This window comes from Macaca mulatta, chromosome X, assembly GCF_049350105.2.
Source record: "Macaca mulatta isolate MMU2019108-1 chromosome X, T2T-MMU8v2.0, whole genome shotgun sequence".
Classification (NCBI taxonomy): Eukaryota; Metazoa; Chordata; class Mammalia; order Primates; family Cercopithecidae; genus Macaca; species Macaca mulatta.
Window position 1 is genome coordinate 84,373,983 of NC_133426.1, and position 72,089 is coordinate 84,446,071.

Below are 72,089 nucleotides of genomic sequence, written 5' to 3' on the forward strand. Positions count from 1 at the left end.
GACTATTTTGTTTAACCCTAGATAGAATAGCAGAAGAAAATTTTGGTGGTTGCTCTGAACAAAACAAATTTGAAAGCTCAAGTTTTTTCTTCATTTGTATTTTAGTTAATACTGTACCCATATTTGTAGTTAATTTTAAATTGCACCATGTTTCTGCATACCTCTAAGGGTACTCAGGAATTCTAGTCCAATTTTTTTGACTTTTTTTCCTACCGATTACCTTTCCTCCAACATTTAAAAAATTATTTCAAATGGAACTGAAAGAAGCATAAACTCCCATAAACCCAGCAGCTAGACTCTACAGTTGCCAACATTATCTATCCAACAATCTCCGACTGTACCTTTTAAGTACTTTCTACTGGACTGTTTCCAGGATCACCCCCCATTTATTTGGGTTGTTAACCTAAAGAACGAATGGGGGAAACTCCAGTCGTAAACAACTTGTCAGGCAAATAAATTTGAGTTCCTGCTATGTGCTTAAAGACGTGATAGAGGGAATATAAGATAGCATTTATGTTCCGAAGGAATTTTTTTTTTTTTTTTTTTTGAGACGGAGTCTCGCTCTGTACCCCAGGCTGGAGTGCAGTGGCCGGATCTCAGCTCACTGCAAGCTCCGCCTCCCGGGTTCACGCCATTCTCCGGCCTCAGCCTCCCGAGTAGCTGGGACTACAGGCGCTGCCACCTCGCCCGGCTAGTTTTTGTATTTCTTAGTAGAGACGGGGTTTCACCGTGTTAGCCAGGATGGTCTCGATCTCCTGACCTCGTGATCCGCCCATCTCGGCCTCCTAAAGTGCTGGGATTACAGGCTTGAGCCACCGCGCCCGGCCTGGAATTTTTAACCTAGCCAAAGAAGATAGTAGATAACTTATGTGCATATAAGCTAGAACAGCATAAGGGGCGGGGCATGGTGGCTTATGCCTGTAATCCCAGGACTTTGGGAGGCCGAGACGGGCAGATCACCTGAGGTCAGGAGTTTGGGACCAGTCTGGCTAACATGGTGAAAACCCGTTTCTACCAAAAAGACAAAAATTAGCCGGGCGTGGTGGCGGGTGCCTGTAGTCCCAGCTATTGGGAAGGCTGAGGCAGGAGAATCACTTGAACCCGGGAGGTGGAGGTTGCAGTAAGCCGAGATCACACTACTGCACTCCTGCCTGGGTGACAGAGCGAGACTGCCTCATAACAAAAACCCCACAAAACAGTGTAAGGATGTGCTTTCTAATTTGGAATTATGAATTATTGGTAAAATATTGCAAAGGTATATGCTTTTAAGTTGTAAATTCACCTTTAACCCTAGACTATATATATGTATGTGTTTATATGCAGAAAAAAAAAAATAATCCCCATGTCGTAAGTGAACAAATTGGTTCTTTAGCTCAGCGTTTTCCTGTTTTCTTCTTCATTTCCAAAATTTCCCTCAAGCACAGGGGTTTACACATGATCAAAAAGGAGTATACAATGAAGACACCTTGCTCATTCCCCTACCTACCAGTTTCCCTCCCCAGAAGCAACCTCTGGAAGACCAGTTTCCTTTAATCTAAGGCTACTTAATATACATAAAGAGGCTGGGCGCGGTAGCTTACGCCTGTAATCCCAACACTTTGGGAGGCCGAGGTGGGTGGGTCACGAGGTCAGGAGATCGAGACCATCCTGGCTAACATGATGAAACCCCGTTTCTAAAAATACAAAAAATTAGCCGGGCGTGATGGTGGGCGCCTGTAGTGGCAGCTACTCGGGAGACTGAGGCAGGAGAATGATGTGAACCCGGGAGGCGGAGATTGCAGTGAGCCGAGATGGGCCACTGCACTCCAGCCTGGGCGACTGAGTGAGGCTGCATAAAGAGCATACCATGTGTGTATATCTGTATATAAATATATTAAAATGTAAATGGTGGCATACCTGCTCTTCTGTAGTTCTGATTAGTGTTTTCTTTCCTGCCTCTTGAGTATTCCCTGTCACCTTGGATCCCTTAGACCATAGTGTGCATCATATCTTTCATTCTCCCCCTGCCCCATGCTGGCTATATTCCTATATTCATACTTAGATTATAGACACTTGTTTGCTACCCATAAAAGGAAGAACTAGAGGTAACAGTGTCCTCACCCCATTTACCATCAGCACATATTTTTTAAAAATTCCACCTAGAAGCTGAAGGACAACTGATTTAAACGCATATTTTACTCATTTTCAATTTGCTTCACTATGATGTGTCACATGCTGATTCCAGATAAAAGCAAGTGATTTTCTGATATATAATTAACTGTTAAACAAGTCTTAATGGCTTTTGGCCATCAGAATTACTGGGCTTTGTTATCTCCCTTGAATCCTTTAAGTAAAAAATGAAAGAGCACTGATAAGCTCAAATTTTTATTAATAACCTTGGAACAAATACAATAATTCCTTATAATCATACAGTATTTTACAATTTTGAAAGAATTTTCACATATACCAATTGAACCCTCACAACAGCCCTGTGAGGTAGGCAGGGTAGGTGTTACTTTCCTACTACTAGTGAGGAGAACAAGGCTAAGAGGTGAAGTAAGGTCACACAGTTGGTAAATGATGGAACTAGGACTAGAACCTAGGCCTCCTGACTTGCTGCCTCCCTGAGAACATTCAAGTAATAATATCCTATGCTATATAATGAATATTTATCTCCTATGATGTTGATCAGGTCTGTTTTTATACATTTTACCTGTTTTTATATTACCTTTCCCTAATATCGAAAACACTAAAACTGATGAGACATTTCTTCTCTGTTATTGGACTTTTTCTTAGATATATCAAGCATTATCCTAAGATGAAATTCTGTTTTGAGGATCCTTGGCTATAAATTCTAAATTATGATACGAACACATTTATTTTACAAAATTCTACAAAAGTACATTGAACTTAAGAAAAACAAAACAGGTGTGTTTATATTTGCAAAAGCTTTGCCATCATTCTGTGTAAATGGAAAACAGGGTAAAGTGTTCAGCAACATTACAGTATTATTGGGAAACCTATGCAGAGTGCACATAAATCCAAGTCACATCACACTAATTTCTTTTCCTTGTGGGCCTTATAGAGGATGGAGAACCATCAGCGTCTTACTTTCAGGTTTGATCCCGTCTTATATGTGACATCCTCATGTCAACAAGCTAAAAAACCGATCTGAATTATACCAATGGGGGGCTCAAGCAGCAGTGATCAAAACATAATATGTATGTGGTAAAAAGGAACACTTGTTCTTCAGTGGTTTTGCCTAGGTCCAGTGTAATTACTTATCAAAACATGTTTTAAGCTACAGCATCTCTTGTTAAATTTAGAAATGTGAAACATGTAGTTATCAACTTGGAATACAAGACTAAAACTGAATGTAACCCAAAACTACCTGTCAAGCACAGTAAAGCTTAACAGGCATAAAAACTAAGGTGTAAAACCCAACTGCTCTGATAAGAAGAGTGAAAACCAGCAAATGCAAACCATCAGGTTAAAGTGAATCACAAAACATTAGGCATGTAGAGCATGTTTTAAAAATAGGAAAATGACACTGAGCTGTATTACCAGGAATTATATTTTTAAAATTCCAGGTATGGCCTTTTACATTTAACAGCAATGGAGAGAAACAAGCCTATGGGGGAAGTGCAGAAAATGAATGGGATCCAGAAAAGGAGTTGAGTTTGGGAGTTAAGGAAGGCAAAGAAACAGATACATTCAAAATGGATTTAGAATCTCTCCTCTAAATCCACCCTTTCCAAAAAATGTTTCCTAAATTGAGAGATTTGGTAAAAAAAAAAAAAAGCTAGTGACAGTAACTATATTACCTCATAAAATAAAGTAGTAGTTAAATGTAGATCAGAAATTATGCTGTTAAAGATAAATCTGCTGACCAGGCTGTAGAACCTGAAACTTAAGTGCTGCTATCAGTGATAGAAAGCAGCAAAGTGTCTCAAAAACAGAACTGCCATACTAGGACTCAACATTAATGAAACTATTAAGAAACAAGTACTTAACTGTTTGTAATTGAAGCCTAATGATAAACACATTTGTATGTTTACTAAAGAGATCTAAAAGTTTGATGAAAAATACTGCAGCTACGTTTCAGTCTTAAGATAAAACGAGAAGATCTAGAATATTCTAGTTCAGTACACTGAGTTCAAAACAAACTTTCCTTTTGAAATGCATCTAGACTAGACTATATTCCTTACATAATATCATTGTCATCATCCTCTTCATGCTTTCTCTTCAGCGGGTTTGCTTCATTGGCCGTGTTCTGTGACGAAACCATGTTGGTGGTAATAAGAATATTTTTGGGCCCAATCATTGAAGGATTAATCAGAACATTTTGAACTGCAGTTGCTGCAGGAACTGTAAACAGAGAAGAAAGCCCCCCCAAACCAAGCTATGAATTACCCAGAATCCAAAACATGGTAAAAAGTATACAACAAAGCTGAATGTAATTCTAATACCAATTTCAACAGCATGATGTACAACTATATCATAGAAGAAACACAGGTACCTATACTGCAATGAGTTGAATTTTAAAAAATCTTTATTTTTAATTGGCAAATAATAATTGTATATTTATTTATTGTTAAATTATTAATTTTTTTTTGAGACAGTATCTCGTTCTGTCGTCCAAGCTGGCGTGATCTTGGCTCACTGCAACCTCTGCCTTCTGAGTTCAAGTGATTCTCATGCCCCGGGTTCCCAAGTAGCTGGGATTTTAGGCATGTGCCATCATACCTGGCTAATTTTTGTATTTTCAGTAGAGACAGGGTTTCACCATGTTGGCCAGGCTGGTCTCAAACTCCTGGCCTGAAGTGATCCTCCTGCCTCAGTCTCCCAAAGTGCTGGGATTACAGGTGTGAGCCATCGCACCCTGCCAATAATTGTGTATATTTATGGCATATAATGTGATATTCTGATCTATGTATAGATAAAGATTAAATCAAACATACCTAGTACAAGGTTGAAGAAGTTCTGTTGTATTTTAACAACCTAGAATTTCAATTTAGTCATGGGAAACTGCACTGGACTCATCATGCAACATACTACATAAAGGCCTATGTTCAAGGCCAGGAATCACTTCCCTAATAGGTCAGTATTTTACGTAAGTTATTTATTGTGTGCAGTTAAGTTTCAGAAGATGTGAAATCTAAACATACTTATTAGTAAACTGTGCTGACAGAATTCTACTTATTCCAGCTGTGTGTGTCTGTGTCTGTGTGTGTGTGTGTATCCTATGAACTAAAGGTACAGTTTCATTTGAATTTACATTTATGTTCTGGATTGCATACACATATTCATCACTAAGTTTTGTCGCTTTCTTGAGCTTTCACCTTAACTGCTTTTCCTTGAAGATGCCTTAGATTTGTGGATCCTGTTTAGTTCATGGTGTTCTTTGAAAATCTGATGAACACACTGACTACTCTTTTCCTCCTCCCCAAAACATTACACATATAGTAGTCCCCTGTTATCCGCAGTTTCAGCTACTTGTGTTCAACTGTGATCCAAAAATAGATGAGTACAGTACAGTAAGATACTTCGAGAGAGATCACATTCACATATATTTGATTACAGTATGTTGTTGTAATTGTTTTTTTATTATTGTTAATTTCTTGCTGTGCCTAATTTATAAATTAAACCTCATAATTTAGAAAGTTCATAAATTGAACTTTAAAGGTTGTAAATTTAACGGGGGGTCTTGGAACATAATCCCTCAAGATAAGGGGGGAGACTCTGTAAAATTTCACAGAATTTTAGAGGGCTCATAAGTCCCTCTGAAGAACCCTGATTTGCAGCATTACTGCCACCTTCCTGTTGGGATATTAAAACAATTTACCTCTTGCTATAGGAACACAAATGGTTCTACAATTTCAAATTATTCACAAATTCTGTTCCCTACCCCCGATCACATTACCTGGTTTCACAGGTGTGGACTGAGAAGGTGGAATCTGCACCGTAAATCTTTGGCTTGTCACTGACATTGGAGTTGCAACTTTATTTGGGACAGACACTGTTTGTGGGGTTGCTGTAGTTACAATAAACAGACCATGTTTGTTAGGTGATTTATACACATTTATATTCTACACTCAGCTTACCGCAAACTATCTTCAAAGCAAAGGAAACTAATAAAAGGTAAGGAAAAAGTCATTAAAAATAAGAGCAAAAGAACCTTAAAAAATTTACAAGCTTGCTTAGATGTTACAAAATTCAGTTTAGAATAGTGGTAAAGAATGTTGGCTCTGTAGCCTACCTGCTTGAGTTTGAATTCAGGCTCTCACCTACTAGCTGAGTGTCCCTGGGCAAGTTATTTAAATTTTTGTGCCTCAGTTTTCTCCTCTGTAAAATGGGGGATAATATCACCTATTTCATATAATTCTTGTGAAAATTAAGTAAAACTAATCCCTGTAAAACTCTTCAAACAGCATCTGTTACATAGTAAGCACTGAGGTTTAGCTGGATGAAGACATAAAGATGAGAGTTTAACCTACCAGAATAAAGACCCAGGTTTTCTATTTATTACCTTAGTTGGCACTTTTCATCTTGGTCGCTTGCTGAGAATCAGAAGATGTCATCTATGCCCATGAAACTAAAGCAGAGATCAAATATACCCCTTGAGGTCTCCAGGTGGGCCCAGAAAATTTATTCCCTTTCTGTGTTCGGATACTTAAGCAGAAAAATATCTTGGAGATAACCTAGTCTAAACCCCCAATCATCTAAATTCTACCCATTATTCCAAGGTACAACTCAAATACTACCCCGTTTTATAAAACTTTCCTTAATTTTCTCAGTTAAATGTCTTATATTCTGCCTCTGAAGTTCCCTTAATGTCATAGGAGTCATGATTATTATCTTATCTCACTGACTAGATTACAAGCTTGGTTAACATTTTTCATCCTTGTGAGCACACGGCTCTTTTACCTTGCTCCTAATAGCTACTCAACAAATGTTTGCTTAATAAATGTATTTTGCAAGACTCGAAGACTTAATATATATACTGACATCATTGCTCTCTCAAAAAATACATTTATGGAAATGTATCCATTTCCAATTTTTCATTTGGGGATGCAGGCTATCCAATACATCCCTTCCCCCTGGAACCAGCAGCCTACCCAGAGAGAGAGTTGCTGAGGACACTACAATTATCATTTCTAGAGAAAAAGGTGCAGAAAGTCTAAGGGAAGAAAGCTCAAAGGTACCGAGAAATCTGGGTTTTACTGCTTTCTCTCCCAAACACAGAAGGTGAGACCTTCCTCTAAAATATCTCCATCCCTAAGTAAGTTTTCCCATGTATTAAGGATCAGTCCAAAGAATTTGGTGAAGCGTAATGAAGCAATGTAAGTATTTTATTTTATAAAGAAAAAAGAAAATTCACAGTAGGTGAATGTTTTCTTGGCCTTAGGATTGTTAATACATTTAAGCAGGTATGGAGTTCAGGCTTTAAAACTGAACACATTAGACTGTAGATGGAGCCTCCCCAAATTGAACAGAGTAAATACTCAGGTCTTAAGGTCTATATAGATCATTTTAATTTTTTTTTTTTTGAGACAGAGTCTTACTCTGTCGCCCAAGCTGGAGTGCAGTGGCATGACCTCCGCTCACTGTAACCTCTGCCTCTTGGGTTCAAGTGATTCTCGTTCCTCAGCCTCCCGAGTAGCTGGGATTACAGGCACCCCTCACCATGCCCGGCTAATTTTTGTATTTTTAGTAGAGACGGGGTTTCACCATGTTGGCCGGGCTGGTCTTGAACTCCTGACCTCAAGTGATAGGCCCGCCTCGGCCTCCCAAAGTGCTGGGTTTACAGGCATGAGCCACCGCACCTGGCCAACTCATTTTAATTTTTTTTAAAGTTTAAAACTTGCATCTTTAGGCCTGGCGTGGTGGTTAGTATTAAAAACAGTTTTTTTCTTTGAGATCCTTAAGATTTTTGTACATCTTAATCTTCTACTGTATTCTCTTATCTATTTGGAAATTTAAATTTCTAATAAGCAGTCTACTGCCATAAGTGTGTGTGGCACCTTATAGAAGGCACAAAGTACACAGCTAAGAGTAAACTCCTGTTTTTGGTATCAGAGTTTATACCACCAACAGTGGGGGCAATGTCCAATTTTATACTCATTTGAGATCAGACGTTCCTTGTGGCTTTCTCATTTTGAAAGCCAGTAACATGTATGTTTATAGTTTTATTAGAGGATGAGTAAAATTATTAATAGTAACACATACACAAGAATTTCTGATTCACTTTTTGACTTGCATTATAGTTCAAAACCAAGTGCTGAGGCACTGCTTTACCAGCCAGAAATGCCATTGTCTCCTCTCACTTACCTATAGTAGGAGTAGTAGGTTTGCTACTAACAGCACCAACACTTAATCGTGGAACTAGTCTCCCTTGGTTAGGTCCCTAGGGGATTTAAAAAGCAAATTAATGTTAAGATGTGACACCTAACTTTACCAGGAATGAAATTAGGATTGCTGATGTAAATGATCATGGATAATCCATGGCAAGAAAGTCCTGTTTTTGTTCTCTCAGTGTTCTAAATCCAACATTTAATCTGGGTTTTGCATAAACATATATACATGTCTTTATATAAAAATAGATATGAATACATATATAATCTTATGCAGTATTAAAGTTTAAGATAGAGTCTTATTTGAATGGGGATAACAGCTAACTACTTTGTGATTTGTAATCTTAACTAGTCAATTTCTTAACCCAAAAAAGAATAAAACTCTTATAGTGGAACTTCAGAAAAAAAAGGCAGCCTATTATAGGGAGAACTGTTTCAGTGGTGGGAGAGCTTTAGGTCATATTTCAGAAAGCTGGCCCAATTCCTGATGGTATCATTCCCTCTGTTATTAGGCCTCACTAAAAAACTAAGATATAGTGGAAAGATTGGGAGTTACGAGGTTTGGAATCAGTCCTAGCTTGGCTACCAACTTCACAAATGAGTTCAGGCCCCGCTTCCTGATGTGAAAAATGACTGTTGAATTAAATGAGCACTAAAGGTCCATCTAGCTCAAAAAATTTTTAAAATTAAAAAAATTCTAGTAAGTTATCTTAACCTTTAATCTACTATACTAGCTACAGGAATTTGCTTTTCACAAAGTCCCCTATCATATTCCACCTTTTAAAAAAAGAAAAGTTGACTAAAATTTCTTACCTTTTTAATTAAGGACTTCAGCCTATAGTTTGGAGCTGTTAAGCAGTATCTATCAGGTGGCAGTCTAGGTCCTGCATATGGCTTAATCAGTGGCAAAGGGGTTTGATTTTTCTGCCTTGCGATATCCAGTAAAAACTTAAAAAAAAAATCCTTATTAGAACTACAGTTTAAAAAATTTTAAGTAAAAATAACTTCAAATCCAAGTTTGCTCACATCTCTTGGGGGAGGAGAGGTAAAAGATTGGTCAGCACGACACTGGATTGCCAGTCTCACATCATCTGCATCAACGTTAGGTTTCTTAGCATGGCTCGAATAAATTTTTGCATCATCCAGAATTGTAGTCACATAACCTTTAAGAAAAAAACAATCTTTTCTTAAACATATGAAGACAGCTTAATATTTATGGCTACTTAAAAAAAGTTTCCACTAATTTGTAGACAGTTTATAAATTTTGTGGTTTTTTGTAGAGACAGGGTCTCACTATGTTGCCCAGGCATAACTCAAACTCCTGGCCTCCCGCCTCAGCCTCCCGAAGTGCTGAGATTACAGGTGTAAGCTACTGTGTCCAGCCTAAATGCTGATTTTAATAGGTAATTGTCCTGTCTATATGATCAGTTTTAAACAGATATCACAGTATGAATACTACTGTCCCCTAGCATGAACTCCTTTTTAGCTCTTTAGGCTGAATTCTACGATACTGTTAACATAATTTGGTTGAAAATGTTCTTACAAGGCTGGGCGCGGTGGCTTACGCCTGTAATCCCAGCACTTTGGGAGGCCGAGATGGGCGGATCACTTGAGTCAGTAGTTCGAGGCCTGCCTGGGCAATATGGCGAAACTCCCTTTCTACTGAAAATACAAAACTTAGCCGGGCATGGTGGCAAGTGCCTGTAGTCCCAGCTCAGGAGGTTGAGGCATGAGAATCGCTTGAACCCAGGAGGCGGAGGCTGCAGTGAGCCGAGATCCCGCCACTGCCCTCCAGCCTGGGCAACAGTGAGTCCCTGTCTCAAAAAAGAAAAGAAAAGAAAATGTTCTTACAATAAAAATATCTTTTCTAGTTCACAAGTTAGGCAAGTTTTTGGTGTTTCATTAACTTACGGAAAGCAAATTCCAACATTTGATTTATAACCCTTGGTTCATACTCTGTGATTCCCATATCCTTCAGGATCTGTGCCATCACCTGTGGATTCAAATAAAAACGCCAGATGCAGAATTTGGTACTGGAAATTAAGGCTGGACAGAAGGGTAGTATTTATATTTATGATACAAGGTTCCCCTTCTTTGGGCTCCAAAGTCCTACTCACCCTTGTCCTCCCAAGTGAGTCAGTGATCACACCAAATCGCATAGTATGCTTTTGCAGAAAACTTTTATTTTTATTTTTTGGCGGGGTTGGGGGCGGGGTGGGGGGCAAAGAGAAGACAAGTTGGCTTCCCCAGCAGAGGTAGGGATAGGTCCAGCTGGTTGTCATTTTTGGCTGTGGCGGCGGGATAAGCTAGCATCAGAACCCTGGACGCAGAGTCAGGGCTGGCAGATAGGTAGAGACGAGGGGGCGGCAGGGGCCCGAAGCCCAGGACACAAAGCTGGGCAGCCGTTCCGCAAGCTCCGCTGGACCACGACCCTCTGGCAGAGCTTGGCCCGAGCGGCGAGATAGGGGCCCGGGGGCATCCCCATCACCCTCTCCTCCTGACGACCCTGACCAGACTGAAACGAGCGTGCGAGCCCTCCCTCAGGCCCTCAGCGTGGCCCTGCCTCGCAGGTCCCTGGCTGCACCTGGCTTCGCGCTCCGCCGCTCATCCTTCCCACTTACCAAGGCATCTCTCGGAGCGTTCTTGGGAGGCGCCATCTTGCCCGACTCCATATTATCCAGCCACTCGTCATCGGAGGACAGAGGAGAGAGAGAGGAGCTCGCGGGCTCCTCGCTCAGGCTCCACCCCTGCGGGGAGAGGGAGGAGGGAAGCGGAAGGCGGGGTTACGTGCCAGCCGCGGGGGGCGGGAGTTTCAGCAAGACGCTGGCCAGGGGAAGAGACGCGCTCGGGCGCCGGAACTCAGGATTGGAAGAAGCAGGTAATCCTTCCCCGTGGAGCCTGCTGGGGGCTAAAAGAAGTAGAGGAGCCGAGAAGCTCGACTCCCCAGAGTTGTTCTCCGGCAAAGGGCACCAAATGGGCCAACCTCACCTTTGCGGGGGTCCCTCCTCACACCTCCATGGCTACCACCTTAGCCCCTTTCGGCTTCCCGAAATTCCAGACCCAGTCAATGTTAGGGCTGCTTGGTCCAACACAGTTGGACTCGTTACATTTGAATGTCACATCACCAACGAATACATTTTTAGTATAAGTATATCCCAGATTTGCACAGGCCATACTTATGCTACGAAATAATTGTTCTGATGTTCATATTTAACCGGGTGTCCCGGATTTTTATTAGCTAAATCTGGCAATCCTACCCAATAGCTTGCTGTCCACACAGGATTTTCGTTAGCCCTTGTCACACTCAAAGCCCTACCGTGGCTGCCCATTTCACACTGATGAAAAACTAAAGCCTTCACTCTGCCCGTTAGAGACCCTCTAGCCACTCTTGGCCCCGAGCAGCTTACTGTCTCCCCGCTGAGGCCAACACAGGACCCTTCCTTGCCTCCCAGTTTACACCCTTCCCAGCCCCTCCCCACAGAACTGCCCGAAGGACTCTCGTGAGAACCGACCATCTAGCCCCAGTGACTTTAAAAAAAAGTGCATCAGTTAACTATCTCTGGCTTAAAATGTCGCAGATAACTTACTCTTAACCTACACAAAAACCAACGCCCTAGGATTCTCCATCTCGGGAACAGGAACTCACCCAGGCCAGAAACGGAGCAGGCAGCCATGTTGGTGCTTTCCCTCACAATCCACATTCAATCTAGCAACAAGTGTTGTCCAGGTGACCTCCCAAAGTTCTATCCATGTCTCCACATCTCCATCCAGTGCTACTATGCTAACGAGTCCAAGCCAACATCCTTACTCACCAAGATTACAGATACATGCTCCCCAAATAGTGTCCCCCGACATTCCTTACACAGCTAGACGGACCTTTCGGTCATAAATCCAATCACTGTTTTCCTTAAAACCCTCCAGCGGCTCTCCTCACAAACACATACACAAATACATACTAATTTCCCAGTCTTAGTGGGCCCTTCAGTTTTGCGGAGCAGCTCACCTCATCAGACTCATCAGAATCAGCCGTCCGCCTGGCCGCCATCTTGAAGTTTGGGCAGGAACCCCCAAGAACCAAGTGTTCTCAATACATTGTTTCGAGTGAGAGCACGTGCCCCCACGCTGAGCTAGTGCCTTTCCCCACTCTTACTGTGGCCAACCCCTCTGCAGAACTAACAACAGTCGCTTGCTTTTGAATATTTGCAAGGTACATTTAAAAATAGGTGGAGGCCAGGCACGGTGGCTCACGCCTGTAATGCCAGCGCTTTGGGAGGCCGAGGCGGGCGGATCACTTAACGTCAGGAGTTTAAGATCGGCCTGGCCAACGTGGTGAAATCCTGTCTCTGCTAAAAATACAACATTTAGCCGGGCGTGGCGGCACAAGCCTATAGTCTCAGCTACTCAGGAGGCTGAGGCAGGAGAATAGCTGGAACCCAGGAGGTGGAGGTTGCAGTGAGCCGAGATGGTGCCACTGCACTCCAGCCTGGGCGACAGAGAGACTCCGTCTCAAAAAAAGAAATAAAATAAAATAAAAATACGTGGTATATTTGCAGGGTACAACATTTAAGACTACTTTAAAATACCCTAGTAAAAGAAAGCCTCTCTCACCTGTTCCGGCCACTGATGTCACTTTCACAGAAGGCACCATTGTTTATCAGTTTCTATTCTGTGCAATTTACAAATAGTATCTTGTTTGTATATTTTTCCTCCCACTAGAATGGTACTACAGTCTTAGGGTGACCAACTTGCAGAGAGCCAACCCAGGACCTAGATGTTGTAGATGAAGAAAACCCATAACATATTATAAATAATTGTGCATATGTATCATTACTTAACAATAAGTGTTCACTTGAAATTATGTTTTTATGTATTATTTTCTGTTACATAAGTGCTATTTAAACAAAACACTAAGGCCATTAGTAGTAATTAATAGTAGGATAAGTTAAATAATATGTGTGAGAAAATCTAACAATATTTTTCATTATATTTCTGTCCTCTGCGCAATCTAACTCTTGCACATTTAAATTTTGTACTCTGTATTGTGTATTCTTTATATACAGAAATATAAGACTTTTAAAAGGAATGTAAATACAATAAGACAAACAGCTATCTATATTTTTAATTTTTCTGTGTATATAGTAAGTATATGTATTTATGGGGTACATGAAATGTTTTGATGCTTGCATGCAATGTGAAATAATCACATCATGGAAAATAGGGTATCCGTCTCTTCAAGCATTTATTGTTTGTGTTATAAGCAATCCAATTGCACTCTTTGTTATTTTAAAATTTACAATTAAGTTATTATTGACTATAGTCACCCTGTTGTGCTAGCAAATGCCAGGTTTTATTCATTGTTTCTATTTTGTTGTACACATAAACATACCTGCTATCCCACTATCCTTTCCAGCCTGTGGTAACCATCTTTCTACTCTGTGTGTCCATGAGTTCAATTGTTTTGAGTTTTGGATCCCACAAATAAGTGAAAACATGTGATGTTTGTATTTCTGTCCTTGGCTTATTTCACTTACCATAATGACTTTTGGTTCCATCCTTGTGGTTGCAAATAACAGGATCTCATTCTTTTTTATGGCTGAATAGTACTCCATTGCGTATAAGTCCCACATTAAAAAATTTTTTTATTTTATGTTCAGGGGTATATGTGCAGGTTTGTTATATAGGTAAACTTGTGTCACAGGGGTTTGTCATACAGATTATTTTGTCACCCTAGTACCAAATAGTTATTTTTCCTAATCCTGTTCCTCCTCTTACCCTTCAATCTTAGGTAGGCCCCAGTGTCTGTTGTTCCCCTCTTTGTGTCCATGAGTTCTCATCATTTACCTCCCACTTATGAGTGAGAACATGTGGTATTTGGTTTTCCGTTCCTGCGTTAGTTTGCCAAGGATAATGGCCTTCAGCTCCATCCATGTTCCCAGAAGACCTAATCTTGTTCATTTTTATGGCTGCATAGTATTCCATGGTGTATATGTACCACATTTTATTTATCCAATCTGTCACTGATGGGCATTTAGGTTGATTCCGTGTCTTTACTATTGTGCATAATGCCACAATGAACATTCACATGCATATATATATATGTGTGTGTGTGTGTGTGTGTGTATATATTTAGATGAAGTCCTGCTCTGTTGCCCAGGCTAGAGTGTAGTGATGTGATCTCGGTTCATTGTAACCTCTGCCTCCCAGGTTCAAGTGATTTCCAGCTAATTTACGTATTTTTTTTTAGCAGAGACAGGGTTTCATCATGTTGGCCAGGCTGGTCTCGAACTTCTGACCTCAAGTGATCCACCTGCCTCGGCCTCCCAAAGTGCTAGGATTACAGGTATCCACTGCACCTGGCTTGTATTTGTCTTTATGGTAGATGATTTATATTCCTTTGGGTATATACCCTGTTATGGGATTGTTGGGTACAATGGTAGTTCTCTTTTTAGCTCTTTGAGGAATTGCCACACTGCTTTCCAGAATGGCTGAACTAATTTACACTACCTCCAACAGTGTATAAGCATTCCCTTTTCTCTGCAACCTTGCCAACACCTGTTATTTTTTGACTTCTTTTTATTTGAGCCTGGGTCTCACTCTGTCACCCTGGATGGACTACAGAGGCACGCTCACAGCTCATTGCAGCTTTGACCTCCTGGGCTCAAGCGATCCTCCCACCTCAGCCTCCTTAGTAGATGGGACTATAGGTGTGTGCCACCATGTCCAGGTAATTTTGGTACTTTTTGTAGAGGTGGGGTTCTGCCATGTTGCCCAGGCTTGTCTCTAACTCCTGGACTCAAGCAATCTGCCCACTTCAGCCTCCCAAAGTGCTAGGATTACAGAAATAAGCTACTGTGCCTGGCCTGACTTTTTAATAACAGCCATTCTGACTGGTGTGAAATGGTATGTCATTGTGGCTTTGATTTGCATTTCTCTAATGATCAGTGATATTGAGCTTTTCTCATATACATGTTGGCCACATGTATGTCTTCTTTTGAAAAGTATCAGTTTAAGGCCGGGGGCGGTGGCTCAAGCCTGTAATCCCAGCACTTTGGGAGGTCGAGACGGGCGGATCACGAGGTCAGGAGATCGAGACCATCCTGGCTAACCTGGTGAAACCCCGTCTCTACTAAAAAAAAATACAAAAAACTAGCCGGGCGATGTGGCGGGCGCCTGTAGTCCCAGCTGCTCGGGAGGCTGAGGCAGGAGAATGGCGTGAACCCGGGAGGCGGAGCTTACAGTGAGCTGAGATCTGGCCACTGCACTCCAGCCTGGGCGACAGAGCGAGACTCTGTCTCTGAAAAAAAAAAAAAAAAAAAAAGAAAAGTATCAGTTTATATCCTTTGCCCACCTATTGATGGGGTTGTTTTTTCTTGTGCATTTGTTTAAGTTGCTTAGAGATGCTGGATACTAGACCTTTGTCAGATGCATAGTTTGCAAATACTTTCTCCCATTCTGTAGGTTGTCTGTTTACTCTGTTGATCGTTTCTTTTGCAGTGCAGAAGCTCTCAAGTTTAATTAGATCCCATCTGTCAATTTTTGCTTTTGTTGCAATTGCTTTTGGCATCTTTATTATGAATCTTTGCTCATTCCTATGTCCAGAATGGCATTGCCTGGGTTGTCTTCCAGGATTTTTATAGTTTTGAGTTTTACATTTAAGTCTTTAATCCATCTTGCATTGATTTTTGTATATGGTATAAGAAAGGGGTCCAGTTTCAATCTTTTGTCTATGGCTAGCCAGATATCCCAGCACCATTTATTGAATAGGGAGTGCTTTCCCCACTGCTTGTTTTTGTCAGCTGTGTTGAAGATCAGATGGTTGTAGGTGTATGAGCTTATTTCTGGGTTCCCTATTTTGTTCCATTGGTCTATGTGTCTGTTTTTGTATCAGCACCGTGCTATTTTGATTACTGTAGTCCTGTAGTATAGTTTGAAGTCAGGTAACATGATGCCTCCAGCTTTGTTCTCTTTGCTTAGGATTGCCTGGGCTTTTAGGGCTTTTTTTTTTTTTTTTTTTCCCCAGATGAATTTTAAAATAGTTTTTTTGGCCAGGCGTGGTGGCTCATGCCTGTAATCCCAGCACTTTGGGAGGCCGGGGTGGGCGGATCACCTGAGGTCAGGAGTTCAAAACCAGTCTGGCCAACATGGCGAAACCCCCTTTTAGTAGAGATTTTTAGTCTCTACTAAAAATACAAAAATTAGCTGGGTGCAGTGGTGGGCACCTGTAATCCCAGCTACTTGGGAGACTGAGGCAGGAGAATCGCTTAAACCCGGGAGGTGGAGGTTGCAGTGAGCTGAGATCATGCCATCGTACTCTAGACTGGATGACAGAGCAAGACTCTGTCTCAAAAAAAAAAAAAAAAAAAAAAGTAAATTTTTTTCTAGTTCTGTGAAGAATGTCATTGGTGGTTTGATAGGAATAGCATTGAATCTGTAAATTACTTTGGGCAATATGGTCATTTAAACAATATTGATTCTTCCTATCCATGAACATGGAATGTTTTTCCATTTGTTTGTATCATCTCAGATTTCTTTGAGCAGTGTTTTGGAGTTCTGATTGTAGAGATCTTTCACCTCACTGGTTAACTATATTCCTAGGTATTTTATTCTTTTTGTGGCAATTGTGAATGGCATTGTATTCCTAATTTGGCTCTTGGCTTCACTGTTGTTGGTGTATAGAAATGCTAGTGATTTTTGTCCATTGATTTTTGTATCCTGAAACTTTGCTGAAGTTGTTTATCAGCTAAAGGAGCTTTTGGCCTGAGACTATGGATTTTCTAGACACAGAATCATGTCATCTGCAAACAGGGACAGTTTGACGTCCTCTCTTCCTATTTGGATGCCCTTTGTTTCTTTTGCCTGATCGCTCTGGCCAGGAATCCAATACTATGTTGAATAGGAGTGGTGAGAGAGGGCATCCTTGTTTCGGTACCACATTTTCTTTATCCATTCAGCTGTTGATGGACACTTAGATTGCTTCCAAATGATGGCTATTGTGAAGAGTGCTGCAATAAACATGGGAGTGCAGACATCTCTTTGATATATGGATTTTCTTTCTTTTGGGTATACCCAGCAGTTGGATTGCTGGATTACATGGTAGTTATATTTTTGTTTTTTTGAGGAACCTCCAAACTCTCCTTTATAGTGGTTGAGTATTAATAATTTACAATCCCACCAACAGTGTAGGGGACTCTCTTTTTTTCACACCCTCGTCAGCATTTGTTACTGCCTGTCTTTTGTATAAAAACCATTTTAACTGGAATGAGATAATATCTCATTGTAGTTTCGATTTGTATTTCTCTGATGGTTAATGATGTCAAACACCTCTTCATGTACGTTTTCTATTTTTTGTGTCTTCTTTTGAGAATGTCTATTCAACTATTTTGCCTATTTTTAAAAATCAGATTATTAGATTATTTTCCTATAGAGTTGTTTGACCTTCTTATATTGTCTGGTTATTAATCCCTTGTCAGATGGGTAGTTTGCAAATATTTTCTCCTATTCTGTGGGTAGTCTCTTCACTTTGTTGCATCATTTGCTGTACAGGAGCTTTTTAACTTGATGTGATCTCATTTGCCTATTTTTGCTTTGGTTGCTTGTGCTTGTGGGGTATTACTCAAGAAATCTTTGCCAAGATTGATGGCTTTTGGAGTTTCTCCAATATTTTGTTTCAGTAGTTTCATAGTTTCAGGTTTTAGATTTAGGTATTTAATCCGTTTTGTTTATTTATTATTATTTTTTTTTTGAGACGGAGTCTCGCTTTGTCGCCCAGGCTGGAGTGCAGTGGCCGGATCTCAGCTCACTGCAAGCTCCGCCTCCCGGGTTTACGCCATTCTCCTGCCTCAGCCTCCCGAGTAGCTGGGACTACAGGCGCCCACCACCTGGCCCGGCTAGTTTTTTGTATTTTTTAGTAGAGACGGGGTTTCACCATATTAGCCAGGATGGTCTCGATCTCCTGACCTCGTGATCCGCCCGTCTCGGCCTCCCAAAGTGCTGGGATTACAGGCTTGAGCCACCGCGCCGGCCTTTAATCCGTTTTGATTTGATTTTTGTATATGGCAAGAGATGTATGAGTCTAGTTTCATTCTTCTGCATATGGATATTCAGTTTTCCCAGCATCATTTATTGAAGAGAGTGTCTTTTTCCCAGTGTATGTTCTTGGCACCTTTGTCAACAATGAGTTCACTGTATTTGTGTGGATTTGTTTCTGGGTTTTATATTTTGTTCCATTGGTCTATGTGTCTGTTTTAATGCCACTACCAGGCTGTTTTGGTAACTGTAGCTCTGTAATATAATTTGAGGTCAGGTAATGTGATTCCTCTAATTTTGTTCTTATTGCTTAGGACAGCATTGGCTATTCTGGAGTTTTATTGGTTCTATAAACATTTTAGGATTTTTTTTTTCTGTTTCTGTGAAGAATGTCCTTGGTATACTGATGGAAATTTTATTGAATCTGTAGATTGCTTGTACCTTACAGATCTCCTGGCCGATAAGGTTTTCTCTGAAAAGTTTGGTGCCACATGTATTGCAGCTCCATTGTATGTTATTTGTTTCTTTCCTCTTGCTGCTTTTATGATCCTTTGTTTGTCCTTGACCTTTGGGGTTCTGATGATTAAATGCCTTGACATAGTCTTCTTTGGGTAGTGATATGGTTTGGCTGTGTCCCCAACCAAATCTCATCTTGAATTGTAACTCCCACATTTCCCACGTGTCATGGGAGGAACCTTGTGGGAGGTGACTGAATTATGGGGATGGGTCTTTCCTGCACTGTTCTTGTGAGAGTGAATGAGTTTCATGAGATCTGAATGTTTTAAAAATCTAGGGTTTTTCTGCACAAGGTCTTTCTTTTTCCCTGCTGCCATCCATGTAAGATGTGACTTGCTCCTCCTTGCCTTCTGCCATGATTGTGAGGTCTCCCCAGCCACGTGGAACTGAGTCCAATTAAACCTCTTTCTTTTGTAAACTGCCCAGTCTCGGGTATGTCTTTATCAGCAGTGTGAAAATGGACTAATACAATAAATTGGTACCAGAAATGAGGTGCTGCTGAAAAGATACCCAAAAATGTGGAAGTGACTTTGGAACTGGGTAACAAGCTGAGGTTGGAACAGTTTGGAGGGCTCAGAAGAAGACAGAAAAAACGTGGGAAAGTTTGAAACTCCCTAGGGACTTGTTTAATGGCTTTGCCCAAAATGCTGATAGCAATCTGGACAAGAAAGTCCAGGCTGAGGTGGTCTCAGATGGAAATGAGGAACTTGTTGGGAACTGGAGCAGAGGTGACTCTTGTTATGTTTTAGCAAAGAGACTTGGTGTAATTTTGCCCCTGCCTTAGAGATTTGTGGAACTTTGAACTTGAGAGAGATGATTTAGGGTATCTGGCAGAAGAAATTTCTAAGCAGCAAAGCATTCAAGAGATGACTTGGGTGCTGTTAAAGGCATTCAGTTTTATATGGGAAGAAAAGCATAAAACTGGAAAATTTGCAGCCTTACAATGCCATAGAAGAGAAAATCCCATTTTCTGAGGATAAATTTAAGCCCACTGAAAAAATCTGCATAAATAACAAGGGGCTGAATGTTAATCCTCAAGACAATGGGGAAAATGTATCTAGGGCATGTCAGAGGTCTTCAGGGCAGGCCCTCCATCACAGGCCCAGAGGCCTAGGAGGAAAAAGTAGTTTTGTGGGCCAGGTCCAGGGTCCCAGTGCTGTGTTCAGCCTAGGGACTTGGTGCCCAACATCCCAGCCACTCCAGCCATGGGTGAAAGGAGTCAATGTAGAGCTTGGGCTGTGGCTTTAGAGGGTTCAAGCCTCAAGCCTTGCCACATGGTATTGAGACTGCAAGAGCACAGAAGTCAAGAATTGAGGTTTGGGAACCTCTGCCTAGATCTCAGAGGATGTATGGAAATGCCTGGATCCCCAGGCAGAAGTTTGCTGCAGGCGCAGAGCTGTCATAGAGAATCTCTGCTAGGGCAGTGTGGAAGGGAAATGTGGCGTTGGAGCCTTCTCATGGAGAACCTCTTGCTAGAGCAGTATGGGAGGGAAATGTGGGGTCAGAGCCCCCACAAAGAGTTCCTACTGGGGCACCACCTGGTGGAGCTATGAGATGAGGGCTACTGTCCTCCAGACCCCAGAATGGTAGATCCACTGACAACTTGTACTGTGTGCCTGGAAAAGCTGCAGACACTCACTGCCAGCCTGTGAAGGCAGTTGGGAGGGAGGCTATACCCTGCAAAGTCACAGGGCTAGAGCTACTCGCTACCCAAGACCATGGAAACTCATCTTTTGCATCAGTGTGACCTGGATGTGAGACATAGAGTCAAAGGAGATCATTTTGGACCTTTAAGATTTGTCTGCCCTGCTGGATTTTGGATTTGCATGGGGTCTATAGCCCCTTTCTTTTGGCCAATTTCTCCCATTTAGAATGGCTGTATTTACCCAATGCCTGTACCTCCATTGTATCTAGGAAGTTAGTAGCTTGCTTTTTATTTTTCAGGCTCATAGGCAGAAGGGACTTGCCTTGTCTCAGTTGAGACTTTGGACTGTGGACTTTTGAGTTAATGCTGAAATGAGGTAAGACTTTGGGGGACTGTTGGGAAAGCATGATTGGCTTTGAAATGTGAGGATATGAGATTTGGAAGGGGCCAGGGTTGGAATGATATGGTTTGGCTGTGTCCCCACCCAAATCTCATCTTGAATTGTAACTGCCACAATTCCCACGTATTGTGCGTGGGACCCAGTGGGAGGTAATTGAATCATGGGGGCTGGTCTTTCCCCTGCTGTTCTCACAATAGTGAATAAGTCTCAGGAGATCCGATGGTTTTATCAAGAGGAGTTCCCCTGCACAATCTCTGTCTTTGCTTGCTGCCATCCATGTAAGACATGACTTGCTCCTTCTTGCCTTCCACCTTGATTGTTAGGCCTCTGCAGCCACGTGGAACCATAAGTCTATTAAACCCCTTTCTTTTGTAAATTGCCCAGTCTCGGGTATGTCTTTATCAGTGGTGTGAAAATGACTAATAGACCTTCTTAAGTTAATTTTTAGGTATTTAAATTTATTTGTGGCAATTTTAAATAGGATTACTTTTTTTGTTTATTTCTTATTCACATTGTTTACTGTTGGTATATAGAAATGCTACTGATTTTTGTGTGTTGATTTTGTATTATACAACTTTACTGAATTTGTCAGTTCTGATGGTTTTTTGATGGAATCTTTAGATTTTTCCAAATATAGGATTATATCATCTGCAAACAAGGATAATTTGACTTCTTCCTTTTCAATTTGGATGCCCTGTATTTCTTTCTCTTCTCTGATTGCTCTAGCAAGCACTTCCAGTACTATGGTGAATAACAGTAGTGAAAGTGGGCATCCTTATCCTGTTCCATATCTTAGAGGAAGGGCTTTAAGTTATTTCCCATTTAGTATGATACTATCTATGGGTCTGTCATATATGGGTTTTATTATGTTGAGGTATGTTCCTTCTATACCCAGTTTTCTGATGGTTTTTGTCCTGAAGGGATGTTGAATTTTATCAAATGCTTTTTCACCATCAATTGAAATAATCATATAGTTTTCATTCTTTATTTTGTTGCTAAGATCTATCACGTTGATTGATTTGTGTTTGTTGAACCAGTTTTTCATCCCAGGGATAAATCCCACTTGATCGTGATGAATTATCTTCTTAATGTTTTGTTTAACTTGGTTTGCTAGTATTTTGTTGAGGATTTATGCATGAATATTCATCAAAGATATTGGCCTGTAGTTTTCTTTTTTTGAAGTGTCTTTGTCTGGTTTTGGTATCAGAGTAATACTGGCCTCGTAGAAAAGAGTTTGATGGTGTTCTATCCTCCTCTGTTTTTTGAGAATAGTTTTAATAGAATTGGTATTAGTTCTTTAAATATTTCATAGAATTAATCAGTAAAGCCATCAGGTCCTGGGCTTTTCTTTTGTGGGAGACTTTTTATTATATCTTTGATCTCATTAGACTAATATTCTAAGTGAAGTAACTTAGGAATGGAAAACCAAACATCATATGGCCTTTAATTATCATTGACCTTAAAGACTGCTTTTTTTTTTCATATTCCTTTAGACAAGTCAGACTGTGAAAAATTTGCTTTAACTGTAACTTCCATTAATAATTCAGCTCCTGCAGCTAGATATCAATGGAAAGTTTTACCTTAAGGAATGATTAACAGTCCTACTATTTGTAAGTTGTTTGTCGGTACTGTGTTACAACCTATCCAACAGACTTTTAAAAATAATTACATTCTTCATTATATGGATGATATACTGATTGCTGCCCCCACTAAAGATGAATTAATTCAATGTTTTACTTCTTTAAAATTAGCTGTTGCCAATGCAGGACTCCACATCGCTCCTAATAAAATTCAACAAGCCACTACTTTTCTGTACTTAGGAATGCGGCTAGAAGCTCACTCCATGAAGCCCCCAAAAGTCCAACTTTGTACTGACAATTTAAACACCTTAAATTATTTTCAAAAATTACTAGTGACATCAACTATCTCAGACCAACCCTAGGCATCCCTACTTATGCATTATCTCATCTATTTGCTACTTTATCAGGAGATACAGATTTAAACAGTCCTCACTGTCTATCTGAACCAGCAAAACAAGAGTTGTCTTTTGTAGAACAAAGAGTGAGAGAGGCACAAGTCTCTCGTATTGACCCAAATTTGCCTTTACAATTTTTAGTTTTTCCTTCCATGCACTTTCCTACGGGACTTACAGTACGAGATGATTCTCTAGTTGAAAGGGTATTTCCTCCTAATTCGGCCTCTAAAACTCTTTCATTATATCTTGATCAAATGGCCACTTTGATTGGGTTAGGATGTCAACATATCACTAAAATTTCTGGCTTTGATCCAAACATTATTGTGGTCCATTTGTCAAAAAATGAAGTTAAAACTGCCTTTTCTACATCTTTGTGCTGGCAGACTAATCTGGCTGACTTCACTGGCACTATTGATAATCATTTGCCTAAGTCAAAATTCTTTCAATTTCTGTGAAATACTTCCTGAATTCTACCAAAACTTACTAGTTCATCACCACTAGAGGCAGCTGTTACCATTTTTACTGATGGATCCAGTAATGGAAAGGCAGGGTATGTAGGACCAAAAGATAAAGTCGTTTCTACTCCATTCACTTCTCCTCAAAAAGCCGAGTTGTTTGCTGTTATCTCTGCATTACAGGATTTTGATCAGCCTCTTAATATTGTCTCTGACTCAGCTTATGTAGTCCATGCCACTAAGGCAATAGAAACAGCTACCACCAAAAGTATTACTGATACTAATCCATTTTCCTTGTTCCCTTTGTTACAAAAAAAGTCAGAAACTGAAATCACCCTTTTTTCATCACTCACATTTGATTTCATACTAATTTGCCTGGACCTTTATCCAGTGGTAATCATAACGTTGATACTATAGTTTCTCTAGCCATTATAGATGCAGAACAATTTCATCAACTCACCCATACTAATGCCTCAGGTCTTAAACATAAATATTCTCTCATTTGGAAACAAGCTAAAGAAATTGTACAACACTGTTCTCAGTGTCAGGTTCTTATCTTACCCACATAATCTCCTGGAGTTAATCCCCAAGGCCTTTCTCGTAATGCTATTTGGCAAATGGATGTTACTCATGTTCCTTCTTTTGGAAAATTAGCTTATGTGCATGTCGCAGTTGACACCTTTTCCAGTTTCATCTGGGCTACCTGTCAAACTGGAGAAGCCACTTCTCACATTAAAAAACATATGTTTTCATGTTTTGTGGTTATGGCAATTACTAGTGAGCTCAAAATAGACAATGGTCCAGCCTATTGCAGTAAAGCTTTTAAAAATTGTCTTGATCAGTGGCATATTAAACATATTACTGGTATCCCTTGTAACCCACAAAGCCAAGCTATTGTAGAAAGAACTAACAAAACTTTAAAATTACAATTACTGAAACAAAAAGAGGGGAATAAGGAGTTGTCTATCCCTCACATACAACTAAACTTGGAATTGCTCACATTAAATTTTCTTAATATTCCTAAATCTAGTTCTGTTACTGCTGCTGAAAAACATTTCTCTGGTAACTGTCCCACGGTAAACCAAGGAAGGGAAGTATGGTGGAAAGATGTTCAATCTAATATGTGGTCAAAAGGTTCTATTTTAACATGGGGAAGAGGCTATGCTTGTGTTTTCCCATGTGAACATTAATCTCCTGTTTGGATTCCTGCTAGACACCTGAAATTGTGTCCTGAAGATGCATGCAACAACAAGACAGAGAAATTTGCTGAAAAAAATGCCACAGCAGGAAACAACTAACACATCCAATCATCAAAAAGAAGAAAATGACCACGCTAACTCCTTTACAACAGACAATCCAGTCAGTCATCCTGAACAACTTGTCTGCAGCGATCCAGGTCTGGCTCAACCTCTGCCTCCTCCTGATGACACTGATCCTTCTACCATCTGTCACCCCACAGACTGTTGAAAACCATACATATTGAGCCTGTATTCCTTTTCCTCTTCTTATTCGAGCCATGACATGGATGGACACCCCTATCGAGGTCTATGTTAATGATAGTATTTGGATGCCTGGTTCTGTAGATGATCGTTGTCCTGCCCAACCTTCAGAATAAAGAACCCCTTTCAATATCACTTTAAGTTTTAGGTATCCACCTTGTGCCTGGGACCCACTAATGGATGTCTCTCATTAGATATTCAAATTTGGGCAGTTACACTACAATCTAGTCACTCTGTCCCTCCTTTAGGACACTTGGTATCAGGGCTCTCATTAAAACCTCTAAGACGGATCAAAATAAGAATCACTGATTATATTCACACATCCCAATATGAGCCTTTAGGACCTGCGTGTCCCCTGAACTTGTCTTCAAATGCTGACAAATTAATATGGAAGGATTGTGTTAGTTCAGAAGGAACTGTGTTATTTAATTCTTCTCACTACACCATTGCTGATTGGGCTCCTAAAGGTCATATTACTAATGATTGCTCTCAAAGTCACAGAGATTATCAATATTTTCTCCATGATATTACTTATCAAAAAAGTAATGATAATCCTCCCCTATTATATCGTATGTTTAACTCCTTTTTTCCTTTTAAGTGGAAAGGGGCAGGGGTTGCCCCTCCAAAGCCAAGGCTCATTGTTCCCCACTTAGGACCTGAACATTCAGAATTGTGGAGATTAACCATAGCTATGACTGGTATGAGACTTTGGGCTGGAGAAAGTGCTATAAGTAAATCCACCTAGTCACCTTGAAAACTAAGACAACAGACTGATTTACACTACTATTTACACACAGCCAAAAATATCACTATGGCAGTCATCAAAAGGTCAATTCAAAGACGGGACAGTAAAGATTATGAGAACTTCTACCCCCCTGTTGCTAATGTCCCCCCACCACCTCTCATTCAACCTATTCCCCCCACTCCACATTCACAAAAAAGAGTACCATCCCAAAATATATATACTGTCTATATGGAGTCCAATAAAACTATCCCACTTAAAAGTTGTGTTAAACCACCATATATGTTATTAGTACAAAAGATGCATATTATTTAAAAAAAAATTACCTGTGTAAATTGTTACTTGTATACTTGTATTGACTCATCCTTTAATCAATACCATAGTATTTTAATAGTCAGAGTCAGAGAAGGTATTTGGCTCCCTGTAGCCTTACATAGGCCTTGGGAATCTTCCCCTTCTATCCATGTTATTAACAATATTCTACAAAAATTTCCTAGAAGGAGTAAATGATTTATTTTTACATTAATTGCAGTAATAATGGGCTTGATTTCTGTTACTGCGACTGCTGCTACTGCTGGAGTTGCATTACATCAATCTATTCAAACTGTTCATTTTGTGGATAAATGGCAAACAAATTCTACTCAAATGTGGAACTTTCAGTCAGGTATTGATCAAAAATTGGCCAATCAAATTAATGACCTAAGACAAGCTGTTATATGGATGGGAGATAGAATTATGAGTTTAGAACATAGATTAAAAATGCAATGTCATTGGAATACTTCTGGTTTTTGTATAACTCCATTTCAATATAATGAGTCTGTTCACAATTGGGAATTGGTAAAATGCCATTTACAAGGAAGTGAAGGTAATTTAAGTTTAGACATAAGCAAACTAAAAGAACAGATTTTTGAGGCCTCTCAAGCACACGTAACTGCTTTACCCAGTGCTGAAGTTTTAGACGGTATCTCTGAGGGGTTATCTAATCTCAACCCCATTCAATGGGTAAAATCTTTGGGAGGATCCACTATCGTTCATTTTGTTCTGTGTATAATTTGTGCTATTGGTTTATTGTTCATGTGTAAAATTGGAAAAAGTATTCTTCAATCTAGTCGTAATCAGTGCCAAGGTATGGAAAAAGTATTCTTCAATCTAGTCGTAATCAGTGCCAAGGTATGATTGCTATGGTTCATTTAAATCAGAGAAAAGGGGGAGATGTAGGGATAAGCCCCTGAAACTATTGCTACGGAATAAAAGATGAAATGCTCCTGATTGTTGTAAATACAAAATTGAATGCAGGATTGTGTAAAGACAATGCCAGGTTGGACTGCCAGAATGAGCCAACAGCACATGATGTGCTTTCCCCTGCAGAGAGCCTGTGAACGGACGTGCAGTCAGGGAGGTTTCACATCACTAAGATTCCTATCCCAGAAAAGCAGATGTTCATAGCTCTGGGAATGGAATGTGACCCTTGTGGAGAGGCTATAAACACATGCATGAGAGGCACCTGTCCTTATGGATAAGCTAGGGCTATAAATGCCGTCATCTTGCCACGGCTCTTCTAGATCTCTTTAGGGTTAAGGCATACTCCCTTCTGAGAATTTCTGGTCTAAATGGTTGTCTAGCTTCACATCCTGTTGCTGTGGATTGTTTGTAACCAGCTTTTGCTGTAACTGTTACTGCTGATTAATATCTGGCTAATCATAGGTTATGGAAAGACTATGTTTCTGTTTTAAGTCTCTGTTAGAAATTATTGATGTACACACTATATTGTAAATTCTTATCTCTGTATACTTTACTTCTGCATACAGATGTTATGTTAAAGAATTACTTCATCCCCATGTGACCATCTAACCTCATAATCAAACGACCCTAAATCCCTCACTAACCTACCCCCGCCCTCACTGAATATAATAATAAATGCTGGTATATCCAGTGCATTGGTGGCACCATGGGACCAGAAGGCGGTGACCCCCCTGGACCCAGCTTTCACTATCTTGTGTGTGTCTATTATTTCTTGACCTGCCGATCCACCTGGGAACAAAGAAAGAGCCCCGTTGCATTGCAGGCTGCTGGCCAGATCCTGCAATATTCAGTCCCATCCAGGTTGCTGTGAATGCCATTAATTCATTCCTTTATGGCTGAGTAGTATTCGATCATATACATATATACCACAGTTTCTTTAACCACTTGTTGATTGTTGGGCATTTGGGCAGGTTCCATATTTTTGCAATTGTGAGTTGTGCTGCTATAAACATACTGAAATTGAGTGTATTCAGACAATTTCACAGGCTGATAGTTAACTCTAAAAATAGAATACGGGCTCAAACAAATGTTAGTCCTCAATGGAATAAGTGAGGTTGAAACTCGGTCTAATGTATAAGGAAATCATACCATATGAATGACCTAGTGGTTTAAAATAATTAAAAAAAAAAATTTCCATAGGTTATTGGGAAGCAGGTGGTGTTTGGTTACTTGAGTAAGTTCTTTAGTGGTGATTTGTGAGATTTTGGTTTACCCATCACCGGAGCAGTATACACTGCACCCTATTTGCAGTTTATCCCTTTCCCCCTGAGTCCCCAAAGTCCATTGTGTCATTCTTATGCCTTTGCATCCTCATAGCTTAGCTCCCACTTATAAGTGAGAATATAAGATGTTTGGTTTTCCATTCCTCAGTTATTTTACTTAGTATAATAGTCTCTAATCTCATCCAGGCCTTGATATTGAGTTTTTTTTTTTTTTTTTTTTTTTTAAGAAATATCCATACTGTTTTCCATAGTGGCTTTAATAATTTGTGTTTCTACCAGCAGTGTATGGAGTTTACTTTTCTTGAGAGACGGTGGATCATGGCAGATGAGAGGCAGGAATAGATTGCAGCTCTGGATAGAGCAGCATTGTGGAGGCTTGCATTGTGAATTTTAGCTCCAGATCGACTACAAGGACAAAACAGCAATCCTGAGAGGACCCACAGACCCTCTGAAGGAAACAGACTGCTCCTGCAGGACCCGGGAGACACCCCAAATACTGTGAGTGCCCCAACTGTGGAACTGGGAAAGGGAGACCCTCCTTTCTGGAACACACACCCCCAGTGGAGAAGTTGAAGGTCTGTTAGTGAGAGACATTCCGGACTTTATCTGGAGGTGAGTCAAGTTAGCAGAGCCGAGTGAAATACAGGGTGGAGGAGGCAGCAGGGAGGCCCGGGGAGCTCACTGAATCCCCAAGCAGCCTATTCCTGCCTGACACCACAGGGATCTATCAGGAGGGAGGCCAGAGGAGCAGGGGGTAAAACCCCACCAGGGAGAAGGACTTCCCTAGCTGAACTCTGTAACAATTTGAATGTGGCAAGAGTTCTAGCCAGAACTCAGGGGAGAGTGCGAATCTGGCTTACAGACTTCACAGACTAGGGGAAGAACTAAAGCCCTTTTCTTTGGCGGCTGGGAACTGGAAAACCTCGGGCAAGCTTTCAAGCCTGCACTCCGCCTGGAAACAGACCTGGGGCTGTTGTGGGTGGCACGGTGGGGGTGAGACCGGCCTTTGGTTTGGGTGGGAGCTGGGTGAGGCCTGTGACTGCTGGCTTTTCCCCACTTCCCTGACAACCTAGGTACACAACTCCAGGTACACAACTCCAGTGACCTGGGAATCTTACCCCATCCCCACAGCAGCCACAGCAAGACCCGCCCAAGGAGAGTCTGAGCTCAGACACACCTAGCACTGCCCCCACCTGATGATCCTTCCCTACCCACCCTGGTAGTGGAAGACAAAGGATATGTAATCTTGGGAGTTCTAGGGCCCTGCCCACAGCCGGTCCTTTTCCACACTACTACAGCTAATGCTTTCTGGAAAGCATCACCTCCTGGCAGGAGGTCAACCAGCACAAAAATAGAACATTAAACCACTAAAGCTAAGAACACTCACGGAAGGTTCTTGCAACCTTCACCACCTCTACTGGCACAGGGGCTATTATCCACGGTTGAGAGACTCATAGATGGTTCACATCACAGGACCCTGTGCAGAAACCCCCAGAACCAGCCAGGAGCTGGGTAGACTCGCTGGGTGGCTAGACCCAGAAGAGAGACAATAATCACTGCAGTTCAGCTCACAGAAAGCCACAACCACAGGAAAAGGGGGCGAGTACTACATCAAGGGAATACCCTGTGAGACAAAAAAATCTGAACAACAGCCTTCAGCCCTAGACCTTCCCTCTGACAGAGCCTACCCAAATGGAAAGGAACCAGAAAAGCAACCCTGGTAATATGACAAAACAAGGCTCGTTAACACCCCCCCAAAATCACACTAGTTCAACAGCAATGGATCCAAACCAAGAAGAAATCCCTGACTTACCTGAAAAAGAATTCAGGAAGTTAGTTATTAAGCTAATAAGGGAGGCACTAGAGAAAGCAAAGCCCAATGCAAGGAAATCCAAAAAATGATACAAAAAGTGAAGGGAGAAATATTCAATAAAATAGGTAGCTTAATTTAAAAACAAAAATTCAGGAGACTTTGGACACACTTTTAGAAATGCAAAATGCTCTGGGAAGTCTCAGCAATAGAATTGAACAAGTAGGAGAAAGAAATTCAGAGCTCGAAGACAAGGTCTTCAAATTAACCCAATCCAACAAAGACAAAGAAAAAAGAATAAGGAAATATGATCAAAGCCTCCAAGAAGTTTGGGATTATGTTAAATGACCAAACCTAAGAATAATTGGTATTCATTAGGAGGAAGACAATTCTAAAAGCTTGGAAAAACATTTTGGGGGGATAATCAAGGAAAACTTCCCCAACCTTGCTAGAGACCTAGATTTGCAAACATACAAAGCACAAAGAACACCTGGAAAATTCATCACTAAAACATCTTCACCTAGGCAAATTGTTATCAGGTTATTCAAACTTAAGACCAAGGAAAGAATCTTAAGAGCTGTGAGACAGAAGCACCAGGTAACCTATAAAGGAAAACCTATCAGATTAACAGTAGACTTCTCAGCAGAAAGCCTACAAGCTAGAAGAGATTGGGGCCCTATCTTTAACCTCCTCAAACAAAACAATCTTCAGCCAAGAATTTTGTGTCCAGCAAAACTAGGCATCCTATATGAAGAAAAGATATAATTGTTTTCAGATAAACAAATGCTGAGAGAATTTACCAAGCCACCACTACAAGAACTGCTAAAAGGAGCTCTAAATCTTGAAAGAATCCTGGAAACACATCAAAACAGAATCGCTTTAAAGCATAAAGCACACAGGACCTATAAAACAAAAATTCAAGTTAAAAAGCAAAAACAATGTCCAGGCATGGTGGCTCATGCCTGTAATCCCAGCACTTTGCGAGGCTGAGATGGGCAGATCACGAGGTCAGGAGATCGAGACCATCCTGGCTAACACGGTGAAACCCCGTCTCTACTAAAAATACAAAAAACTAGCCGGGCGAGGTGGCGGGCGCCTGTAGTCCCAGCTACTCGGGAGGCTGAGGCGGGAGAATGGCGTAAACCTGGGAGGCGGAGCTTGCAGTGAGCTGAGATCTGGCCACTGCACTCCAGCCTGGGGGACAGAGCGAGACTCCGTCTCAAAAAAAAAAAAAAAAAAAAAAAAAGCAAAAACAAAAAACAAAGTACACAAGTAACAAAGAGCATGATGAATGATGAATGCAACGGTCCTTCACTTTTCAATACTAACATTCATAAATGGCCTAAATGCTCTACTTAAAAGATATAGAACTGCAGAATGGATAAGAACTCACCAACCATCTGCTGCCTTCAGAAGACTCACCTAACACATAAGCACTCACATAAAGTTAAAGTAAAGGGGTGGAAAAAAGCATTTCATGCAAATGGACACCAAAATTAAGCAGGGGTAGCTATTCTTATATCAGACAAAACAAACTTTAAAGCAACAGTGGTTAAAAGAGACAAAGGGGGACATTATATAATGGTGGAAGGCCTTATCCACCAGGAAAATATCACAATCTTAAACATATATGCACCTAACACTAGACCTCCCAAATTTATAAAACAATTACTAATAGACCTAAGAAATGAGATAGACAGTAACACAATAATAGCGGGAGACTTCAGTACTCCACTGACAGTACTAGACAGGTCATCAAGACAGAAAGTCAACAAAGAAACAATGGATTTAAACTATACCTTGGAACAAATGGACCTAACAGATATCTACAGATCACTTCATCCAACAGCCACAGAATACACATTCTATTCAACAGCTCGTGGAACTTTCTCCAAGATAGACAATATGAAAGGCCATAAAATGAGCCTCAATAAATTAAAAAAAAATTGAAAGTATATCAAGCACTTTCTCAGACCACAGTGGAATAGAACTGGAAATCAACTCCAAAGGGAACCCTCAAAGCCATGCAAATACATGGAAATTAAATAACCTGCTCCCGAATGAGCATTGGGTCAAAAACGAAATCAAGATGAAAATTAAAAAAATTTTCAGGACAGGTGCGGTTGCTCATGCCTGTAATCCCAGCACTTTGGGAGGTGGAGGCGGATCACCTGGGGTCAGGAGTTCTCAAGACCAGCTTGACCAACCTGGTAAAACCCCATCTCTACTAAAAATACAAAAATTAGCCAGGTGTGGTGGCAGGTGCCTGTATTCCCAGCTACTTGAGAAGCTGAGGCACGAGAATTGCTTGAACCTGGGAGTCGGAGGTTGCAGTGAGCCGAGATCGCACCACTGCACTACAGCCTGGGCAACAGAGTGAGACTCTCTCTTAAATTTTTTTTTTTTCACACTAAATGACAATAATGACACAACCTATCAAAACCTCTGGGATACAGCTAATATGGTGCTATGAGAAAAGTTCATAGCCCTAAACACCTACATCAAAAGGTCTGAAAGAGCACAAACAGACAATCTAAGGTCACACCTCAAGGAACTAGAGAAACAAGAACAAACCAAAACCAGCAGAAGAAAGAAAATAACCAAGATCAGAGCAGAACCAAACGAAATTGAAACAAAAAAAAAGTATGAAAGATAAATGAAACAAAAGGCTGGTTCTTTGAAAAGACAAATAAGATTGATAGACCATTAGCAAGATTAACCAAGGAAAGAAGAGAGAAAATCTGAATAACTTCACTGAGAAACGAAACAGGAGATATTACAACTGACACTACCAAAATACAAAAGATCATTCAAGGCTACTATGAGCAGCTTTATGCACATAAACTAGAAAACCTACAAGAGATGGATAAATTTCTGGAAAAAATACAACCCTCCTAGTTTAAATCAGCAAGAGTTAGATAACCTGAACAGACCAATAACAAGCAGTGAGACTGAAATGGTAATTTAAAAATTACCAACAAAAAAAAGTCCAGGACCAGACGGACTCACAGCAGAATTTGACCAGACATTCAAAGAAGAATTGGTACCAATCCTTTTGACACTATTCCACATGATAGAGAAGAAGGAACCCTTCCTAATTCATTTTATGAAGCCAGCATTACCCTAATACCAAAACCAGGAAAGGATACAACCAAAAAAGAAAACTATGTGCTGATATCCTTGATGAACATGGATGCTAAAATTCTTAACAAAGTACTAGCTAACCGAATCTGACAACATATCAAAAAGATAATCCACAATGATCAAGTGGGTTTCATACCAGGGATGCAGGGATGGTTTAATACACACAAGTCAATAAGTGTGATTCACCACATAAACAGAATTTAAAACAAACATCACATGATCATCACAATAGATGCAGAAAAAGCATTCAACAAAGTCCAGCATCACTTTATGATCAAAACTCTCAGCAAGATCGGCATACAAGGGGTATACCTTAATGTAATAAAAGCTATCTCTGACAAACCCACAGCCAACATGATACTGAATGGGGAAAAGTTGAAAGCATTCCCCCTGAGAACGGGAACAAGACAAGGATGCCTACCCTCACTACTCCTCTTCAACCTAACACTGGAAGTCTTAGCCAGAGCAATCCAACAAAAGAAAGAGATAAAAGGCATCCTAATCAGTAAAAAGGAAGTCAAATTGTCCCTGTTTCCTGATGATATGATAGTTTACCTTGAAAACCCTAAGGACTCCTCCAGAAAGCTCTTAGAACTGATAAAAGAATTCAGCAGACTGCACGCGGTGGCTCATGCCTGTAATCCTAGCACTTTGGGTGGCCGAGGCAGGTGGATCACCTGAGCTCAGGAGTTCGAGACCAGCCTGGCCAACGTGGTGAAACCCTGTCTCTACTGAAAATACAAAAATTAGAAAAGGCGTGTTTGTGCACACTTGTAATCCCAGCTACTTGGGAGGCTGAGGCAGGAGAATCACTTGAACCTGGGAGGAGGAGGTTGCAGTGAGCTGAGATTGCACCACTGCACTCCAGCCTGGGAGACAAGACTGAAACTCTATCTCCAAAAAAACAAAAACAAAAACAAAAACAAAAAAAAACAGCAAAGTTTCTGGATACGAGATTAACGTACACAAATCAGTAGCCCTTCTATACACCAACAGTGACCACGCAGAGAATCAAATCAAGAACTCAACCTCTTTCACAATACCTGCAAAAAAAAAAAAAAAAAAAAAAAAAAAAAAAAAGGAATATACCTAACAAAGGAGCCAAAAGACCTCTACATGGAAAACTACAAAACATTGCTAAAAGAATCAGATGACACAAACAAATGGAAACGCATCCCATACTCATGGATGGGTAGGATCAATATTGTGAAAATGACCATACTGCCAAAAGCAATCTACAACTTCAATGCAATCCCCATCAAAATACCACCATCATTCTTCACAGAGTTAGAAAAAGCAATTCTAAAATTCATATGGAACCAAAAAAGAGCCCGCATAGCCAAAGCAAGACTAAGCAAAAATAACAAATCCAGAGGCATCACACTACCTGATTTCAAACTATACTATAAGGCCGTAGTCACCAAAACAGCATGGGACTCTGACGAGTTGATGAGTGCAGCACGCCAACATGGCACAGGTATACGTATGTAACAAACCTGCACGTCATCCACATGTACCCTAGAACTTAGAGTATAATTAAAAAAAAAAATACACACATAGACCAATGGAACAGAATAGAGAGTCCAGAAATAAAGCCAAATTCTTACAGTCAACTGATCTTTGACAAAGCAAACAAAAGCATAACGTGGGGAAAGGACTGCCTTTTCAACAAATGCTGCTGAGATAATTGGCTAGCCACATGTAGGAGAATGAAACTGGATCCTTAGCTCTCACCTTATACAAAAATCAACTCAAGATGGATTAAGGACTTAAACCTAAGACCTGAAACTATAACAATTCTAGAGGATAACATTGGAAAAACCCTTCCAGACATTGGCTTAGGCAAGGATTTCATGACCAGAAACTTAAAAGCAATTGAAAAAAAAAGAAAAATAGCTGGGACCTAAGTAAACTAAAGAGCTTTTGCATGGCAAAAGGAACAGTCAGCAGAGCCCAGCCTGATTTTGAACTCCTGGGCTCAAGGAATCCTCCCACCTCAACCTCCCAAAGAGCTAGGATTACAGGCCTGAGCCATCAAGCCTGGCCTTCTTTGTCTTTTTAATTATAGCCTTCTGACTGGTTTAAGATGATATCTTATTGTGGTTTTGATTTGCTAATGTTGAGCATTTAAAAATATACCTGTTGGCCATTTGTATGTCTTCTTTCATCCCCTATCCTTTGGGCTATTGCAATGACATCCTAATTAATAAATATGTATTGTGAGAGCATTTTTTTCCAACACAAAAAATAGTGACACCCAACAAATCTGACAAAGGATTTTTTTTTAAAAAGACAACTTTCAGTTATGAAAGGCAATCTGAGGGATGGACATTAGATATCAAGTATCAGTGTTCAGGTTATGAATCTTACAGTTCTAGTAGTTAAGAAGAGGAAGAGATCACTTCCATTTTGCTTATCAGGGAAACATTTATACAAGAGCTTGATTTTAAGGAACAAGATAGGCAGAGAGCACAGTATGAACAAATGCACATGGCATATTTGTTAGTGGTTATTGCAGAGTAGACTTGTTTGTTTGGAATGGAGAGTTCATGCAGTTTTTCCTAATTGATGATAATTATCACTTTGGGTGCTTGTTAAATATATGATTAGCAAACCTCTGGATTAGAAATTTTGATTCAATAGGTCTGAGTGAGGGTATAGGAGTCAGTGTTTTTAACAAGCATATCAGATGATTCTTAGGTTCAGGGAAATTTGGGAAACACAGAACTGTAGAGAGAATAATGGCAGATGAAGGTGGAATGGAAAGTAGGTGCTAGATAATGTGAGACTTTCAAAGCCAGGTGCAGGAGCTCAGAATGTTGCCACTGAATATGAGCAATATCTAACATTTGGAAGTCTGTGACTATCTCCTGCTTTCCATATTGGAAATGCTGCCAGTATTATGACTGTGGATAGCATAGGTTATGAGCTGTTGTCTTGTTTACATTGGAGGAACTGTCAGGTTTCCTTGGACTCTGCAAAAATATGTAGTTGCAGGAATGAGACTTTTAACTTCATAGCTCAAGCAAGGGCTTGTGTCAATCAAGTGCACTGATTTTTCAATTTGTCCCCACTCTAGCCTGTAATCAGTGATTTCAGCACCATTGCATACAGGAATGTGAAAGATGCAACAGACACAGAAATTGAGTTCTTTCTCTAGGTAGTCACTATGCTAGATACTGTCAAGAGTTACAGCATGATCCTTTCAGTGTCAAAGCTTATAATCTATTAAATGCTATGAGATACAGACAAGTGTAGAAATAATTAAGCATAAGGCAGTATACTATAATCAACATTAAAAGGCTCAAATAAAACTAAGAAAAAGGATCATCTAATTTTACATATTAGATGAATGCCTTTAAAAATGTATTAAAATTATTTTTAAGTGAGTTACTTAAAAAAGAGCAAACTTACATATACTAATGTTGCTTTATATTACTATTGGTTACTGGGATGAAACACAAACCCCAGTATTCTCTGGCCTTTATACAGTGATACAGTGATACAGTGATGTAATCATACCTGTCATCTATTATTAAGACACTAAGGCTTTTTGTTAATGCTACACATACCCTGCTAGAGTCTGGGAAAAAGGGAAGAAAATTTTAAAGATACTTACATGGCTGAATAATTAGGCCTCTTTTTTAAATTTAATTTTATTTTTTTTATTTTTATTTTTTAGAGCTTAGTTTGAATGTGAAAATATTCACATGGATGTAAAAAAGTTATTTTCTGTTTTTTTTTTTTTTTTTTGATGGAGTTTCGTTCTTGTTGCTCAGGTTAGAGAGCAATGGCGCCATCTTGGTCCACCGCAACCTCTGCCTCCCAGGTGCAAGTGATTCAGTGATTCTCCTGCTTCAGCCTCCCGAGTAGCTGGGATTACAGGCATGCGCCACCACGCCTGGGTAATTTTGTATTTTTAGTAGAGACAGGGTTTCTCCATGTTGGTCAGGCTGTCTTGAACTCCTGACCTCAGGTGATCTGCCTGCCTCGGCCTCCTAAAGTGCTGGGATTACAGTTGTGAGCCACTGCGCCCAACCAAAAGTTTGTTTTTTTTAAAGCTTCATTATCTTATAGCCACATTTCTTATGTGTCATACTGTATAGTTACATGCAAGCAAACATGACCAGAGATTTCCCAATGACGCTTTAAAAAATGCTAAGTTCTATAAATTGATTTAACTTTATCTCTTATTTTAGTTTTAAAAATTAAATTAGTGACCTATTGATATTCTACTTGGTTCTCCAAATGTATTACTCTCCTCAAATATAGGCTCTGTAGAGCAGGATTAGCATTGCTATAGCCTTCCTAGTACCATTAGTATTACATCCTAGGTGTGTTCCAGAAACCATGATCCAAGATTTGTGGGATTCTAATTCTAAACTCTGACTTCTTAGGGATTTCCAGAGTTTCCAAAAAAGGTTCTAAAAAAATTACTGTGCTTTTATAATAATCATAAATTAATAACAATAAATTGATAACATACTCCCCAACTAACAACAACACAGTTTGGACCCTTTCAGGTTAGTACAGGTATACCACATTGAGAAGGAGGGCCTGGGACTGATGCGGTTTCACACTTCATTGAAAGATCCAAACTACAAACAAACAAATAAGCAAACATACAAATGATTGTGCAGGCATGATCACTTCCCACCTTGACGGGAAGTAGCAGCATATATCCATCCAAAGTGAAATGGACTACAAATGGGACAATGTAACAATATAACTTCTCTATCCCTATTTGCTGTTTTTAACTAGAAATTGTATATTCTACAGGAATTTGTTTACTCAATCTGTATTTCACTTCAGAGCCAGGGTGCCCTTGTGTGTCATCGTGGTTACCGTTTGCTTTTTTGACACATACAAGTGCTTCAGGGTTTCCATTAGCAACAGAATTTTCTATTAAAATATACAAAATCAAATTTAAAGTATTTTGTAAATAGTTTTAAAGGTGCTTCTCTAAAATTATACAAAATAATTTGAGAAGACTGTTAAAACACAAAGTAACAGAAGACTCAAAATATAGTAATCGTGTCAATTAATTTTTAAATTTTATTTACAGACTTAAAATAATTTGTGGTTGCAATTACTAAGTAAGAAACAACTAGCCAGGCTCGGTGGCTCCTGCCTGTAATCTCAGTGCTTTGGGAGGCTGAGGTGGGAGGATCACTTGAGGCCAGGAATTCATGACCAGCCTGGGCAACAAAGTGAGACCCTGTTTCTTCAAAAAATAAAAAATGTAGCTGGACATGACGGTGTATGCCTGTAGTCCCAGCTACTCGGGAGGCTGAAGAGGGAGGTTTGCTTGAGCCCAGGGGTTCAAGGCTGCAATGAGCTATGATTACTGTCAGTGCACTCCTGCTTGGGTGACAGAGTGAGACCCAGAATCTAAAAAATGAACAAAGTAACAAAAGAAATAATTGGCTGACCAATATTTGATTATATACTAAAAGAAAATCACTCTTTCTGCTTTAATATCATTTAATATATAAAAAATCAAAAGTTACAAAACAGGAAATATAGGCTTAGTCATACAAATCATACAAAGAAGCCTCACTGCATAGGACATTGGTTTCTCTGGATTTTGTCTTACCATTCAAGGGTGGAGGACAGCATGATGCAGGAGAAAGAGTAGGTGTTTGAATAGTCAATATATCTGAAGGCTAAGAGAAAGAAAAAATACGTTATGACTGTACTGAATTAAAGTTCAGTTTTGTAAAACATTTAGTAATATGATACAGCTCATTTCAGTCTTCAGTTTAAAATGTTTTCCATCTTTCTTTTCTCACCTGTCTGGACTATAAGTGAGTTACAAAAGACTCTCAGTTTATATGCAGTACCAGGTTGCAGGTGATTATATAGAAATTCCCTTTTGTTGCCACTGTAAATTATGTTCCAGAGATTCACTGAAGGGATAAAAGCAAATTTATTCAATTTATTTATGGGTAGCTTATCATTTAAAAAAATTTTTTTGAGTGGAGTCTTGCTCTATCGTCCAGGCTGGAGTGCAGTGGTGCAATCTTGTCTCACTGCAACCTCCACCTCCCGGGTTCAAGCGATTCTCATGCCTCAGCCTCCCAAGTAACTGGGATTACCAGCCTGTGCCACCAAACCTGGCTAATTTTTGTATTTTTAGTAGAGACGGAGTTTCACCATGTTGGCCAGGCTGGTCTTGAACTCCTGACCTCAAGTGATCCACCCGCCTTGGTCTCCTAAAGTGTTGGGATTACAGGCATGAACCACTATGTCCAGCTTGCTTATAAATGTTATCGGTTTCCGTGATATCTCATGTATATACTAAGAAATAACAACTTTGGAAACGAAGTTGGTCCAGTTATCTATTTCAATAGTAAAATAATATATGCCCCATGAATTAACCATAAAATCATAAGATATCAGTCAGTAAACATGATTTATTACTAAAAACTGCAGAAACTCAAGTAATTTCTTGGGTTTAGGTGATAGTATTATCCCAATGCCAATTTCCTAGTTTTGATAATTGTACTATGGTTATGTAAAATATTAATCTTAGGAGAAGCTGAGTGAAGATTTAACATGGGAACCCTCTATACCTTTTTTTTTTTTTTGCAGTTTCTAGTGAGTCTAAAATTATTTCAAAATAAAATATTTAAAAAAATCATGATGCCTTACCATCTGAATTTTCACTAACTTCTAAACTGTAACTTGAAATGTATGTTCCACCATTATCTTTGGATGGTTCTGCAAAGAGAAATAAAATCAAAATTATTCTTGAATAAACTTAAAAGTCTCCCACTTGAATGTTATCTCATGAGTTAACAAAAATTTTTCACAGAGGAAAAAATGTAAACAAGAAACAATAGTGTATTAATAACCAGACATTAATAAAGATAATAAAAACATAATTCAAGTTACATGCTTGGAATATTGGACATGAAGCATTTAAATAAATATTGTAAAGTTATTTGCAAGAGACTGAAAAGCTAAGTATATGTGCCATAAAGTTGATTTCTCTAGTTTGGAGAGAAAATAATTTGTATGAATATAATTTCTTAAGCTGACGTTTATCATTGATGTGGCCTTCTAATTGTGGCCTCCATATTAGATGTAATCTTACTTAAGGACACATAAAGCTCAACAATTTGTTCATGTGCATATTAATGAGGTAGCAAGAGAGAACTAGAAAAATAATATAGTTTACAACTAAACCCATTTATATGGCAGAATATCTCACATATAAATGATTAAGAGAACATTTTATAAAGCTGAGGACAATGAGAGGAAGATTTCTTCTCAATAGTTAATATTAAGACAGAGGGAAAATTTTAAATACAAAAACATTACTTACTCCATCCCATTTTTACACTGTGTGCATGGATCTTTCCCTTTATATATGGTTTTCTAGGGGATCCAGTTTTATCTGGACAGGTAGTATATTTTACTTCTCCACTGGAGTTGCTTTTCCTTCCATATTGCAGGCAAAGATCTGTTTAAATAAAAGAGGATGATGTGGCTGACCATTGCAAATGAATGTCTGATTTGAAAATGTTCAGTTTGCAAATATAAAGTAAGTTGAGTGAGCATTTCTAAGAACTAAATACAAAATAAGGCTTAATTTCAAATAAAATACACTCATTTGTCTGGTGAAAAGTATAATTTTATATTAAAATATGACACAAATTTATAAAGTATAGCCACATACCCTTGTATGTAGTACTTCTCTGAAGACTTCTTATAGTGCATGAAAAGTCTTCTCCATTGTATTTCGGCTTAAAATCTAAACCCTAGAAAGACAATGAACTTTGGAACTGGACAAGCATGCATTACAACTTCAATTTATTTTCCATCTGGGTGATTCTGAGCAGGTCCCTTAGTGTCTCTGAACTTCAGTTTCTCTGTATAAAAAATGGAGATAATTTCTACTTTGACAGGCTCATTCCTTTGGGGGGATTTAATGAGGTAATGAATGTGAAAGCACTTAGTACGTTACTTGCAGCATAGAACACTTCTCAAAATTTATCTACTTTATGTAAACTGTGGTAAAATATACATAATATAATTTACAGCTGCTTTACAAATTTACCAGCCTATTCAGTACAGACTTGAAAGTTCAGGATGGAATGAAATAGTTGCCTGCCCTTATCAGGAATCCAGTGATAGGAACAAAGGGTAGAAATATGTTGAGGTGCTGAAGATTTATGTGACTATGCAAGGTTGTCTGGTATAGGCCCAAAGTTAAAAACTAACACAATTCTCTGAGTCTCTATGCTATTGTTATGGCTGCTGCTGCTTCTAGCTAATTTGCAGGGACTTGAGTAGTTTTAGATCTTTCTGTGCAGCATTGCCTAACCCCAGCTCTGCGCTGGCCCCATCTAGAGCACAGGAAGTCAGGAGTCATGCAATTCCTGACCCAACCTAGGCTCTGTATTGGCTCCCTGCAGAACACAGGGGACTCAGGAATCATGCAATTCCTGAATGAATTGACTGAGTAGAAAGCAAATTGATTAAATTAAAACTCTTCTCAAGTGTGGAATCCATGTAACAAATACCTAAAACTGAGGTTGAAGATTAAAGCATATGAAAGAAAAATGTACAGATACTGCTTCCTCCATTTCTAGTACATAAGTAGGGGTGTCATTTGGGTTTGTGTTGGGGCACACCAGTCTAATGACAAATAACGGATTCTTGCTTCTTTTAGCTTAGGAGGCGGAGGTGTTGGAGGCATAGTTCCTGATGTATGGAAGACTGCTGTTTAACTGAAATCACTGAAAAATAGATTAAGATGGAAAATTAGTCTCAGATTCTTATTGAAGTATAGATTTAAATATTGTAAACATTTAAATATACTTCAAGCCAGAGTTATTTTTGGCAGCTAATCTGAATGAGTATTTTGTAGAAACACTCAGTCCAAGGATCTTGTGCTGTTTTATGATACTCATATAGCAACTTTTGAAGTCTTCACCTTTGCCTTTAATAATAGACACAAAATATTAGAATATCATAAAATGCTACAGTTAACAACAAAAATTCATCATAGCATTAATAATCATCCACAATCAAGTGCTTTTTAAAAATAAAACTGTATACTTCATCCCATTCCAAAAGGAAACTGTTTATTTTGGAACGATTATCATTGGAACCCTAAAAATATTTTTAAAAAGTTATGAGGGGCCGTTTTTACGTGGAATACATATATATATGCTAAATACATATATGCATATGTATATACATTTAAAGTTATATAAGTTACTCTAAAATTAATCTGCTTATATTTTGTTTATGAAGCAATCCAGATTTTAAAGCTAAAATGCACTTTTTACACTCTGCAAGACATTCTTAGATTCTTTGTGTTGTTATGTTTTCCAAATTGTATACAATGAAAAAAATTGGAACTTAAGCAAATTGAGAGGTATATTTATTGGTAACTACAATTATAAATAATTAAGTTGTAGAAATCGATACTCCAACTTTGTTAATTATTGAAATTCTTACAAACATTTCTCAATTTTCCTTGATGCTTGGTATACATAGAAGTGAAAGATTATTATGAAGAATACAAAGTGCTAGGGAAATAAGTCGAACGAGGCATGCATCATTCTATACAATTTAGGACACTGTAGGAAGAGTATTTTTAAATTATAAAAACATGTTCAGGTGCTTTTGATAGTAAAATCCTTACTTTCCACTGTAAATTCAGGCTGCTCTTGGATCTGTTAATCAGTCTGGGTGCAAGTGGAGGGTCCGGTTTGCAACTTGGGGTTATGAAACTAACCACTTCAAACACAGTTGTGTGTTCTGAGCCTCTTATGGTTGTTACTCTAAAAATGTAATAACAATTGTAAACTTTCAAATATTTATCCTGACATACATGATAAATTGCAAACTTGGGTTTCAGACATATTTCCTATGAGCTAAGTATAAGAAATTTGCTAATAAAAATTTTCTAATAAAGCAAAGTTGAGTCCCTGCAAATAATGATTCTCAAAGCACTCTCTTACCTGTTCCAAATGAAAAACAGTGAACTAATGCTAGATTTGGAGGAGCCTATTTGGAAGCTTGAAGGCAGGGTCACTCTGTTGGCAAATAGTAAGGCAGACTGAAGGAATTATAAGTAGTGACCGATACAGATTAGAGAGTCTGACTGGATATGGGGTGGTGTAGTCTGTTTAGAATGAAGTTCTTACCTTAAAAACTAGGCCATGGATGATTGTAGATCAACTAGGGTAAAGGTAACTACATCACCACTGTGAAGATAATCTTTGTTTACAGTGGATCTCACACATATTTAAAAGCTAAGTAAGCAGTGTTAATCATATATATTCAACTGACAGAAAAAGAGAAGCACAATTGAAATTTGGATAACTTTAATCCATTTTATGTGCATGCAAAATAGTGATTTAATAATTCATTACACTTTATTTGCATGCCAAATTAATACAGCTTTAAGAAATGAAATTTTACTATTTTACCATTGCATATTCTTCACACTACAATAGTGCAGACTTCTCTTTAACTAGTTTATTTTAAATAGTATAGATATGAAAATCCTCAACGAAACCATAAATCATGAAATTTATTCATTCAGTCATCAAGAAAAATTTTCCTGGGGTGGGCACCTATCTGCTACAATGAATAGAGTGACTGCTCCCAAACTGATGCCTTCCTGAGCAAACAGTCACAAGTACCTAGGTGTGTTCTACCACCTTAAGAAATTCCGTCAGGCTACAGACTCTAAAATGTCCTCCAAAAAAAGGTAAAAAAATTGATGCTTCTAAGCACAGGCCACTCAGGGTGACCAGAGGTATCGGAAATAATATTTTCAATTAAAAATAATAATTTTTGTAAAGTGCATACTAGACAAATACCACCATGCAAATTCATACAAAAGTCATTTTTACAAAGAGCTTTTCATCACATCACACCTTACCATCCCCCTATCCAATATAGAAGGTTACATATTGTAAAACTTAGACTTAAAAAATTTAGCTGCTAGTTATAAAAGAAATAAAACTGATCATTAAATGCAAATCAAAACCACAATGAGACACCATCTCATACCAGTCAGAATGGCTATTATTTTATTGTTTTTGTTTCTTAAATTTTATTTTTCCATAAGTTATTGTGGTACAGGTGGTATTTGGTCACATGAGTAAAATTTTTGGTGGTGATTTGTGAGATTTTGGTGCATCCATCACCTAAGCAGTATACACTGTACCATATTTGTAGTCTTTTATCCCTCGGCCCTTCTCACTCTTCCCCCCAAGTCCCCAAAGTCCATTGTATCATTCTTATGCCTTTGCATCCTCATAGCTTAGTTCCCAGATATCAGTGAAAATGTACAATGTTTGGTTTTCCATTCCTGAGTAACTTCACTTAGAATAATAGTCTCCAATCTCATCTAGGTCACAGCAAATGCTGCTAATTCATTCCTTTTAATGGCTGAGTAGTATTCTATCACATATATATCTACCACAGTTCTTTTTTCCATTTTATTTATTTATTTTATTTTTTATTACTATTATTATTATACTTTAAGTTCTAGGGTACATGTGCATAACGTGCAGGTTTGTTACATATGTATACTTGTGCCATGTTGCTGTGCTGCACCCATCAACTCGTCAGCACCCATCAACTCGCCATTTACATCAGGTATAACTCCCAATGCAATCCCTCCCCCCTCCCCCCTCCCCATGATAGGCCCCGGTGTGTGATGTTCCCCTTCCCGAGTCCAAGTGATCTCATTGTTCAGTTCCCACCTATGAGTGAGAACATGCGGTGTTTGGTTTTCTGTTCTTGTGATAGTTTGCTAAGAATGATGGTTTCCAGCTGCATCCATGTCCCTACAAAGGACACAAACTCATCCTTTTTTATGGCTGCATAGTATTCCATGGTGTATATGTGCCACATTTTCTTAATCCAATCTGTCACTGATGGACATTTGGGTTGATTCCAAGTCTTTGCTATTGTGAATAGTGCTGCAATAAACATCCGTGTGCATGTGTCTTTATAGCAGCATAATTTATAATCCTTTGGGTATATACCCAGTAATGGGATGGCTGGGTCATATGGTACATCTAGTTCTAGATCCTTGAGGAATCGCCATACTGTTTTCCATAATGGTTGAACTAGTTTACAATCCCACCAACAGTGTAAAAGTGTTCCTATTTCTCCACATCCTCTCCAGCACCTGTTGTTTCCTGACTTTTTAATGATCGCCATTCTAACTGGTGTGAGATGGTATCTCATTGTGGTTTTGATTTGCATTTCTCTGATGGCCAGTGATGATGAGCATTTTTTCATGTGTCTGTTGGCTGTATGAATGTCTTCTTTTGAGAAATGTCTGTTCATATCCTTTGCCCACTTTTTGATGGGGTTGTTTGTTTTTTTCTTGTAAATTTGTTTGAGTTCTTTGTAGGAAGAATCAATATCGTGAAAATGGCCATACTGCCCAAGGTAATTTATAGATTCAATGCCATCCCCATCAAGCTACCAATGAGTTTCTTCACAGAATTGGAAAAAACTGCTTTAAAGTTCATATGGAACCAAAAAAGAGCCCGCATCTCCAAGACAATCCTAAGTCAAAAGAACAAAGCTGGAGGCATCACGCTACCTGACTTCAAACTATACTACAAGGCTACAGTAACCAAAACAGCATGGTACTGGTACCAAAACAGAGATATAGACCAATGGAACAGAACAGAGTCCTCAGAAATAATACCACACATATACAGCCATCTGATCTTTGACAAACCTGAGAGAAACAAGAAATAGGGAAAGGATTCCCTATTTAATACAGCTCTTTTCAATTGAGAACTGAAGCTACAGAACACCAACATTTTTGCTGTGGTTGCTATTCTCTAGCCTTTAAATGAGACCCTAATAACTAAAGGATGTTTTGGTTTTCTGAATGTAAGCAAAATTAACAACCAAAGTACAGATGAAAAAGATGGCTGACTGAGGCAGCTGCGATGTGCCTCTTCCATGGAGAGGAACCACAATATTGAGTAAATTTTGATACTTTAAACAGATCTTTTGAGAGCAAACACTGAAATTTAATAGAGAGGCAATAGAAGGCACTGGTTGAAGAGGGAGGAAGCATAGCTGCCTGCTCAGTATTACTGCGTGCCAGGAATGGATCCCAGACCCAGACTGGACTCAAGGTAGGGGCAGTTTAAGGAACCCCAGGCACCACATTCCTTCTGTAGACCTCTGAGATCCTAGCTACAGGAGTTTCAATGACCTCCATAGACCTTTGGACTGGCAGGGGGAGTTGCCTGGAGAATAGGTAGAGGCACTGCTTGAACCCACGTGGAGACAAAAAGACTTCAGTATGCTGGGATGCTGCAGCACAATTGACTGGGTGCCCACCCCTAAGGCTGTGCATCCTGCTCTAAGCAGCTGCAGCTCCCGCCGTCTGGTGGGCCAGGAGAGAGTAGAGCCTACCCATCGTCATACACCCAAGATAGGCCCCACCGCCATTGCCCATTGGCGCAGGACCAAGGTGCATCCGAACTACACTCCCACCTCCCCCGCCCAGGTTTGCTGGTCCCTACCAAGATTGCCTGCCTGCCTGTTCCTGCAGAGGGTGCCCACAGCATAGCCTCCATTGCTCATTGCTCCGCACCCCCAGTGTTTTGTTTGTGGCCTGGGTACCTCCCCCGTCACAGCCAGTGATTGACCCAGAGGGTTCAGGTGACAAATCCACTGGCCTGGTCCCAGTTCTCCAGGACTTGATCACACCACCCAGGGGTATGGGGATGAGATTTGTAGCCTGACCCTGAGTAGGGGAGGAGACTCCACTGTTACAACACAGAGAAAAGTGGTGCATGAGTTGGTATGGTGCCACAGGAGCTGGGCACCACTTCCTTTCTAATACTGGACTGGAAAGATTCTGGTCTGTTAGCTGAGGTTTCTGCCACAGGGCATTTCATGGTCCAGAATGCCTGGAATGGCGTAGCAATCTGGGCATGGGAAGCCAGATGCCAGACCTGCCAGGTCAGGGGTGTGGGAGGTGAGTGGTCCCCACAGCTGCCTGCTGAGCTGAAAACCATGGGCTGTCTCTCTTCCCCTGAGTGGGCTCTGTGACACAAGGGGATGCCCCTGTCCCTCTTTGGAGGGTTGTCCTGGTGGCCTGAGAGTGGTCCCTAGACCCCCTTAAAAGTTGGCTCTTGCACCCACATTGGAGAGCCTGGTCATGGGCTCACCTGACCTAGCCCCGCCCACCTTTGCCCCATCCAGGTGCCTTGGTGAAAGAGCGTGTGATGGGACCCCTGAGAGCCTTATGCCCTACCCATCACCAGGAACACCTGGGTACTTCCCTCAGTAGACAAAAACCAAGCGAAAAATTCCACTGCTATGGCTGTAACTGCCTCTCACCTGCAAGTGCCACCTACTGGCCAGGAGGTCAAACTGCGTGGCTCATCACAACTTCAGCTGACCTCCTTGTACAGTGCTCAGCCAGATCATACCTTCAACAGCTGCCTACTGGCCTGCAGGGTCAACTGCACAGCCCAATATAATTTCTACTGACAGAAGTGTACAGCGCTGGAAAACAAGATAAGCCTCCTGAGGTATTTAACTTTGGTCTCTGCAGGAGAAAGTGAGCCTGACCACATGTACAGCACACTCCTACTACAACCTAAAAACAACTAGTATTTGAGAAAACCACTACACTAAGGCTATCTATAATCAAGGAATTCATAAAGAGCCTTGGCCCCCTGAAAGCACATAGAAATAAAACCAAAGGTCCCTACCTAACATAGGAAGGGAAGAAAAAAATCCCACCCGAACAAAAGTAAATTCAAAAGCAAGTGACAGCTTCTACAGATGACAAGAAAACAGCACAAGAACTCTAGCACCATGAAGAAATGGAATAGAATCAGGACCACACTAGCTCTCTAGCAATGGATCCTAACCAAGATGAAAACTTTGAATGACAGAAAAAAAATTCAAGATATGGGTTATAAGAAAGCTCAATGAGATCCAGAGAAAGTTGAAAATGAACACACAGAAAGCAGAAAAAACAATTCAGGAGATGAAAGATGAGATAGATGTAAAAAAACAACAGCAAACAAAACTTTTGGAAGTGAAAATTTCACTGAAGGAATTTCAAAACACACATAAAAGCTTTAACAACAGACTAGACCAAGCAGAAGAAATAATTTCAGAGTTTGAAAGGCAGTCTTTTGAAGTAACACACTTGGACCAAAAGAAAAAAGAATTTTAAAAAATGAACAAAGTCTTTGAGAAACATGGGATTATGTAAAGCTACCAAACCTATGACTTACAGGCATTTCTGAGAGAAGAGAAGAAAAAGTGAGAAGTTTGTAAAATATATTTGAGGGAATAATTCAGGAAAATTCCCCTAATCTTTCTAAAGAGGTACACATCCAAATACAAGAAATGCAGAGGACACCTGGAAGATACTATACAAAACAAGCATGTGTTAGGCCGTTCTTGTATCGCTATAAAGAAATACCTGAGACTGGATAATTTATAAAGAGAAGAGTTTTAACTGGCTTACTATTCTGCAGGATTTACAGAAAACATGGTTCTGGTATATGCTAGGCTTCTAGGGTGGCCTAAGGAAGCTTACAATCATGGTAGGAGGTGAAGGTGGAGCAGGCACATCGAATGGCAAAAGCAGGAGCAAGTGAGAGAGAGAGAGTGGGTAGGGGAGCTGCCACACACTTTTAAATGACCAAATGTTGTGAGAACTCATTCACTGTGATGGTTAATACTGAGTATCAGTTTGATTGGATTGAAGGATGCAAAGTATTGATCCTGGGCATGTCTGTGAGGGTGTTGCCAAAGGAGATTAACATTTGAGTCAGTAGTCTGGGAAAGGCAGATCCACACTTAATCTGGATGGGGGGCAGCATCTAATCAGCTGCCAGCCCGGCCAGAATATAAAGCAGGCAGAAAATCGTGAGAAGGTTAGACTGGCTTAGCCTCCCAGCCTATATCTTTCTCCCATGCTGGATGCTTCCTGCCCTCGAACATCAGACTCCAAGTTCTTCAGCTTTGGGACTCAGACTGGCTTCCTTGCTCCTCAGCTTGCAGATGGCCTATTGTGGGACCTTGTGATCGTGTGAGTTAATACTACTTAATATACTTATATATATATATATTCTAATATATATATTAGTATATATGTTCTATTAGTTCTGTATCTCTAGAGAACTCTGACTAATATAGATTTTGTTACCAGGAGTGGTTCTAGAGCATCAGAATATTAAGGATGGAGTCATTTCATTGATTTGGGGGTTTCTGGAGTTGGCTGCTTAATATGACTAGACCCCAAAATGCTAAGGACTCTACTTCTAATAGTGTGGAGAATACTGATAGTCCATTGCATGAACTGTTTAGAGAGTTATGCAAAATAATGCATTTGACACTTCTGATTCACCACTCATGAGAGGTAAAGAGTTTAGGGACTCTATACATAATAACTTTGATTATATGTGCAGAACCAAGGAACACAGTAAAGTTGGCTGGTTGCTCCTAAGTTCACTGGACAAAGTGATGAAAGAAAATGAAGAATTCAGGGATCCTAACTCCTGGCTTCAGAAGCAGTTACTGAGCCTCAAGTTTGTTAAGATTGCCCTGAGTGATAGTATTATCTTCTGTAGAGAAAGAGCTAAAATTGTGGAAAAACAGATACAAACTCCTATCATGTGAGTGGCTTACTTGAAATAAAAGGGCAATGCACAGCCTTGCCATGTGTCTACTGTTAAAGTGAGGGCATTGATTGGAAAAGAATGAGATCATGCAACTTGGAATTGGGACCGTGATGAAGCTGGGGACATTGAGCTTATAAACTCCGATGAACCATTTTTTTTGCCAGAAGAAATAGCTTCTCCACCCCCAGTCGTGGCAACATCCCCTCCCCAACCCATGCTGCCATCAGCCTTTCCATCTTTGTCTGAGATAAACCCTTCACTGCCTGAGGCAACAGTGATGGCCTCCCCTAAGGCAGTTGCCAGGCAAGATGTTTATTCTCCTCAGGAGCCACCCCCAACACCCCTGTTTGCTTCTAGACCTATAACTAAAGTCGTGGCAGGCCTCTAGAAGTGAGATTCAGAGTGTGACCCATTTGGAGGTGCACTACACTCGAAAAAAACTGATTGAGTTTTCTAATCCATATAAGCGGAAATCTGGATAACAGGAATGGGAATGGATATTAAGGGTAATGATGGAAGGAACATAGAGTTGGATCAGGCTGAATGTATTGATTTGGGCCCAGTAAGTAGGGATTCTGCATTTAATGTTGAAGCTCAGGGAGTTAGAAAAGGTTCTAATAGTTTATTTGCTTTGTTAGCTGAAATATGGATTAAAAGATGGCCTACTGTGAGCGAGCTGGAAATACCCGATCTCTATTGGTTTAATGTAAAGGATGGGATCCAAAGTCTTAGGGATATTGGGATGGTGGAGTGGATTAGTCACTTTAGACCTACTCATCACAGCTGGGACGGTCCAGAAGATATACCCTTGACCAATGCCTTGAGAAATAGATTTGTGAGGGTAGCACCTGCATCTTTGAAGAGCCCTGTAATTGCTTTTCTCTGTATGTCAGATCTAGCAGTGGGAACCACCGTCATTCAACTACAAAATTTAAGTACAATGGGAATAATTGGATCCTGAGGTGGCAGAGGCCAAGTGGTGGCACTCAGGTGTCAAAGGCAAGGTAGATGTAACTACTGTAATGGACAGCAGAGGCAAAGCAGCAATCAGAATAGTCTGACTCATGTAGAGCTCTGGCATTGGCTAATTAATCATGGTGTTCCTGGAAGTGAGATTGATAGGAAGCCTACTACATTCATACTTAATTTATATAAGCAGAAAACTTCCAGGTTGAATGGACAAAAGACTAATTTGAATTCTAAAAACAGAGAATCACAGCCCCTCAATCAATTTCCAGACTTGGGCTAGTGACAAATCTGGAACTGCTTGAATGAAGGGGCGGCCAGGTCCCCTTGAGGAAGAAACCCCTACACTACCAGCAATTTAAGCTGTTAATCTTTCTCTCATCCTTCCCCAAGGAGAGCTCTGGCATTTTACCAGGGTAACTGTGCACTGGGGAAAGGGCAAATGATCCGACATTTCGGGAACTACTGGATACTGCCTCTGAGCAGATGTTGATACTGGGGGGGCCAAAATGTCATTGTGGTCCTCCAGTTAAAGTAGGGACTTATGGAGGTCAGGTAATTAATGGAGTTTTGGCTCAGGTCCAACTTACAGTGAGACCAGTGGGTCCTCAGACTCATCCTGTGGTCATTTTCCCAGTGCCAGAATGCATAATTGGCATAGACACACTTAGTAGCTGGCAGAACTCCCACATTGGCTCCCTGACTGGTAGGGTGAGGGCTATTATGGTGGGAAAGGTCAAATGGAAGCCATTAGAGCACAGCTACCTAGAAAAATAGTAAATCAAAAACAATATAGCATCCCTGGAGGGATTGCAGAGATTAGTGCCACCAAGGACTTGAAAGATGTAAGGGTGGTGATTCCCACCACATCCCCATTAAGCTCTCCTATTTGGCCTCTGCAAAAGACAGATGTATTTTGGAGAATGACAGTGGATTATTGTACACTTAACCAAGTGGTGACTCCAATTGCAGCTGCTGTATCAGATGCGGTTTCATTGCTTGAGCAAATTAACACATCTCCTGGTACCTGGTATGCAGCCACTGACTTGGCAAATGCTTTTTTTCTCCATTCTTGTCCATAGGACCCACCAGAGGCAATTTGCCTTCAGTTGGCAAGACCAGCAATATACCTTTATTGTCCTAGCTCAGGGTTATATCAACTCTCTGGCTTTATGTCATAATCTTATTCAGTGATCTGGAGTGGCTGGCAAGATAACCAAATAGAAACAGCTCCAGTCTGCAGCTCCCAGTGAGATCAATGCAGAAGGCAGGTGACTTCTGCGTTTCCAACTGACATACCTGGCTCATCTCATTGGGACTGGTTAGAAAGTGGGTGCAGCCCATGGGGAATGAGCCAAAGCAGGGTTGAGTGTCACCTCACCTGGGAAGCACAAAGGGTCAGGGAAATCCCTGCCCTCGCCAAGGGAAGCTGTGAGGGACTGTGCCATGAGAAACAGTGCATTCCAGCCCAGATACTACGCTCATCCCATGGTCTTCACAACCTTCAGACCAGGAGATTCCCTTGAGTGTCTACACCACCAGGGCACTGGGTTTCAAGAACAAAACTGGGCGGCTGTTTGGGCAGACACTGAGCTAGCTGCAGGAGTTGTTTTTCATACCTCAGTGGTGCCTGGAATGCCAGCGAGACAGAACTGTTCACTCCCCTGGAAAGGGTCCTGAAGCCAGGGAGCCAAGTGGTCTAGCTCAGCAGATCCCACCCCCATGGAACCCAGCAAGCTAAGATCCACTGGCTTGAAATTCTTGCTACCAGCACAGCAGTCTGAAGTGGACCAACACTTGAGCTTGGTGGGGGGTGGGGCATCCACCATTACTGAGGATTGAGTAGGATGTTTTCCCCTCACAGTGTAAACAAAGCCTCTGGGAAGTTCGAACTTGGTGGAGTCCATTGCAGCTCCGCAAAGCTGCTGTAGCCAGAAGGCCTGTTTAGATTCCTCCTCTCTGGGCAGGGCATCTCTGAAAGAAAGGCAGCATCCCTAGTCAGGGGATTATAGATAAAACTCCCATCTCCCTGGGACAGAGCACCTGGGGGAAGGGGTGGCTGTGGGTGCAGCTTCAGCAGACTTAAACGTTCCTGGCTGCCGGCTCTGAAGAGAGCAGCGGATCTGCCAGCACAGCACTTGAGCTCTGCTGAGGGACAGACTGCCTCCTTAAGTGGGTCCCTGATCCCCGTGCCTTCTGACTTGGAGACACCTCCCAGCAGGGGTCGGCAGACACCTCATACAGGAGAGCTCTGACTGGCATCTGGCAGGTGCCCCTCTGGATAGGGAGGGACGAAGCTTCCAGAAAAAGAAACAGGCAGCAATCTTTGCTGTTCTGCAGCCTCTGCTGGTAATACCCAGGAAAACAGGGTCTGGAGTGGACTTCCAGCAAACTCCAGCAGATCTGCAGCAGAGGGGCCTGACTGTTAGAAGAAGAACTAACAAACAGAAAGAAATAGCATCAACATCAACAATAAGAATGTCCACAGAAACCCCATCTGAAGGTCCCCAACATAGAAGACCAAAGGTAGATAAATCCATGAAGATGAGGAAAAACCAGCACAAAAAGGGTGAACATTCCAAAAACTGCAACGCTTCTTCTCCTCCAAAGGATCACAACTCCTCACCAACAAGGGAACAAAACTGGATGAAGAATGAATTTGGCGAATTGACAGAAGTAGGCTTCAGAAGGTGGGTAATAACAAACTCTCCGGGCTAAAGGAGCATATTCTCATGCAATGCAAGGAAGCTAAGAACTTTGAAAAAAGGTTAGAGAAATTGCTAACTAGAATAACCAGTTTAGAGAAGAACATAAATGACCTAATGGAGCTAAAAAACACAACATGAGAACTTTTTGAAGCATACACAAGTATCAATAGCCAAATTGATCAAGTGGAAGGAAGGATATCAGGGATTGAAAATCAACTCAATGAAATAGAGCATGAAGACAAGATTAGAGAAAAAAGAATGAAAACGAACGAACAAGGCCTCCAAGAAATAGGGGACTATGTGAAAAGACCAAACCTACGTTTGATTGGTGTACCTTAAGGTGACGAGGAGAATGGAATCAAGTTGGAAAACACTCTTCAGGATATTATCCAGGAGAACTTCCCCAACCTAGCAAGACAGGCCAGCATTCAAATTTAGGAAATACAGAGAACACCACAAAGATACTCCTTGAGAAGAGCAACCCCAAGACACATAATTGTCAGATTCACCAAGCTTGAAATAAAGGAAAAAATATTAAGGGCAGCCAGAGAGAAGGGTGGGGTTACCCACAAAGGGAAGCCCATGAGACTAACAGGAGATCTCTCTGCGGAAACCCTACAAACCAGAAGAGGGTGGGGGCCAATATTCAACATAGTATTGGAAGTTCTGCCCAGGGCAATGAGGCAAGATAAAGAAATAAAGGGCATTCAAATAGGAAAAGAGAAAGTCAAATTGTTTCTGTTTGCAGATGACATGATTGTATATTTAGAAAACCTTATAGTCTCAGCCCAAAATCTCCTTAAGCTGATAAGCAACTTCAGCAAAATCTCAGGATACAAAATCAATGTGCAAAAATCATGAGCATTCCTATACACCAATAATAGATAAACAGAGAGTCAAATCATGAGTAAACTACCATTCGCAATTGCTACAAAGAGAATAAAATACCTAGGAATACAACTTACAAGGGATGTGAAGGACCTCTTCAAGGAGAACTACAAACCACTGCTCAAGGAAATAAGAGAGGACACAAACAAATGGAAAAACATTCCATACTCATGGATAGGAAGAATGAATATTGTGAAAATGGTCATACTGCCCAAAGTAATTTATAGATTCGATGCTATCCCCATCAAGCTACCATTGACTTTCTTCACAGAATTAGAAAAAACTACTTTAAATTTCATATGGAACCAACAAAGAGCCTGTATAGCCAAGGAAATCCTAAGGAAAAAGAACAAAGCTGGAGGCATCATGCTACCTGACGTCAAACTATACTAAAAGGCTACAGTAAACAAAACAGCATGATACTGGTTCCAAAATAGATATATAGACCAATGGAACAGAAGAGAGGCCTCAGAAATAATGCCACACATCTACAATCATCTGATTTTCGACAAACCTGACAAAAACAAGCAATGGGGAAAGGATTCCCTATTTAATAAATGGTGTTGGGAAAACTGGCTAGCCATATTCAGAAAACTGAAGCTGGACCCCTTCCTTACACCTTCTACAAAAATTAACTCAAGGTGGATTAAAGATTTAAATGTAATACCTTAAACCATAAAAACCCTAGAGGAAAACCTAGGCAATGCCATTCAGGACATAGGCATGGGCAAAGACTTCATGACTAAAACACCAAAAGCTATGGCACCAAAAGCCAAAATTGACAAATTGGATCTAATTAAACTAAAGAGCTTCTGCAGAGCAAAAGAAACTATCATCAGAGTGAACAGGCAATGTACAGAATAGGAGAAAATTTTTGCAATCTACCCATCTGACAAAGGGCTAATATCCAGAATCTACAAAGAACTTAAACAAATTTACAAGAAAAAAAAACCCATCAAAAAGTGAGTGAAGGATATGAACAGACACTTCTCAAAAGAAGACGTTTATGCAGCCAACAAAGATGAAAAAAAGTGCATCATCACTGGTTGTTAGAGAAATGCAAATCAAAACCACAATGAGATACCATCTCATGCCAGATAGAATGGCAATCATTAAAAAGTCAGGAAACAACAGATGCTGGAGAGGATGTGGAGAAACAGGAATGCTTTTACACTGTTGGTGGGAGTGTAAATTAGTTCAACCATTGTGGAAGACTGTGTTTTGATTCCTCAAGGATACAGAACCAGAAATACCATTTGACTTAGCAATCTCATTACTGGGTATATACCCAAAGGATTGTAAATCATTCTACTATAGTGACACATGCACACGTATGTTTATTGCAGCACTATTCACAATAGCAAAGATTTGGAACCAACCCAAATGCCCATCAATGATAGACTGGATAAAGAAAATGTGGCACATATACACTATGGAATACTATGCAGCCATAAAAAAGGATGAGTTTATGTCCTTTGCAGGGACATGGATGAAGCTGGAAACCATCATTCTCAGCAAACTGACTCAGGTACAGAAAACCAAACACTGCATGTTCTCACTCATAAGTGGGAGTTGAACAATGAGAACACATAGACACAGGGAGGGGAACATCACATACCAGGGCCTGTTGGGGAATGGGGGGCTTGGGCAGGGATAGCATTAGGAGAAATACCTAATGTAGATGGTGGTTTGATGGGTACAGCAAACCACCATGGCATGTGTATACGTATTTAATAAACCACGTTTTGCACATGTATCCCAGAACTTTATATATATAAATATTATACATATAATATTATTATATATAGTATATTTATTATATATATATCACTCAATGCCACTAATCATCATACAAATGCAAATTAAAACCATAATGAGATATCATCCCACACAAGTCCAAATGTTTATTATTGAAAAGTCACAAAATATCAGATGTTGGTATTGATGTGGAGAAAAGGCAACCTTCATTTGCTGTCAGTGAGAATGTAAATTAGTACAACCTCTTTGGAAAATAGTATGGAGATATCTCAAAGAAATAAAAATAAAGCTATTATTTGACCCAGCAATCCCACTACTGGGGATTTACCCATGGGAAAAAATTATTACATAAAAACATCAGCATCTTTATGTTTCTTGCAGCACTATTCACGGCAGCAAAGTTATGGAATCAACCTTAGCAGATGGTTGGAAAAAGACAATGCGGTATATATACACCATGGGATACTATGCAGCTATGAAAAGAATGAAATAATGTCTTTTGCAGCAACATAAATGGAGCTGAAGTCCATTATCGTAAGTGAAATAATTCAGAATCAGAAAATAAAATATTGCATGTTTTCACTTACAAGTGGGAGCTGAACAATGGGTACTCATGGACATAAAGATGGAAGTAATAGACACTGGGGACTCCAAAAGGGGGGTTGGTAGGGGATTAAATATTACCTACTGGTGGAACAGAATAGATAACTTAGATATAAAAGTCACACCTCTACAGCCATCTTATCTTTGACAAAGTTGGAAAAAAAAGCAATGGAGAAAGTCTCTCTATTCAGTAAATGGTGCTGGGATATTTGGCTAGCTGTATGCAAAAGAATGAAACTGAACCCCTATCTATTCCATGTACAAAAATTAACTCAAGATGGATCAAAGATTCAATGTAAGAACTGAAACTATAAAAATCCTAGAAGAAAACTTAGGAAACAGCATTCTGGATATCAGCCTTGGCAGATAATTTATGACTAAGTCCTCACAAGCAATTGCAACAAAACCAAAAATTGACAAATGTGAACCAAATAGATGAAAGAGCTTCTATGTAGCAAAAGAGATATCAAGGGAGTAAACAGACAACCTATAGAATGAAAGAAAATATTCACAAACTATGCATCTGACAAAGCTCTAATATCCAGAATTTATAAGGAACTTAGACAATTCAGTAAGCAAAAAATAACCCCATTAAAAAGTGCACAAAATACATGAATATATACTTCTGAAAAGAAGACTTACGAGTGGCTAAGAAACATTAAAATGTCCTTCACATCAGTAATGTCAGAAAAGAGCAAATCAAAACCACAATGAGATACCGTAATAATAGTCAGAATGGCTATTATTAAAAAGTCAAATAACAACAGAGGCTGGCAAGCCTGTGGAGAATAGGGAACACTCATACACTGTTTGTAGGAATGTAAATTAGTTTAACCACCATGGAAAACAGTTTGGAGATGTCTCACAGAATTTAAAAACAGAACCACCATTTGACTCAGCAATCTCATTATTGGGTATATACCCAAAGGAAAATAAATCTTTCTATCAAAAAGATTCGTGCACTTGTATGTTCATTACAGCACCATTCACAATAGCAAATAAATGGAATCAACCTTGATGCCCATCAGTGATGGACTGCATAAAGAAAATGTGGTACATATATACAACGGCATACTATGAAACCATAAAAAATAAAATAATGTCCTTTGCAGCAACATGGATAGAGATGGAGGCCATTATCCTAAGTGAATTAATGCAGGAACAGAATACCAAATACTGCATGTTCTCACTTATAAGTGGGAGCTAAACATTGGGTACATGTGGACATAAAGATGGGAACAATAGGCACTGGGGACTACTAGAGGGGAGAAGAAGGGAGGGGGCAAGGGTTGAAAAAGTACTTGTTGGGTACTATACTGACTACCTGGGTAATGGGATCATTCGAACCCCAAACCTCAGCATCACACAATATAGTCATGTAACAAATCTGTACATGGACTCCATGAATCTAAAGTAAAAGTTGTAATTATTTAAAAATTACCTATTGTGTATAATGTTCACTATTTGGGTGATGGGTACACTGGAAGCCCAAACCTCATCATTATGCAATATATCCATGTAACAAACTTGAAGTTAAACCCCTCGAATCTAAAATGTTTTTAAAAGAGAAAAATAATAAAAAGCAGCATAATCATGGTTTCATATATTATTTTGCCCTTAAGGGGGGGAAATTCTGTGATTTGCCACAAAATGGATGAATCTCTAGGACATTATGCTAAGTAACATAAACCAGGCACAGAAAGACAAATGCTGCATGATTTCACTCATGTGAAATTTAATAAAGTTGAACTCATAGAAGTAGACAGTAGAATGATGGTTACTAGAAGCTGGAGGGTAGGAGGGAGTGAATGGGGAGTTGTTGATGAAAGGATGCAAAATGTTTAAGATCTGTACACCAGGGTGCTTATAGTCAACAATATTGTATTGCATATTTTGAAATAATTAAATCGACAAATTTCAAATATCTTACCATAAAAATGATAGGTAAGTGTGGTGACAAATACGTAAATTAGCTTGATTTAAGCGTTCTGCATTTTTTGCATATGTCAAAGCATCACATTGTACCTTATAAATTGTATATATTTGTGATTTGTATTAGTTTAGAAGTATTAATTTAGAAAAGAATTTAAACTTAAGGGTACAAAGAAGAAAAGAGGAAATGAAAGTAGAAAATGACACCTTAATATTAAAAATGGACTGAGATTCCTAACCATTAAGATGTTTGTTTATTGGCAAGAAAACCAAACTCCTGATCTTACCTTTATCTGCAGCATTTGGTGATGGTCACTTGTTTTGTTTTCCACTTGGTTTCTGCTTGATTTCTTCACCTCCTATAGCACTCTGTTTCTTTCTATGTCTAGTCTCAATCTCAGCACTGGCAGTGTTGGAAGTATTGAGAGCATTATCAATGTCAGAAGTGCTGGGAGCATTTTCAGAGATGAAAGTGTTGGGAGCACTGTGAGAAATAGAAGAGCTTGGAGTACTGTCAATACTTGATGGTTTGGGAGTACTATCAGATTATCCGTGATTTCTGTCAGAGGTGGCAGTCTTGGGAGTATGATTAGTGCTAGAAGGGTTCAGAATGCCATCAGAGGTAGCAGGGCTCAGAGTAGTGTCTGAGATGGAAATGCTAGGGACATGGTCAATGGAAGAATTTCTGGGAGTTTTGTCAGCAATGTTAGTGCTTGGAGGGCTGTGAACAGTGTAAGTACTGGGAGTACTGCCAGTGTAAACATTTACATTGCTCGCAGTGTAGGTACCTGGAGTATTGTCCACAGTGTAAGCGTTCAAAATATTGTCCACAGTGTAAGCGTTCAAAGTATTTTTCACAGTGTAGGTGCTCAAAGTATTGTCAACAGTGTAGGTGCTTGGAGCATAGTTAACAGTGCTTGGAGTACCAGAAATATTGAAAAAATCATTAGTTTTGTTCGCAAGCAAAGAAGTGTTGTTAGCCACATAGCTATTCTTTTGTCCACCAACTTGTCTAGTTTTTTTCTTCATATGTTCTCCCATTTTAGCAGCTCTTTCACTGAGTTGGTTATAATTTGCTATTCCATGGGAATAGGTTTCTAAAAGAGACAATGGAATACTGTTTAATAATTATAATAATTACATATCTCAAAGCTTTTGTTTTTAGAGACAGGGTCTCACTCTGTCATCCAGGCTGGAGTGCAGTGACTCAGTCATAGCTAACTGTAATCTTGAACTCCTGGGTTCACGGGATCCTCCTGCCCTGACTTCCCAAAATGCTGGGATTACAGGCATGAGCCACAATGCCTGGCAAGGTCTTTTTTTTTCTTTTTTCTTTTTCAAATCTAGTCAACAAAAGAACATTGATAAGCCATGCTTCGCTTTAAAATATTTTTACTTTGCTTTAATACAGGCATTAGGGGGGTATGTGTGTGTATGCATGCGCACATTTATAATGCATTGATAGGTACAGATAGAGAAACATGAGTAAATACAGTGTTTTCCTAGGTAGTAACTTTACTTCCAAGTTTTACGTTCTTAAATCTAAATTTGAGCTTCTAGTGTATTTTGTATTTTTAGTATATGGCATTAACAATCAAAACATTTTTAATAATTGTTCAATCTGATATTATAGATCCAGTAAGTAAAAATAAATACCACAAATTACATACTACGTCAAAGTACAGCAAACACTTAAGGAAAATTTGAATTTATAGAACATTTGCCCAAGATGTAAACTTTAGACAAAATGCTTATGCACGAGCGTTTTGCCTAGGGATTGTCATCAATCCTAATATAAATGCATTAAATGCAATCATTTATGGAAGTGTTACTATCTTCCTCTTTTCATTTTAATAATTATCCAAGGTTGCTGATTTTAACAGACTCAAAATATTTCCTGTTTAAGAAAATTATATACTACCATGATGTTCTTGGTATATACACGTTGCTGGTAGTGGCGAGAGTGGTGGCGGTGGTGGTGGCGGCCACAGCTGCTATGGCACAGACTCTTGGATGTAGGTGGTGGAAATTCCTCTTGAGCTGAGGGATACATAAGCTGAGGGGCTTGTGGATATAAAGGAGAGGATGGTGTTATAAAGTGTGTTACTTGTATAGGTGCAGGCATGGATGTGTGATAGTTGTCTGAGAACAATGATAATTTTGCGAATCCCATTTTCTTCTACTACCTAAGATGGAAGAAAGAATAATATAAAAATATTAGAATCCATAAAAATCAGCATTTTGCTCTATTAAACTTTGTATTTATATTATATGCTTTTAATTTAGAAACAAAAAACAATTTTCAAGTGAAACTATAATGTCAAGCAGGAGGCAAGGTAATTCTTCTTTTTCCCCACATGTATTGCTTTTAAAGAGGTTATATTTTTAAATTTAAATTTTATTTTATTCTATTTTATTTTATTTTTTTTTTTTGAGACGGAGTCTCGCTGTGTCGCCCTGGCTGGGGTGCAGTGGCGAGATCTCGGTTCACTGCAAGCTCCGCCTCCCGGGTTCACTCCATTCTCCTGCCTCAGCCTCCCGAATAGCTGGGGCTACAGAAAAGAGGTTATTTTTTGACAATAGATAATATATTGACATGGTTCAAAACCATAAAGTATAAAGAAGCGTATGATTAAAAGTTTCCCAGCAGGGTGCCATGGCTCAAGCCTGTAATCCTAGCATTTTGGGAGGCCGAGGTGGGCGGATCACCTGAGGTAAGGAGTTTGAGACCAACCTGGCCAACACGGTGAAACCCCCTCTCTACTAAAAAAACAAAACAAAACAAAACAATAATTAGCCGGGCGTGGTGGCGGACGCCATGGCGGGCGCCTGTAATCCCAGCTACTCGGGAGGCTGAGGCAGGAGAATCGCTTGAACCCGAGAGGTGGAGTTTGCAGTGAGCCGAGATCATGCCACTACATTCCAGCCTGGGCGACAGAACGAGACTCAGTCTAAAAAAAAAAAAAAGTAACCCTATCTGTTCAATACCTTCCCAACAGATAACTACTGTTCTTAGTTTCTTATGAATCCTTCCAGAATTTCTTTTTTTTTTTTTTTTTTTTTTTGAGACGGAGTCTCGCTGTGTCGCCCAGGCTGGAGTGCAGTGGCCGGATCTCAGCTCACTGCAAGCTCTGCCTCCCGGGTTTTTACGCCATTCTCCTGCCTCAGCCTCCCGAGTAGCCGGGACTACAGGCGCCCGCCACCTCGCCCGGGTAGTTTTTTGTATTTTTTAGTAGAGACAGGGTTTCACCGTGTTAGCCAGGATGGTCTCGAACTCCTGACCTCGTGATCCGCCCGTCTCGGCCTCCCAAAGTGCTGGGATTACAGGCTTGAGCCACCGCGCCCGGCCAGAATTTCTTTATACCTGTACAAGCAAATAAGAATGCATATTCTTATTTTTCCTTTATTTTTTATTACATAAAAGGTAGAATTGTACGACTTTGTAACTTGAACTCAGCGTTAATCTTGAAGGACTCTCTGTATCAAAGTAGATAGAGCTTCTCTATTATTATTATTATTTTTTGCATAGCCAAAGAGTGCTCCCTTATGTGGATGTACTATACAGTCACCCATTGACAAGCATGTGGGCTGTTTTCAGCCTTTTGTGGTTATAAACAGTATTGTAATGAATAATCTTGTATATTTTTCATTCTAAATTTGTGAAAATATATCTGTAGGATAAATTTCTTAACGTGGAATTGGTGGGTGAAAGGATTATGCATTTGTATTTTCATTAGATATTGCCCAATAGATAATTCCATTAAGAATTAAACCACATTAAATTTATTTATTTAGCATGTTATTCATATCCACAGCTGTGCAATAAACACAACGAAATAAGCCACTAAGGTAAACACTATGAAGAAGTAGAAAAAGTCATATTTTCAATTATAAAAATTTCCTAGGCTATGGAATATCTTATTAATCTTTATAGGAGTTATAGCTTCCTGCTCATTTTAGGCACTTGGCAAATATTTATGGAATTTCTTAAAAGTGCCCCTAGCAGTCTGGGAATGAAATACTTCTGAACTGAAAATGCAAAGTAATTTTAGGGACTAAAGCACACACATTATCAGAAGCCATTAGTGTAGCAATTTTGATAGATAAGATGGGTGAAAATACTGAAAAACCAAAAAAAAAAAAAAAAAAAAAAAAAGGAAGATTAGTGAATATTAAGAGATCCAAATTCACTGGACGAATTAAACATCGTTTATAAGGCAATCTAAAAGAGGACTGGTTTGGTTAGATGCAATGGCTTTTAGCAATGATGATAACAGTAAAATAAATAAATAAATAACATGCCAGAAGTTATCTTATATAGTGACATAATGAAAAATGTTAAATGATAGAGCTAAACATCAAGTAAAAACCACATGAGCATACCTGAGACATGTAGCCAGGAGGGAGATAGATTGATGGCAAAGTACCAGGTGGTGACATCAGAGGAACATCAGCTGATCCTGAAAGAGAATTATTTTAATAAATACTGTAATAACATTAAACAAAGTCCTTTACAGGAGTCAGTTAACTTTGTACAGTCAAAACCAGCTCCAAGCTTTAATAATAGTCAGCTATTTTACCAGGTGGTGACATCAGAGGAACATCAGTTGATCCTAAAAGAGAATTATTTTAATAAATACTGTAATAACATTAAACAAAGGCCTTTACAGGAGTCAGTTAACTTTGTACAATCAAAACCAGCTCCAAGCTTTAATAATCGTCAGCTATTTTGAAAATATGTGTTGTTTACTCACAAGCATGAGTCAGAGTGTAGATGAATTGATGAAAATTAATCACAACTAATGGGAGAATAACTAAGGCATGGTTTAAATTTAAACTATAAAAAATATTGGTAATTCCTACTGCTAATGAAAATCAACTATCATACCAGCCTTCTGGTATAAGTGTACCTTTACTTATCTATTGTTTCTCACCTATCATGGTCATATATTGGATAATAAAAAGTTTACTCTGTAACATAACATATATTTCTTACAGTGACATTGCCTAATAAAACTTAAATTTTCATTTAAGGCTTTCCATCAAATATACTAAAGTGGTTTTTAGAAAACAGTATGTTATAAAGAAGGACCCAATAATACTCATGTGATGCCCTACTTTCATACTACGTATTTTTAGTATCTTAAACATATGATTGCATAGTATCTAAAATACAACACGGAATGGAGACTTTTAATGTTGTAATTCTTTTGTTTATCTGAAGTTATTATAATTAATGCTTAGTTCTAGAAATATATGTGGCTTTCAAGTCCTAGAATGGTAATTTACTTTGAATAATGGGAAAATAATAAATATGAATTCGTGATAAATTTTATATAGCAGCAATACGAAATCCATTGGTAGGTGATAATGTTTTTAGAAATTCTTGAGACAGCTCAAAATCACTTTAGGATACAAAATAATTGGTGTAAAACAGTCATCTCATTGAAATAATAAAGCTTATATGAAGCAAGTATTTATGAATTTTATATTACTACTGAAGCAAGTCTACATGCTATATATTTGCTATCTACCTATCTATAGAGTGTGTGTGTGTGTGTGTGTGTGAGTGTATGTCTGTATAATCACCCCTTCTACACATTGTTGTATCCTAAGTGTCCAGTAGAGGGCTGGTACATGCTAGACACTGAGTAAATACTTGTTGAATGTGTGAATGAATGAGCTGTCTGAAGGCCTTAGCAATCATCTCCTATAGGAGAATAGTCTACAACTATAATCAGCTATCAATATCTCCAAAATCTGGACTTCAAATAGAATTTTGGAATTAATCTCCTTCAGTTTTTAAAAGTACTTTACTTTTGTAGGTCTCTAGTAAGATTAGCATGATTAGCCCGGGTTATTCTATTGATACTAACCTCCTATGAGGATTATATTTAGGAGCATTTAATCTGTCTCAAACAGTAAGTGGGCTACAGTAAAGTCATTTCACATTAATATTTAATTTCACTCTATTTGATATCAAGTAACACATGCCTAATTACGCTTTAACTGACCTTGAATATTCTGAATATTCTCATCATCAGACTTGATGGTATGGGTCTCCCCAGGGTTAACTTGAACCAACATAATCTAGAAATAATTTTTTAATGACTTCCTTTTCTATTATTTTATGAAAAATTATTATCTTTCTGAATAATATTTGGACTCACTAATTATGGGGATCTCAAGGTGCTCAAGGAGAAGAGTACAATTGGATCAATGGACATTTAGATGAAATTTAATATCCATTAATAAGACCAGATAATCCCCCACCCAAGTAAAATTTAACATAATAAAGTCATTGAAAATGGGTGCATTAGCTGGGTACAGTGGCTCATGCTTGTAATCCCAGCACTGTGGGAGGCCAAGGTGGGTGAGCTGCTTGAGCTCAGGAGTTTGAGACCAGTCTGGGTAACATAGTGAGACCCTGTCTCTACTAAAAATATGAAAAATTAGCCAGGTGTGGTGCTGTGTGCCTGTGGTCCCAGCTACTATGGAGGCTGAGGTGGGAGGATCACTTGAACCCTGGGGATGGAGGTTGCAGTGAGCTGAGATCACACCACTGCACTCCAGCCTGAGTGACAGAGTGAGACCCTGTCTTAAATAAATAAATAAATAAACAAAATAAAAATGGGTGCATTCCATGGAATACTATGCAGCCATAAAAAGGAATGAGATCATGTCCTTCGTGGGGACACAGATGAAGCTAGAAGCCGTTATCCTCAGCAAACTAACGCAGGAACAGAAAACCAAACATGGATGTTCTCATTTATAAGTGGGAGCTGAACAATGAGAACACATGGACGCAGGGAGGGGAACAACACACACTGGGGCCTGTCGAGAGAGAGAGGGTGGGGTGGGGTGGAGAGCATCAGGAAAAATAGTTAATACTTGCAGTGCTTAATACCTAGGTGATGGGTTGATAGGTACAGCAAACCACCATGGTACGTGTTTACCTATGTAACAAACCTGCACATCCTGTACATGTACCCCAGAACTTAAAATAAAATGGGTGCATTGACATAGAAAGATCAACTCCTCTGCCCTGAAAAAAACCCCACAAGATGAAACACAAAACAGAGCTTCATATCTGAAGGTAAAATTCAGACATACTTGTTGTGTCCAGTACTGAGGACAAGAAGACCATTTGGAATATCTCTCGAGATGAGTCAACATTTGTGAATAATTAGTGATATGCTGTATTGCAACAGTGGTGTCTAGATGACTAGATACCAGGACACCAGTTTAAACTGTCTAGGCCAGTTTAAAGCTGGACATCTACAATAAGACAACCTTTAATTAGGTTGGGCAGTCAAATTTCATCTTTTTAACTCATAGGAATAGATGCATGCTTATTTTGTTTACACATGACTTCTGAGAGTATTGCAGGAGTTTTAATCAAAGAAAGCAAATAATTAAAATAGTAGCAGTAGTAATAATAGTAATAGATAACACATATTGCTCTCTTACAACATGCTAGGTACTGTTCTAAGCATTATTCATGCATTAGCTCATTTAATCCTTACTATCACTATATGAAGTTATTTTGTAAATGTTTATTATGTTATTATATATTGAGCATCTATTTTGTGATTTGCTTGTTCTGTGATTGTGAGGAATGTACAGTATCTTTCCTTTGCCATCCACCTGCCTGCCCTGAAGTTGCAAAGGTAAGTTTTTCTTCTAAGGAAGGGCGTTTAGAAATAAAACAAATAAGGCGATCAATGTAGGTATTTCCCGAGTTCTGACTTGTGCCCTGCACATAGTCATCCACCCTAACTCTTGGGCCTGATATTATCATCTGGTGGCCAAAACAAAGAATTGACTTCAGATTTTTTTTTTTCCAATTCATCCCCTAACCTAATTCACTCTGTACCCTGTTGTTTTCTGTATTTATTTTTATTGCTTAGTTAATTCTACCACCGACAAGATTTTTCTTACATACCATCTTAATTGTTTGGTCTTTCAACGCTTGCATAATTCCCACATTTCTGTCTAATCTGTGAACCTCAGGAGAGAAAAAAACCTTTGACATCATTCATCAGTAAAAGGTAGTGCTGGTATTAAGTCTAAAATAAAGTGTTAGATTTAGAAGTGAAATTATATATGGCCAATAAATGCCATTATCTGCTTGCCCAGAAGTTTCTTAACAATTCCCATGTTGCCAACTACTACTTTTACATGTCCTTTAATTTTAGTTCATTTTCTCTTAAACACCAGCATTCAATTTTTCATAAAAAGGACTTTTTTTAAATTTTATTTTTATTTTTTATTATTATTATACTTTAAGTTCTAGGGTACATGTGCATAACGTGCAGGTTTGTTACATATGTATACTTGTGCCATGTTGCTGTGCTGCACCCATCAACTCGTCAGCACCCATCAACTCGTCATTTACATCAGGTATAACTCCCAATGCAATCCCTCCCCCCTCCCCCCTCCCCATGATAGGCCCCAGTGTGTGATGTTCCCCTTCCCGAGTCCAAGTGATCTCATTGTTCAGTTCCCACCTATGAGTGAGAACATGTGGTGTTTGGTTTTCTGTTCTTGTGATAGTTTGCTAAGAATGATGGTTTCCAGCTGCATCCATGTCCCTACAAAGGACACAAACGCATCCTTTTTTATGGCTGCATAGTATTCCATGGTGTATATGTGCCACATTTTCTTAATCCAGTCTGTCACTGATGGACATTTGGATTGTAAACTAGTTCAACCATTATGGAAAACAGTATGGCGATTCCTCAAGGATCTAGAACTAGATGTACCATATGACCCAGCCATCCCATTACTGGGTATATACCCAAAGGATTATAAATCATGCTGCTATAAAGACACATGCACACGTATGTTTATTGTGGCACTATTCACAATAGCAAAGACTTGGAATCAACCCATAAAAAGGACTTTAATGTTCTTTGTGGTTTCTGTTTTAATTAACACTGTAAGAATATAATGTTCTTAGTATTTGTCATCTCAGTTATATAGCATTTCAGTTAGATGTGTAAAATAATTTTTCTGGGAACTCTAATGACCATTTTATAACTTTTTTGACAAAATGCATAAAAGGGGGTCTTTATTAATAAACCTACATGCTTTTAACACACACCTATTTGTTAAATGGGGGTCACAATATAAAACAAAAAGCTAAATTGAATATAATAAAATATTAACATATGTGATACAGACAGTAGGTTCCAGAATATGTCAGGAAAGTGAGAGATCAATGTGGCTTGAAATTATACAAATGGGACTTGAAATGAGCTGTGAAATATGTATTTATATTAGCAAACCTCAAAGCCCTCTTGCTATAAATGTTCAATTAGGTTAGGATATATACACATATGAAGTATGCATATAATATATCCATAGAATTTGCAATAGAAAACAAGCATATAAATATGTGGACTATATAATGTGAAATAAATGAAAATATATAGAAATATAAGACAGAATAATCTTTTACATACTGAAGCCAGGGGATGCAAGTGAGAATTTGATAAAGCTTCAACCGTCTGTGGTGTCATAAAGAGCAAGGACTATAGTCCTTAACTTTAAAATTTCCTTTCATAAAATTAAAGGCCTGTTAATAACGGTCTTCTTTTAATGGTTCTTTACTTTAAAAAAGCACCTCTGAGGGTATGAAGTTATTATGTGAAAACTCTACACAGCCCTTGCCAATATCTGTGAGTCCTGGTAGAATGTGGAAGATCCATGACATAATACCAAGCCAGACGCAGGGCAGATATATACACACACACTATGCATATATATATATATGTATATATGCATATATACATATATATGTGCATATATATACACACACACACATATATTTTTGACTCCAAAATTTTTCAAAACTACTTAGCTTTAGAAATAGTTATTCATAATGTTTGAATGATTATGGCTTGACTAATAAAGTTTTCAGAATCTTGAAGAAAGAAAAACTGCCTCTTGAAGAGAAAAGTCACATATTGACTATTTTTCAGTGTGCCATTCTCTGAATTTAAAGCCATGGATTAGGTAGGTTGATAAAAATGTATTCCAAGGAAAATAATATACATAATTAGGTTGAGAATTGTAAAGAATAAATATTAAGATGTTTCCCTAAAAAATTGACACAAGAGGTAATAGTGGGGAGTAAAATATAAAAAGTACACCATCACAAGTAGTTTGAAGTTCCTATAGGCAGTTATAAAGAATATTTTTTAAACTAGAGATTTAGTATGCTACTATTATATGAATGAAAACAAAACTTCAACAAAACTTGGGGTTCTGGTTAATATTTTCTGTATATAATAAATTTGGAAAGGCATTGAGTGTAATTTTTAAAAGTGCCATATAGAATTTAAATATTTTTGGCAGACTTCCATAAATCAGGCAATGTTACCATAGAAGAGACACAAGCATATCTTGTGCTATATTGCATTTCAATGAAATATGCAGAGAAATAACACATCATTTGAGATATAAACATGATTCCAAATCTCAATAAAGCAGGCATACTTAAAGATTGATTTTTTTATTATACTTTAAGTTCTGGGATACATATGGAGAACCTGTAGGTTTGTTACTTAGGTATACATGTGCCATGGTGGTTTGCTGTATCCATCAACCTGTCATCTACATTAGATATTTCTCCTAATGTTATCCCTCCCCTAGTCCCCCACCCCCTGACAGGCTCCAGGGTGTGATGTTCCCCTCCTTGTGTCTGTGTGTTCTCATTGTTCAACTCCCATTTATGAGTGAAAACATGCGGTGTTTGATTTTCTGTTCCTGTGTTAGTTTGCTGAAAATGATGGTTTCTGGCTTCATCTATGTCCCTGCAAAGGATATGAACTCATCTTTTTTTTTTATGGCTGCATAGTATTCCATGCTGTATATGTGCCACATTTTCTTCATTCAGTCTATTATTGATGGACATTTAGATTGGTTCCAAGTCTGCTATTGTGAATAGTGCTGCAATAAACATACATGTGCACATGTCTTTATAGTAGAATGATTTATAATCCTCTGGGTATATACCCAGTAATGGGAATGCTGGATCAGATGGTATTTCTGTTCTAGATCCTTGAGGAATCGCCACACTGTCTTCCACAGTGGTTGAACTAATTTACACTCCCACCAACAATGTAAAAACATTCCTATTTCCCCACATCCTCTCCAGCACCTGTTGTTTCCTGACTTTTTAATGCTCACCATTCTAACTGGCATGAGATGCTATCTCATTGTGGTTTTGATTTGCATTTCTCTAATGACCAGTGATGATGAACTTTTTTCTTATGTTTTTTGGCCACATAAATGTCTTCTTTTAAATACCTATTCGAATACCCTTTATTTCTTTCTTTTGCCTGATTGCCCTGGCCAGAACTTGCAATACTGTGTTGAATAGGAGTGGTGAGAGAGGGCATCTTTGTCTTTTGCCAGTTTTCAAAGGTAATACTTACAGCTTTTGCCCATTCAGTATGATATTGGCTGTGGGTTTGTCATAAATAGCTCTTATTGAGATACGTTCCATAAATACCTAGTTTATTGAGAATTTTTAGCATGAAGGGGTGTTGAATTTTATTGAAGGACTCTTCTGCATCTATTGAGATAATCTTGTGGTTTTTGTCATTGGTTCTGTTTACGTGATGAATTACACTTATTGATTTGCATATATTGAACCGGCCTTGCATCCCAGGGATGAAGCTGATTTGATCATGGTGGATAAGATTTTTGATCTGCTGCTGGATTAGATTTGCCAGCATTTTATTAAGGACTTCACATCGATGTTCATCAGAGATACTGGCCTGAAGTTTTCTTCTGTTGATTTGTCTCTGCCAGGTTTTGGTATCAGGATGTTGCTGGCCTCGTAAAATGAGTTAGGGAGAATTCCCTCTTTTGCTATTGTTTGGAATAGTTTCAGAAGGAATGGTACCAGCTCCTCTTTGTACCTCTGGTAGAATTAGACTCTGAATCCATCTGGTCCTGGGCTTTTTTTGGTTGGTAGCCTATTAATTACTGCCTCAATTTTAGAACTTGTTATTGGTCTATTCAGGGATTTGACTTCCTTCTGGATTAGACTTGGGAGAGTGTATGTGTGCAGGAATTTATCCCTTTCTTCTAGATTTTCTTGTTTATTTGCATAGAGATGTTTATAGCATTCTCTGATGGTAGTTTGTATTTCTGTGGGATCAGTGGTGATATCCCCTCTATCATTTTTATTGTGTCTATTTGGTTCTTTTCTCTTTTCTTTTTTATTAGTCTGGATAGCAATCTATCTATTTTGTTAGTCCTTTAAAAAAACCAACTCCTGGATTTATTGATTTTTTGAAGGGTTTTTCGTGTCTCTATCTCCTTCAGTTCTGCTCTGATCTTAGTTATTTCTTGTCATCTACTAGCTTTTGAATTTGCTCTTGCTTCTTTAGTTCTTTTAATTGTGATGTTGGGATGTTGATTTTAGATCTTTCCCGCTTTCTCCTTTGGGCATTAAGTGCCATAAATTTCCCTCTAAACACTGCTTTAGCTGTGTCTCAAAGATTCTGTTACATTGTGTGTTTATTCTCATTGGTTTCAAATAACTTATTTATTTCTGACTTAATTTCAATATTTACCCAGTAGTCATTTAGGATAAGGTCGTTTAGTTTCCATGTAGTTGCGTGGTTTTGAGTGAGTTTCTTTTTTTTTTTTTTATATAAATATGTGTTATATTTATATATTTGAATCTATTCAAAGCTACTTAAATGTATGATTTCATATATATAAATATACACATTATACACACATGCATATATAATCCCATTTTGCATACATACTATATAATATAAATTCTTTGTTTTTTTTAAATTTATTTATTATTATTATACTTTAAGTTGTAGGGTACATGTGCATAACGTGCAGGTTTGTTACATATGTATACTTGTGCCATGTTGCTGTGCTGCACCCATCAACTCGTCATTTACATCAGGTATAACTCCCAATGCAATCCCTCCCCCTTCCCCCCTCCCCATGATAGGCCCCGGTGTGTGATGTTCCCCTTCCTGAGTCCGAGTGATCTCATTGTTCAGTTCCCACCTATGAGTGAGAACATGCGGTGTTTGGTTTTCTGTTCTTGTGATAGTTTGCTAAGAATGATGGATTCCAGCTGCATCCAAGTCCCTACAAAGGACTCAAACTCATCCTTTTTTATGGCTGCATAGTATTCCATGGTGTATATGTGCCACATTTTCTTAATCCAATCTGTCACTGATGGACATTTGGGTTGATTCCAAGTCTTTGCTATTGTGAATAGTGCTGCAATAAACATACATGTGCATGTGTCTTTATAGCAGCATAATTTATAATCCTTTGGGTATATACCCAGTAATGGGATGGCTGGGTCATATGGTACATCTAGTTCTAGATCCTTGAGGAATCGCCATACTGTTTTCCATAATGGTTGAACTAGTTTACAATCCCACCAACAGTGTAAAAGTGTTCCTATTTCTCCACATCCTCTCCAGCACCTGTTGTTGCCTGACT

The 72,089-nt window shown here is 39.2% G+C and overlaps 1 protein-coding gene and 1 long non-coding RNA gene across 2 annotated transcripts; one reads left to right on the forward strand and one right to left on the reverse strand.

The window, feature by feature from the left end:
* Positions 1-2,351: 2,351 nt before the first annotated feature.
* Positions 2,352-11,033, reverse strand: TAF9B (TATA-box binding protein associated factor 9b). The gene is made up of 7 exons (XM_028841873.2): positions 10,955-11,033; positions 10,245-10,326; positions 9,360-9,496; positions 9,147-9,281; positions 8,311-8,386; positions 5,903-6,013; positions 2,352-4,347 (listed from the first exon to the last, which is right to left on the reverse strand). Exons 1-7 carry the CDS (start codon positions 11,003-11,005, stop codon positions 4,184-4,186), a joined length of 756 nt encoding a protein of 251 aa, XP_028697706.1. The 5' UTR covers positions 11,006-11,033; the 3' UTR covers positions 2,352-4,183.
* A 51-nt stretch (positions 11,034-11,084) lies between these two features.
* On the forward strand, positions 11,085-27,583 carry LOC114674660 (uncharacterized). Its single transcript, XR_003725783.2, has 2 exons — positions 11,085-11,211; positions 24,564-27,583. It is a non-coding gene; the product is annotated as an uncharacterized LOC114674660 (long non-coding RNA).
* The last annotated feature ends 44,506 nt before the right edge of the window (positions 27,584-72,089 follow it).

Excerpts from the sequence above, each read along its gene's own strand:
- TAF9B (XM_028841873.2), bottom strand. The coding sequence starts at position 11,005 with ATGGAGTCGGGCAAGATGGCGCCTCCCAAGAACGCTCCGAGAGATGCC. Across the intron at positions 8,387-9,146 it reads TGAAGTCCTTAATTAAAAAG|GGACCTAACCAAGGGAGACT; the intron begins GTAAGAAATTTT and ends TAAATCCCCTAG. Across the intron at positions 6,014-8,310 it reads ACCTACTACTCCTACTATAG|CAACCCCACAAACAGTGTCT; the intron begins GTAAGTGAGAGG and ends TTGTAACTACAG.